This window comes from Coregonus clupeaformis, chromosome 19 (genome assembly GCF_020615455.1).
Source record: "Coregonus clupeaformis isolate EN_2021a chromosome 19, ASM2061545v1, whole genome shotgun sequence".
Taxonomy (NCBI): Eukaryota; Metazoa; Chordata; class Actinopteri; order Salmoniformes; family Salmonidae; genus Coregonus; species Coregonus clupeaformis.
The window spans coordinates 708408-779090 of NC_059210.1; the positions used below are offsets into that span (position 1 = coordinate 708408).

The 70683-nt window shown below is 43.8% G+C and overlaps 1 protein-coding gene across 1 annotated transcript; it reads right to left on the minus strand.

Annotated features, from left to right (window-relative positions):
- Positions 1-15805: 15805 nt before the first annotated feature.
- LOC121560200 (neuronal tyrosine-phosphorylated phosphoinositide-3-kinase adapter 2-like) lies at positions 15806-51818 on the minus strand. Its single transcript, XM_041873235.2, has 5 exons — positions 51766-51818; positions 49404-50561; positions 35911-36111; positions 32889-32998; positions 15806-16406 (listed from the first exon to the last, which is right to left on the minus strand). The coding sequence occupies exons 2-5, from the start codon at positions 50347-50349 to the stop codon at positions 16167-16169; spliced, it is 1497 nt and encodes a 498-aa protein (XP_041729169.2). The 5' UTR covers positions 50350-50561; positions 51766-51818; the 3' UTR covers positions 15806-16166.
- Between the last annotated feature and the right edge of the window lie 18865 nt (positions 51819-70683).

Below are 70683 nucleotides of genomic sequence, written 5' to 3' on the forward strand. Positions count from 1 at the left end.
GCAGTTTATTTAAACGTATTCACTGCATATAAGGGACCACACCCAAAGAGTTTGTTACGCACCTGCATACGGTAAGTCTGAATACCAACTACTGAGAAGTGCTTAAATCAAAACGCAAAAAAAGTGAATAGATTTCCTAAGTCTGATTTATGCATAAAACAGACAAAATGTTATCATCATTTCTATGGGGTATGGTGGCAATTAGCTCAACGTACCCCATGGCAAACATTTTCACTATATTAGCCCACACAGCTACAAGGATGCACTTTCATGCTAGGTTTAGGATATCTCATAGAGAACCCAACTGATGTATAAAACAATCTTAGAACAATCTATGTTGGTTTAGAACAAGCACCATGAAACCTATAACACATTAAATTCATTTGACTTTGTGAAAATCTTTCTTGGACCTAACATGCTTACCACTTTTTCCATGTGGTCTCTTCCTTCACAGACTCCATGAAATTATGACCTCTTCCTACATATTTGGTCATATTATTCATTTTGTGTGTGGTTTCCTAGAAATAATGTACAAATGTATGACTATGACTGAGATTATTTTGGTCATGTAGTGTATGTGTACAGGTGCTAGTCAAACATCTCATTTGTATTTGTATTTATTATGGATCCCCGTTAGCTGCTGACAAGGCAGCAGCTACTCTTCCTGGGGTCCAGCAAAATTAAGGCAGTTATACAATTTTTTTAACATTACAATACATTCACAACAGATTTCACAACACACTAAGCGTGTGCCCTCAGGCCCCTACTCCACCACCAGATAACTACAGCACATAATCCATGTGTACGTGTGTGTATAGTGCATATTTTATTTTGTGTGTGTATGCATGTGTCTGTGCCTATGTTTGTGTTGCTTCACTGTTCTATAAGGTGCATTTTTATCTGTTTTTTAAATCTAATTTTACTGCTTGCGTGACTTACTTGATGTGGAATAGAGTTCCATGTATTCATGGCTCTATGTAGTACTGTTGGCCTCCCATAGTCTGTTCTGGATAAATACAAGTAGTGATGAAGTAAATATCTCCTCCACTTTGAGCCAGGAGAGATTGACATGCATATTATTAATGTTAGCTCTCTGTGTATATCCAAGAGCCAGCCGTGCTGCCCTGTTCTGAGCCAATTGCAATTTTACTAAGTCGCTTTTTGTGGCACCTGACCACACGACTGAACAGTAGTCCAGGTGCGACAAAACTAGGGCTTGTAGGACCTGCCTTGTTGATAGTGCTGTTAAGAAGGTAGAGCAGCGCTTTATTATGGACAGACGTCTCCCCATCTTAGCTACTGTTGTATCAATATGTTTTGACCATTACAGTTTCCAATCCAGGGTTACTCCAAGCAGTTTAGTCACCTCAACTTGCTAAATTTGCACATGATTTATTACAAGGTTTAGTTGAGATTTAGGGTTTAGTGAATGATTTGTCCGAAATGCAATGCTTTTAGTTTTGGAAATATTTTCGAACTAACTTATTCCTTGCCACCCTTTCTGAAACTAACTGCAGCTCTTTGTTAAGTGTTGCAGTCATTTCAGTTGCTTTAGTAGCTGACGTGTATAGTGTTGAGTTATCCGCATATATAGACACACTGGCTATACTAAAAGCCAGTGGCATGTCGTTAGTAAAGATTGAAAAAAGAATTGGGCTTAGACAGCTGCCTTGGGGAATTCCTGATTCTACCTGGATTATGTTGGAGAGGCTTCAATTAAAGAACACCCTCTGTGTTCTGTTAGACAGGTAACTCTTTATCCACAATATAGCAGGGGGTGTAAAGCCATAACACATAAATTTTTCCAGCAGCAAACTATGGTCGATAATATCAAAAGCCGCACTGAAGTCTAACAAAACAGCCCCCACAATCTTTTGATCATCAATTTCTTTCAGCCAATCATCAGTCATTTGTGTAACTGCTGTGGTTGTTGAATATCCTTCCCTATAAGCGTGCTGAAAGTCAGTTGTACATTTGTTTACTGTAAAATAGCATTGTATCTGGTCAAACACAATTTTTTTCAAAAGTTTACTAAGTGTTGGTTGGTCAGCTATTTCAGCCAGTAAAGGGAGCTTTACTATTCTTACGTAGCATCTCGGTTTTGTTTATTTTTTATTATTTTTTTCCCCTGCAGGCCTGAGGGCAAACACTTTCTGGTAGGCTTAAATTGAATATATGGTAAATAGGAGTGCCAATATTGTCCACTATTATCCTCAGTCATTTTCCATCCAAGTTATCAGACCCTGGTGGCTTGTTATTGTTGATAGACACCAATCTTTTTTTCACCTCTTCCACACTCACTTTCCGGATAAAAAAATTGCAATGCTTGTCTTTCATAATTTGGTCAGATATACTTGGATGTGTAGTGTCAGCGTTTGTTGCTGGCATGTCATGCCTAAATTGGCTAATCTTGCCAATTAAAAAATAATTAATATAGTTGGTAATATCAGTCGGTTTTGTGATGAATGAGTCATCTGATTCAATGAATGATGGAGCTGAGTTTGCTTTCTTTTCCCAAAATGTCATTTAAGGTCCTCCAAAGCTTTTTACTATCATTCTTTATTTCATTTATCTTTGTTTCATAGTGTAGTTCCTTCTTCTTTTCTGAATTCAGTTTAGTCACATGATTTCTCAAGTTGCAGTTTTGCCAATCGGTTGTGCAGCAATAATTATTTTCCATTCCTTTTGCCTCATCCCTCTCAACCATACCATTTTTTAATTCCTCATCAATTGACAGGGAATTACGTTTTTACAGTCATTTTCTTAATGGGTGCATGCTTATTAGTAACTGGGATAAGCAATTTCATAAATGTGTCATGTGCAGCGTCTGGTTGCTTCTCATTACACACCATGGACCAACAAATATTCTTTACTACAACAACATAGGAATCACTACAAAAAACGTATTGTATGACCTCTTATACAACATATTAGGCCCATTCTTTAGAACTTTGGTTTTCCTAGATATGACTACAATATTGTGATCACTACATCCAATGGATCAAGCAAATTTCTGCAGCATTAGTAAAGATGTGATCAATATATGTTGATGATTTCATTTCTGTGCTGTTTGTAACTACCCTGTGTCATGGATTCTGCCGAGGCTGCCCCTCCTCCTTGCTCGGGCAGGCTTCGGCGTTCGTCGTCACCGGAATACTGCCGATCTATTTTCTATGTTTCTATGTTCTACCTGTTGTTGTCTGATTGTCACACATCTGTTTCCCATCATCATCATGTAATTACTCCTTCCCTATTTAACCCGGTGGCTCCCATTGTGTTTTGTGCGTGTTTGTTTTTAGTTTCATGTGTCGTTTGGTGAGCGGGTTTGTTCCTCCCTGTGTGGAGGTATTTTGTATTGGTTTCTTTACTTATTCAGTAAAGTATGTTTTCATAGAGTTTTGTGTCCTGCACCTGACTTCGATCCACCGCATTACACTGACACTCGTGACAGAAACACGCACCAAAATGGAGTCAGCAGGTACAGCCAGTCAGTCCGGATCAATGGAGGAACGCGTTCAACGACAGGAGAGCAGGATCCAGGCTCTCGGCACCGCTATGGAGAGAGTGGTAAATGCTATGGACCGATGGGAGAGAGGTGGCTTTCCGACACCTCCTCCAACCACTCAACCACCCATACCACTGTCCACCCCTTCGCCACCTGGGTCCAGTGGGATTTCGCTCCCGAGGGCATATGACGGTACACCAGCCGGGTGTCAGGGTTTCCTTCTCCTGGTAGAGCTCTACCTGGCAACCATTCACCCGGCACCCTCGGGATACGAGAGCGTGTCCGCCCTCATCTCCTGTCTGTCGGGGAAGGAGCTTGAGTGGGCCAACGCCGAGTGGGGAGGAATTGACACTACATCTGTCCGCTACGAGGATTTCACCCGCCGCTTCCGGGCGGTATTCGATCATCCGCCGGAGGGGAGAGCGGCGGGCGAGCGTCTGTTCCACCTAAGACAGGAGAGGAGGAGCGCCCAGGATTTTGCGCTGGAGTTCAGGACTGGCAGCCAGCGCAGGATGGAATGAGAGGGCCCTGATCGACCACTATCGATGCAGCCTAAGGGAGCACGTTCGCGGGAACTGGCCTGCAGGGATACCAACCTCAACCTGGACCAACTGGTGGAGATGTCCATCAGGCTGGATAACCTGTTGGAGACCCGCGGACGTTCTGATCAGGGCCTGTCCATTCCATCTCCCTGCACCTCCGACCCTAACCCTATGGAGCTCGGAGGTAATGCGCTTAGGGAGACCAGGAGAGGGGCCGTCCCCTGCATCAACTGTGGCCGCAGAGGACACACTGCGGGTCAGTGCTGGGGAGGGTCCCCAGGGAGTCGAGGCAGTAGGCAGAGCACTGGTCGACCATCTCAGGTGAGAAAGCACCCGACTCACCCAGAGCTCCCTGTTGGTCAGCTGTGTATTGAGGTTGGTTTCCCAGAGTTTTCTCCTCATTCCCAGCATAAGGCGCCAGCTGGGAATTTTATTGATCATCAGTATTCACTTAGTTTAGGGATTCCCACTGTTAGGGTCGCCCGTTAGGGTCAGGCCTAATCAGGGAGGTCACCGCACCACTCTTAAGGAGGGACGCAGGGGGGTCATGAGGAGAGGATTAGTCTCTATCTGATTGATTCTCCTGCGTAACCTGTGGTGTTGGGACTTCCCTGGGTAACCATTTATGACCCCACTATTTCTTGGCAACAGAGGGCTCTCAAGGGATGGTCCAGTCAGTGCTCAGGGAGGTATGTAGGGGTTTCCTTAGGGGCTACTACGGTGGAGAGTCCAAACCAGGTCTCCACAATGCACATTCCTTCCGAGTATGCCGATTTGGCTCTCGCCTTCAGTAAAAAGAGGGCGACTAAATTACCACCCCATCGTCCGGGGGATTGTGCGATAAATCTCCAGGTGGGGGCTGCACTTCCCCGGAGTCACGTGTACCCTCTGTCACAGGAGGAGAAACATATGGAAACATACGTCTTCGAATCTCTGAGACAGGGATACATTCGGCCTTCCACTTCACTTGTTTCCTCGAGTTTCTTTTTCGTGAAGAAGAAGGATGGTGGGTTACGCCCGTGCATTGATTACCGTGGTCTTAATCAGATCACCGTCAAGTACAGCTATCCATGACCTCTGAGAAATGCCTCTCCTTCCTAGGGTACCACATGTCCGCATCTGGGGTGAGGATGGAGAGTGACCGCATTTCGGCCGTGTGTAATTGGGCGACTCCAACCACGGTGAAGGAGGTGCAGCGATTTTTGGGGTTTGCCAATTACTACTGGAGGTTTATCCGGGGCTTTGGTCAGGTAGCGACTCCCATTACCTCATTGCTGAAGGAGGGACCGGTGCGTCTGCGGTGGTCAGCTGAGGCGGACAGGGTGTTCAGTCATTTGAAAAACCTGTTTACCTCGGCTCCAGTGCTGGCTCATCCGGATCCCTCCTTGGCTTTCACGGTTGAGGTGGACGCGTCGGAGACTGGGATAGGTGCTGTACTTTCCCAGCGCTCGGGCACACCACCCAAGCTCTGCCCCTGTGCGTTCTTTTCGAAAAAGCTCAGCCCGGTGAAGCGCAACTATGATGTGGGAGACCGGGAGCTGTTGGCTGTGGTCCAAGCCCTGAAAGCGTGGAGACATTGGCTTGAGGGGGCTAAACACCCTTTTCTCATTTTGACTGACCACCGCAATCTGGAGTACATCCGGGCGGCGAGGAGATTAAACCCTCGCCAGGCAAGGTAGTCCATGTTTCTCGCCCGTTTTGTTTTCACCCTTTCTTACAGGCCAGGTTCCCAGAACGCTAAGGCAGATGCTCTGTCCCGACTGCATGACATGGAGGAGAGTTCCGTGGAAACCATTCCCATACTCCCGGCGTCGTGTCTGGTGGCACTGGTGGTGTGGGAGGTGGACGCCGACATCGAGCGGGCGTTGCGTAATGAACCCACTCCTCCCCAGTGTCCAGAGGGTCGTGTGTACGTCCCGCTGGAGGTCCGTGATCGTTTGATCTATTGGGCTCACACGTCACCCTCCTCTGGTCATCCTGGCATCGGTCGGACAGTGCATTGTCTTAGTGGGAAGTACTGGTGGCCCACCTTAGCTAAGGACGTGAGGGTTTATGTTTCCTCCTGCTCGGTGTGCGCCCAGTGTAAGGCTCCTAGACACCTGCCCAGAGGGAAAATGCAACCCCTACCCGTTCCACAACGACTGTGGTCCCACCTATCGGTGGACTTCGTGACGGATCTTCCCCGCTCACAAGGGAACACCACGATCCTGGTCGTTGTGGATCGGTTTTCTAAGTCCTGCTGCCTCATTCCTCTGCCCGGTCTCCCTACGGGCCTACAGACTGCTGAGGCCCTATTTACACATGTCTTCCGGCACTATGGGGTACCTGAGGATATAGTGTCTGATCGGGGTTCCCAGTTCACCTCGAGAGTCTGGAGGGTGTTCATGGAACGTCTGGGCATCTCGGTCAGCCTGACCTCAGGGTTTCACCCTGAAAGTAACGGGCAGGTGGAGAGAGTCAACCAGGTGGTGGGTAAGTTTCTGAGGCCGTATTGCCAGGACCGGCGGGGGGAGTGGTCAGTTTTCCTCCCCTGGGCAGAGATGGCCACTCCTCCACTAACCTTACTCCATTCCAGTGTGTATTAGGTTATCAGCCGGTTCTGGCACCTTGGCATCAGAGCCAGATCGAGGCACCTGCGGTGGATGAATGGTTTCGGCACTCGCAGGAGACCTGGAACGCTGCCCTCACTGCCGGCAAAAGGCGAGCGCCGACCGCCACCGCAGTGAGGCTCCGGTGTATGCCCCGGGGGACCGAGTCTTGCTCTCCACCCGAAACCTGCACATTTGCCTGCCCTGCCGGAAGCTGGGTCGGAGGTTTGTGGGGCCATTCAAAGTCCTGAGGAGATTGAACAAGGTATGTTATAGCTTACAGCTTCCTCCTGATTATAGTATTAACCCCTCGTTCCATGTGTCTCTCCTCAGGCCGGTGGTAGCTGGTCCACTCCAGGAGTCTGAGATACGGGAGGTTCCTCCGCCCCCACTGGACATCGAGGGGGCACCGGCGTAATCGGTCCGTTCCATCTTGGATTCGAGGCGTCGGGTGGGAGGCCTGCAGTATCTCGTGGAGTGGGAGGGGTACGGTCCGGAGGAACGGTGCTGGGTCCCTAGGAGGGACATCCTCGATCCCTCCATGTTGAGGGATTTCCACCGCAGTCATCCGACTCGCCCCGCGCTGCGTCCTCCTGGCCGTCCCCAAGGCTGGTGTCGACGCACAGCTGGAGCTGCGCGTCGGGGGGGGGGTGGTACTGTCATGGATTCTGCCGAGGCTGCCCCTCCTCCTTGCTCGGGCAGGCTTCGGCGTTCGTCATCACCGGAATACTAGCTACTGCCAATCCATGTTCTATGTTTCTATGTTCTACCTGTTGTTGTCTGATTGTCACACACCTGTTTCCCATCATGTAATTACTCCTTCCCTATTTTACTCCGGTGGCTCCCATTGTGTTTTGTGATTGTTTGTTTTTCGTTTGGTGAGCGGGTTTGTTGCTCCCTGTGTGGAGGTATTTTGTATTGGTTTCTTTACTTATTCAGTAAAGTACGTTTTCATAGAGTTCTGTGTCCTGCGCCTGACTTCGATCCACCGCATTACACTGACACTCGTGACACCCTGGTAGGTAGACTGATAACCTGAACCAGGTTGCAGGCACTGGTTACAGTTTGAAGATTTTTCTTGAGTGGGCAGCTTGATGAAAGCCAGTCAATATTTAAATCACCCAGAAAATATATCTCTCTGTTGATATCACATACATTTTCAAGCATTTCAAATATCCAGATACTGACCGTTAGCACTTGGTGGTCTATAGCAGCTTCCCACAAGAATGGGCTTTAGGTGAGGCAGATGAACCTGTAGCCATTTTACTTCAACAGTATTTAACATGAGATTCTCTCTAAGCTTTACAGAAATGTGGTTCTGAATATAAACAGCAACACCTCCACCATTGTCTTTTCTGTAAATGTTATAACCATGTAATGCTACCACCGTATCATCAAAGGTATTATCTAAGTGAGTTTCAGAGATAGTCAGAATATAAATGTAATATGTTACTAGCAAATTATTAATTTCCTGAACCTACATATGTTAACATGGGCTATTTTTAGCATTGTTCTGTGATGCTTGATTGTTTCATTGCTTTACTGGGATGCTTAGCAGAAGTAGACATGATCATGTTATTTATTTTCACACCTGCCCCCACTCCCCCTCCCTGGTGCTTGAGGGCACCAGGCTGCCCATCATTACGCACTCCTGTCACTATCGTTACGAGCGTCAGCGCTTCATTGGACTCGCCTGGACTTCATCACTGCTTAATTACCTCCCCTATATCTGTCTGGTCCTCAGTTTGATCCCCATGTCTGCATTAATGTTGTTTTGTTTCCGTTGTCCAGACGCTGTCGGTGTTTTGTCCCCGTCTGTTTTTTCATTAAATGTTCACTGCCTGTACTTGCTTCTCGTCTCCAAGCGTCTGTCCTTACAATTTATGTTAGTGCAGGGTGAGCTGCACACAGTGGACTTCCTACTAGGGCACCCCCTCAGTGTTAACAGCATTAAGCTGGTTCATAGGCACATGATTACTGCATACAATAGCTGTAGAATCAGCAGAGGAATTCAGGGCAGTTAGAGGGACATTAATTATGTTACTTACATTGTGTCTACCAACGCCCATGGTATAATGTACAATTTGCTGAAGCATTATGACAACTCAGCGACACAATGGTGGGATTAACTGAGCTGGGCTTGGGTCATTGATAAGTCATTGTCTCCACGCAGCCTTATATTGCTGTGAAAGAATCCAGGAAGCCAAATGATTTGGGTGGATCCAATCCTCCTTATAAAATTAATTTTCTTTCCAAAAGGTATTGAAATTGTCAACAAAAGTTACAGCCATTGACCTGCTATAATCACGTAGTGAAGAGAAAGTATCCTGCTAAAGCGTTCAATGCCATGATTCAGAGAGGGCACAGGGCCAGATATTATGGGTATTTTATTAGTGTCTAGCAGAGGGTCAATCAGCTCTTTAAAATCCAGTTTCAACTGTTCAGAGTTGCCCTTCATAATGTCATTAAAACCTACATGGACTACGATAGATTTGATTTCCATGTCCTAACGTAGTACATTCGGGAGAAGCTTAGTAATGGCCTCCGACAGATGGAGAAGCCCTGCTCGATCCAGAGCAGGGACGGAAGGTTGCCGACGTCGACTTCGAAGTCGTAGGGGAAGGATTAGGAGTAGGTACAGTGGCCGCAGACACAGGTACCCCAAGCAACGAAGGTGCAGGAAGATCAGGCTCCAGGGCAGCGAAACTATAAGTTGTTTGTATCCGATCCGGGCCTCTCGATGGGAGTGTAGCCTGCTTTGCGGCTTCCACGGCTCGTGACATGCGACCATCGTTGATTGGCATGCTCCTCTTGCTGTGCTCCTTCGACTCCGCTATCAGATGGGGGAGGAGAGGCAGGAGATGACTCCCCTGGCGAACGAACTCCGGGCAACACCAGCCAATTGGATAATGACAAATGATAAGGCGGAGATGCGTCCAACAAGCGTGAACCCTGTCCAGCCACCGGTGTAGAAAAGGTAAACTTTCCACTTTGCGTTTTTCCCCAGTTTCATACGTGGGCTGGCGGGCATGAATATGGAGTTGGTCCCCCCTTTGCTGCTATAACATCCTCCACTCTTCTGGGAAGGCTTTCCACAAGATGTTGGAACTTGCTTCCCTTCAGCCACAAGAGCATTAATGAGGTTGGGCACAGATATTGGGTGATTAGGCCTGGCTCACAGTCGGCATTCCAATTCATCCCAAAGGTGTTCAATGGGGTTGAGGTCAGGGCTCTGTGCAGTCCAGTCAAGTTCTTCTACACTGATCTCAACAAACCATTTCTGTATGGACCTCGCTTTGTGCACAGGTTTATTGTCATGCTGAAACAGGAAAGGGCCTTCCCCAAACTGTTGCTACAAAGTTGGAAGCACAGAATTGTCATAGTATGTCATTGTATGCTGTAGAGTTAAGATTTCCCTTCACTTGAACTAAGGGGCCTAGCCCAAACCATGAAAAACAGCCCCAGACCATTATTCCTCCTCCACCAAATGTTACAGTTGGCACTATGCATTGGGGCAGGTAGCGTTCTCCTGGCATCCGCCAAACCCAGATTCGTCCGTCGGAAGCGTGAGTCATCACTCCAGAGAACGCGTTTCCATTGCTCCAGAGTCCAATGGCGGCGAGCTTTAAACCACTTCAGCTAACGCTTGGCATTGTGCATAGTGATCTTAGGCTTGTGTGTGGCTGCTCGGCCATGGAAACCCATTTCATGAAGCTCCTGATGAACAGTTATTGTGCTGACATTGCTTCCAGAGACAGTTTGGAACTCGGTAGTGAGTGTTGCAACCGAGGACAAACTATTTTTATGTGCTACGGGCTTCAGCACTTGGCAGTCCCATTCTGTGAGCTTGTGTGGCCTACCACTTCACGGCTGAGCCGTTGTTGCTCCTAGATTTTTCCACTTCACAATAATAGCACTTACAGTTGACCGGGGCAGCTCTAACAGGACATACATTTGATGAACTGACTTGTTGGAAAGGTGGCATCCTATGACAGTACCACATTGAAAGTCACTGAGCTCTTCAGTAAGGCCATTCTACTGCTGGTGTTTGTCTATGGAGATAGCATGGCTGTGTGCTCGATTTTATACACCTATCAGCAACGGGTGTGGCTGAAATAGCCAAATCCACTAATTTGAAGGGTTGTCCACATACTTTTGTGTATATATAGTGTCTGTGGTTGTCTCACCTAGCTATCTTAAAATGAATGCACAAACTGTTAGTTGCTCTGGATATGAGCGTCTGCTAAATGATTTTTTTTTACATGTAAAACAAGGGGTGGCTCAACTAACCCTTTGGCTCAACTTATCCCACTCTCCCCTACACTTAATATTTTACCACAAAGTGAATTCTGTTTTTCATATTTGATCATCTTTGATAGCAATTTTTCCTATAACTTGTCTAGTGACTTTTTGGCAACATTTTGAAAGTTCGCATAGAAAATAGATTCAACATTTGCCTGCTACGGTACGTTTTAATTTAACAATCTTGTGTCAATATAAAAAACTGCTAAACGTAATGACGTCACACCTAAAAAATATATAAAAATAACTCAAACCTACAGTGTCGAATAAAAATGAAGTGGTTGAAGTGGTTTCCTTGACCTATTTAGGCAAATTGTGCAATAATACATTGGCGACAGTCTGTATGCCCTCCCACCTATCTGTTTTAGTTCTCAGGTAGCCCTCAAAAGCCAGCATGGATAGAATGCAATAATTTACTAATATTTGCCATAGTTCAGGATTTTTGTAGGGTAAGCTGATCCTAGATCTGTGTTCAAGGGCAACTTCAACCAGGGGCTGATGTCAGACAGCTCACTGATAGACTGATTGACAGCGATGACACGTGTAGGACCTGGTAGTGTCGTTTTTTGGGCAACTGTAGATCCTGTCCTTATTAGCGGAATAATCTGCAACTGACATGGTCCCTCTGCAGACTACTGTTACAAACCTCATCAAGAAAACATAATAAAACATTATTTCAATTTAAGCTTAGTTCCTTGGTCTTTTACCAAATAGGGCTATCTTCTGTATACCACCCCCCTACCTTGTCACAACACAAATGATTGGCTCAAATGCATTAAGAAGGAAAGACATTCCACAAATTAACTTTTTAGAAGGCACACCTGTTAATTTAAATACATTCCAGGTGACTACCTCATGAAGCTGGTTGAGAGAATGCCAAGAGTGTGCAAAGCTGTCATCAAGGCAAAGGGTGGCTATTTGAAGAATCTCAAATATAAAATATATTTTGATTTGTTTAACACTCTTTTGGTTACTACATGATTCCATATGTGTTATTTCATAGTTTTGATGTCTTCACTATTATTCTACAATGTAGAAAAAAGTAGAAAATAAAGCAAAACCCTTGAATGAGTAGGTGTTCTAAAACTTTTGACCGGTAGTGTATGTTGCGTTATTTTATGGCTGGTTATGACACCTGCCATGAAGTTTCCTTCCATTTGAAAGTTTGTTTCTTAAGTACTTTGTTGTTGTTGTAATTAATTATTTTCAGTCATGTTTTTTTTTTCATCATATTTTAAATAACTTGTAGAAAATCCACTTTACGACACTGTCATGAAGCATTATGACCATCCTGTGTCACTTTACTTAGACTAAGAAAATACACTTTATGACACTGTCAAGAAGCATTATGACCATCATAATCATATAAGCCAGATAGGCCTATCACGTACATGCCCTTATGTCAGTCATCAGTCAAAAAGAGGGTGTCTTGTCCTGCGCCTGAAATCTGTTCCTGCATTCATCCCCATGTCTGACATCAATTTTGACCACAATTACAGTGATAATTTAATATGGTAAATTTTATATAACATAAACATACTGTTGACAAGTAAGCTATGGTGTAATAGAATGCTTTGTCTTGTGTGGTAGGTTTTGTGGGATTTGACACTCTTATGAAGGTGTCATATCCAGCCATAAAATAAGGCAATATATGTCACAGGTCTAAATATACGTGTCATGCCAGTGTTATGACCATATTATGACAGGTTATGACAAGTAGTGTTACCCTTGTCTCTTTGTGTGACCACTGATTTGATAGCCCATAGGTGCTATCATATTACTTTAGGTCCTGGCCCTATATGATATGGCAGATTTGCCCTAAGTACTGGGACATGGTCATGGTGATTGTTAGGGCAGTGGAGAAAGCCAAACCTACTGTGTGGATTGTTCAAATGGTTCACAACAGCATTCCAATACAACAACATCTAAATTCAAAATGCCAAAATATATTCCATTTAAAATTAGTGCTTTTGTCATAGTAATAAGAACATAAATCTTGTAGATTTTATTTATATAAAAACCATGGTGTTCTTTTATTTTTTTATTTAACCTTTATTTAACCAGGTAAGCCAGTTGAGAACAAGTTCTCATTTACAACTGCGACCTGGCCAAGATAAAGCAAAGCAGTGAGATAAAAACAACAACACAGAGTTACATATGGGGTAAAACAAAACAGAAAGTCAACAATAAACAGAAAATATATACAGTGGGGAAAAAAAGTATTTAGTCAGCCACCAATTGTGCAAGTTCTCCCACTTAAAAAGATGAGAGAGGCCTGTAATTTTCATCATAGGTACACGTTAACTATGACAGACAAAATGAGAAAAAAAATCCAGAAAATCACTTTGTAGGATTTTTAATGAATTTATTTGCAAATTATGGTGGAAAATAGTTTCTCAATACTTTGTTGTATACCCTTTGTTGGCAATGACACAGGTCAAACGTTTTCTGTAAGTCTTCACAAGGTTTTCACACACTGTTGCTGGTATTTTGGCCCATTCCTCCATGCAGATCTCCTCTAGAGCAGTGATGTTTTGGGGCTGTCGCTGGGCAACACAGACTTTCAACTCCCTCCAAAGATTTTCTATGGGGTTGAGATCTGGAGACTGGCTAGGCCACTCCAGGACCTTGAAATGCTTCTTACGAAGCCACTCCTTCGTTGCCCGGGCGGTGTGTTTGGGATCATTGTCATGCTGAAAGACCCAGCCACGTTTCATCTTCAATGCCCTTGCTGATGGAAGGTTTTCACTCAAAATCTCACGATACATGGCCCCATTCATTCTTTCCTTTACACGGATCAGTCGTCCTGGTCCCTTTGCAGAAAAACAGCCCCAAAGCATTATGTTTCCACCCCCATGCTTCACAGTAGGTATGTTGTTCTTTGGATGCAACTCAGCATTCTTTGTCCTCCAAACAAGACGAGTTGAGTTTTTACCAAAAAGTTCTATTTTGGTTTCATCTGACCATATGACATTCTCCCAATCCTCTTCTGGATCATCCAAATGCACTCTAGCAAACTTCAGACGGGCCTGGACATGTACTGGCTTAAGCAGGGGGACACGTCTGGCACTGCAGGATTTGAGTCCCTGGCGGCGTAGTGTGTTACTGATGGTAGGCTTTGTTACTTTGGTCCCAGCTCTCTGCAGGTCATTTGCTAGGTCCCCCCGTGTGGTTCTAGGATTTTTGCTCACCGTTCTTGTGATCATTTTGACCCCACGGGGGGTGAGATCTTGCGTGGAGCCCCAGATCGAGGGAGATTATCAGTGGTCTTGTATGACTTCCATTTCCTAATAATTGCTCCCACAGTTGATTTCTTCAAACCAAGCTGCTACCTATTGCAGATTCAGTCTTCCCAGCCTGGTGCAGGTCTACAATTTTGTTTCTGGTGTCCTTTGACAGCTCTTTGGTCTTGGCCATAGTGGAGTTTGGAGTGTGACTGTTTGAGGTTGTGGACAGGTGTCTTTTATACTGATAACAAGTTCAAACAGGTGCCATTAATACAGGTAACGAGTGGAGGACAGAGGAGCCTCTTAAAGAAGAAGTTACAGGTCTGTGAGAGCCAGAAATCTTGCTTGTTTGTAGGTGACCAAATACTTATTTTCCACCATAATTTGCAAATAAATTCATTAAAAATCCTACAATGTGATTTTTTTTCTCAATTTGTCTGTCATAGTTGACGTGTACCTATGATGAAAATTACAGGCCTCTCTCATCTTTTTAAGTGGGAGAACTTGCACAATTGGTGGCTGACTAAATACTTTTTTTCCCCACTGTATACAGTGTGTGCAAATGTAGCAAGTTATGGAGGTAAGGCAATAAATAGGCCATAGTGCAAAATAATTACAATTAGTATTAACACTGGAATGATAGATTTGCAAGAGATGATGTGCAAATAGAGATACTAGGATGCAAATGAGAAAAATGTATAACAATATGGGGATGAGGTAGTTGGGTGGGCTAATTTCAGATGGGTTGTGTACAGGTGCAGTGATCGGTAAGGTGCTCTGACAACAGATGCTTAAAGTTAGTGAGGGAGATAAGAGTCTCCAGCTTCAGAGATTTTTGCAGTTCGTTCCAGTCATTGGCAGCAGAGAACTGGAAGGAATGGCGGCCAAAGGAGGTGTTGGCATTGGTGATGACCAGTGAGATATACCTGCTGGAGCACATACTACGGGTGGGTGTTGCTATGGTGACCAATGAGCTAAGATAAGGCAGGGATTTGCCTAGCAGTGATTTATAGATGGCCTGGAGCCAGTGGGTTTGACGACGAACATGTAGTGAGGACCAGCCAACAAGAGCGTACAGGTCACAGTGGTGGGTAGTATATGGGTCTTTGGTGACAAAACGGATGGCACTGTGATAGACTACATCCAATTTGCTGAGTAGAGTGTTGGCTATTTTGTAAATGACATCGCCGAAGTCAAGGATCGGTAGGATAGTCAGTTTTACGAGGGCGTGTTTGGCAGCATGAGTGAAGGAGACTTTGTTGCGAAATAGGAAGCCGATTCTAGATTTAACTTTGGATTGGAGATGCTTAATGTGAGTCTGGAAGGAGAGTTTACAGTCTAACCAGACACCTAGGTATTTGTAGTTGTCCACATACTCTAGGTCAGACCCGTCGAGAGTAGTGATTCTAGTCGGGTGGTAGGGTGCCCACGTATTGGCTCAACGTATTAGCAACATATTATTTTCTCCAACACACAGACAAGTGTCATTGCAACATACCAAATACCCAAAACAAGGTTTGAGAAACCAATTAACAGTTCACCTCTAGACTAAAATGTTCTCATTTTTTCATATTTTTTAATCTTTAGAAAATATTTAATTATACTAAGCATATTCAATATTAAGACAATTACTGAGATACAAAAATATTAAATATAAATTAGCAATACAAAACCAGGGAGATATACCAGGTCTTTGAATTGCTACAACAGGGAGGTGGGGGGGACCCCAGGTCTTCCTGTCCTCTGATTGGCCACCAGCTCAATGCCCATCTCTGGCTTGTGAAAGGAAGGGGGAGGAGTATGAGAGTCTGAGGACAGGGTTGTGTTCATTAGGACACGCAATTGAAACGTTTTAAAATGTTTTGCAATGGAAAACCAAAATGAGGGTTTCTTACTGGTCAAGTCCAGGTAGTCCTGGACTTACTGGTCAAGTCCTGTTTCAGTCTGTTTACTTCCGTTTGGAGCCTAATGAACAAGGCCCAGGACAGGGTGGATCACCCTGTCAGATAGCTGTGTCCCAGAAGACGGTGGTCTGTGTGGAGTAAGGGGGAGGGCCCTCATACTTCTTGGTCCTGTTGCTGCTCTTCCTCCAGCTGTGCAAGATGGGCATGCTGTCCTGCTTACACAGGCTGTTGTCTGCTGGCCCCTGGCGGGCCTTGATCTCCCGACACAGGCTGCGCTTCTTCTCAATCATCTCCATCATGGTGTTGTCTCCACAAGCCCACGGCATGGGAGGGATCATCTGGGGTGAGGAGGGGTGGGGAACAGAGGGCATGAGGGGGGTGGCCCAGAATGTTGGTGTTGCTATAGACAGCCATAGAATTCGAAGAGAGAGACTGAGTGTAGTTCGTCTCTATCAACAGACGTGCAATCTTACAGGCAAAGTAAGTTGAGTGTAATAAAGTTGGTGAATAATATGTACAGTGCCTAGTGAAAGTCTGCACACCCCTTGCACAGTTATCACATTTTTACTGCCTTAAAATTAAATCTAAAAAGGGATTACATATCTACACAACCTGATCCACATGTTCAAAGTGAAAGAAAAAGTATAGAAAAAAGGTCTACATTTTTCATATATATTTATTAAAGGATGTATTGATTGCCTACAGTGCCTTCAGACAGTACTCACACCCCTAGACTTCTTCCCACATTTTGTTGCGTTACAGCCTGAATTTTAAATTGATTAAATTTGTTTTTTTTTGTCACTGGCCTACACACAATACCCAATAATGTCAAAGTGGAATTTTTACAAAATTAATTTAAAATGAAAAGCTGAAATACCTTGAGTCAATAAATATTCAAACCTAAATAAGTTAAGTTCAGGAGTAAAAATTTGCATAATAAGTTGCATGGACTCACTCCGTGTGCAATTATAGTGTTTAACATGATTTTTGAATGACTACCTCATCTCTGTACTCCACACATACAATTATCTGTAAGGTCCCTCAGTCGAGCAGTACATTTCAAACACAGATTCAACCACAAAGACCAGGGAGGTTTTCCAATGCCTCGCAAAGAAGGGCACCTATTGGTAGGTGGGGTAAAAAAAACAGAAAAAAACAGACATTGAATATGCCTTTGAGCATGGTGAAGTTATTATTTACACTTTGGATGGTGTATCAATACACCCAGTCACTACAAAGATACAGGTGTCCTTCCTAACGAAGATGCTGGAGAGGAAGGAAACCGCTCAGGGATTTCACCATGAGGCCAGTGGTGACTTTAAAACAGTTACAGAGTTTAATGGCTGTGACAGGAGAAAACTGAGGATGGATCAACAACATTGTACTTACTCAACAATACTAATTGACAGAGTGAAAAGAAGAAAGCCTGTACAGAATACAAATATTCCAAAACATGCATCATGTTTGCAACAAGGCACTAAAGTAATACTGCAACAAATGTGGCAAATCAATTAACTTTTTGTCCTGGATATAAAATATTATGTTTGGGGCAAATCCAATACAACACATTACTGAGTACCACTCACCATATTTTCAAGCATAGTAGGGCCTCCTGTAGCTCAATAGGTAAAGAATGGCGCTTGCAACGCCAGGGTTGTGGGTTCGATTCCCACGGGGGGCCAGTATGAAAAATGTATGCTTTGGATAAGAGTGTCTACTGAAGTCTGTATCATGTTTTGGGTATGCTTGTAATCGATAAGGACTGGGGAGTTTTTCAGTATAAAAAATACATGGAATGGAGCTAAGCACAGGCAAAATCATAAAGAAAAACCTGGTTCTGTCTGCTTTCCACCAGACACTAGGAGATTAATTCACCTTTCAGCAGGACAATAACCTAAAACACAATGCCAAATCTACCCTGAAGTTGCTTACCAAGAAGACACCGAATGTTCCCGAGGGGCCGAGTTACAGTTTTGACTTGCATCTTCTTGAAATTCTATGGCAAGACCTGAAAATGGATGTCTAGCAATGATCAACAACCAATTTAACAGAGCTTGAAGAATTTTGAAAAGAATAATGGGCAAATCTTGCACAATCCAGGTGTGGAAAGCTTTAGAGACTTACCCAGAAAGACTCACAGCTGTAATTGCTGCCAAAGGTTTTTCAACAAAGTATTGACTCAGAGGTGTGAATACTTATGTAAATGAGATATTTGTGTATTGTCACACCCTGATCTGTTTCATCTGTCCTGTGCTTGTCTTCAGCCCCCACCAGGTGTCTCCACTGTATTTATACCTGCGTTTTCTGTTGCCAGTTCGTCTTGTCCCGTCAAGTCCTACCAGCATGTTCCCATGTTTTCTGTGCTCTAGTTTTTGTTTTTCCTAGACTTCCCAGTTCTGACCTTTCTGCCTGTCCTGACCTTGATCCTGCCTGCCGTCCTGTACCTGTCTGACTCTGATTTGGATTACGACTCTTTGCCTGCCTGCCCCTTGATATGTAATAAACTCTGAGACTCGTACTATCCGCCTCCTGTGTCTGCATCTGGGTCTTAGCCTTGATATGTATTTCATTTTCAATACATTTGCAAAAATACATACCTTTTCACAATACCATTTTGGGGTATTGTGTGTAGATGGGTGAGAAAGAAAATCTATTTAATCAATTTTGAATTTGGGCTGTAATACAACACAATGTGGAATAAGTCAAGCGTGTATGTCTTCACACCTCAGAGTTAACACTTAATATTAGGTGGAAACACCATTGGCAGCAATTACAGCTGTAAATCATTTTGAATAAGATTCTACCGACACTGCACAACTCTTAGGGCAGCATATATCCATTGTTTTTGTCAAAATTGCTCAAGCTCAGTAAATTTGTTTGGGAATCATTGATGGACAGCAATTTTCAAACCTATGATTTTCAAGCAGATTTAAGTCAGGACTGAGACTGGACCCCTCAGCAACACTCAACACCTATTGGAAAGTCATTCTAGTGTGTCTTTGGTATTCAAATTGAGTACTTGTCCCGCAGAAAAATATAACTATATCCGAGTATTAGGTATTCAGATGACTGAGGCAGGTTTTCCTTTAGCTTTTTACCTGGGCTTTGCTCCTTTCATATTTATTTTGATCCTAACAAACCCCTCAGTCCCTGCCGGTGACAAGCATACACATAAAATGATGCTGCCACCACATTACTTAAAAATACAAAGGGTTTCACTCTGTGATGTTTTATTTTATTTGTCCCAAACCAGAAGTTTTTATTTTAAGCCAAAAAGTTAATTTATTTTCCATGTTGTCTTGCAGTATTACTTAAGGGCCTTTTTGCAAACATAATGGATGATTTGAAATAAAATTAAAAATAACACAGGCTTCCTTGTTTTCAAGTTGCCATACAAGCCAGTAATGTGGAGTGAATGCAATGTTGTTGATCCCTTTGTATTTTCGAGTATTGTGGTGACAGCATCATGTTATCAGTATGCTTGTCACCAGCAGGGGCTGTGGAGTTTGTCAGTCCTGACATTAAAACTGTTATGTGGGCAGCTTGTCTCTCCCTTTTCTGTTTCCCTTCCTCCTTGTTTTGTCCCCTCTTTGTCTGTTGTATCTGTATGTGTGTTTGTCCCCATTATGTTGGTGCGTCTGCCGGTGTGTGTCTGGAGTGGATCGGGGGGCGTGCTCAGGATCTGCCTCTCCTGTGCAGCTGTGGGTTGTTTCCAGTGATTCCTGCCTACGCAGCTGCATCCTATTCTCTCATCAACCTGCACTACTAATTCCTGGGCATGGCTCTCCACCGGCGCCAGATCGTTGTTCTTACTAGAGCGGTAACTTGGCTCACCAGTAGAGTTCAATTGTCTTTGTCTTCAGCCTGGCTCTTTACTCTCCTTAACCTGTCGTTTGTTTTGTCTTCAGTTCAGACATGCCTTCCTGCCTGCCTGCCTGCCTGCCTGCCTGCCTGCCTGCCTTAGCCTCTCCTTCCTCCGGAGCCGACTAGCCCACTCTGTTCCTTTTTTTCAGTTGTTTTTGGACTAAGACAAATTGAACTTTTATTAAAATAATTTTTGTTTCTTCCACTCCCTTAGTCGTGTTTTGTTTCTCTGAGTGCTGGGTTTAACCATAGCTTAACAAAAACTGCTTGAAAAAGTTAGAATATTGCTGTCCAATAATTATTCCCAAGCAAATTTATTGCGCTTGAGCAATTTTGACAAAAACACAGGATATACTCTGAGCGTACAAAACATTAGGAACACCTTCCTAATATTGAGTTGCACCCCTTTTTGCCTTCAGAACAGCCTCAATTTGTTGGGGCATGGACTCTACAAGGTGTCAAAAGCTTTCTACAGGGATGCTGGTCCATGTCGACTTCAATGCTTCCCACAGCTGTGTCAAGTTGGCTGGATGTCCTTGATACATACGGAAAACTGTTGAGCATGAAAAACCCAGCAGCGTTGCAGTTCTTGACACAATCAAACCAGTGTGCTGGCACCTACTACCATACCCGTTCAAAGGCAGTTAAATATTTTGTCTTGCCCATTCACCCTCTGAATGGCACACATACACAATTCATGTCTCAATTGTCTCGAGGCTTAAAAATCCTTCTTTAACCTGTCTCCTCCCCTTCATCTACACTGACGGAAGTGGATTTAACAAGTGACTTCAATAAGGGATCATAGCTTTCACCTAGATTCACCTGGTCAGTCTATGTCATGGAAAGAGCAGGTATTCCTAATGTTTTGAATACTCAGTGTATGTTGCCCTAAGAGTTGTGCAGAGTTGGAAAAATCTTATTCAAAATTAATTACAGCTGTAATTGCTGCCAAAGGTCCTCCCACCAAGTATTAACTCTGGGGTGTGAAGACATACGCAATCAAGCCATCTTTGTTTTTTGTTTTTATTAATTTAGAAAATGTTGTAAACTTTTACTTTGAAAATGTGAAGCAGGTTGTGTAGATCTGCAGGAAAAAAAATCTAATTAAATCCCTTATTATATTACATTTTAAGGCAGAGTTTTTTTGACAATTGTGACAGGGGTGTGCAGACTTTCACTAGGCATTGTATTTGTATGATAGATGTATGTGTCGTGAAGTGTGTGTTGTTGGTGTCTGGAAAGAGTACAAATTGTGAGTAGTCTAGGTCAGTGGTTTTCAACCGGTGTGCCTCGTCACACTGGTGTGCCTTGAGGATCTCTCAGGTGTGGCGCGAAACTTTTCCTAATCTTGATAATTTTTTTGAACACCGTTATAACACACTTATAAATGTGACCTGTGGAATGAACATGGGATTTTGACTTGGGAGCACCAGTGCCGCTCAGATAATACATTGAATGGCACACATGGTTACATCTGTATCATTGTTTCAAGTCCGGTGCGCTGGAGCTGTTTTTACACTTGTATCAATTGAGGGGCGCGCATCACGAGCATAGTCATTTCTATAATTTTACTTCTCCTGTGAGAAGCATTGGCACAGGCAAGTTTGATGAGGCTTAGCAGTACCACAGCCTCCGCCAAAGAAACGAACTGAGCATGGTTTTGAATCTGTGGTTGCACCTTTACAATGCAGAAAACCTCTCGTCTCTAGACCTACCAGAGTTTTCTTTCTATAGGAGAATTGCAGGACACTTTTAAATGGGTACACACAAATTAAGCATCATGAGTAAGGAACTATGAAAATAGTTTAAATAAACCCTATTTAATCTTTAGATTTTTTTAAACGTCACAGCAAATGGATGATTTGCAGTATGGATCAGATGAGATGGAGGCCATTCCCACTAAATAAATTATTAGGAAAAGTTGAGGTGTGCCACAGGATGTTTTATCCTGTCAAGGTGAGCCATGATTCAAAAAAGGTTGGGAACCAACCTATCTAGTTGTATGTTATAGATAGACAGAAGTTGAAAATAGTTGGTAGTTTGAGAGTGCTACTACCTTCCTGATGTTAAGGAAAGGTACAGTTGGTAGTGTTTGATAAATGAGACCACAAGTATATGATATTGTGTGTATTGTCTTGGTAGATGTGTTGGTTGTGAAGTGTGTGTTGATTTTGTCTGAAAATAGCAGGTCTATATTGTGGGTAGTCTATGTAGTCTAGGTGTGTACAGTCGTTGTCAAAAGTTTTGAGAAAGACACAAATACTAATTTTCACAAAGTCTGCTGCCTCAGTTTTGATGATGGCAATTTGCATATACTCCAGAATGTCATGAAGAGTGATCAGATTAATTGCAATTAATTGCATATTCCCTATTTGCCATGAAACGTAATCCCCCCAAAAAATGTCCACTGCATTTCAGCCCTGCCACAAAAGGACCAGCTGCCATCATGTCAGTGATTCTCTCGTTAACACAGGTGAGAGTGTTGACGAGGACAAGGTTGGAGATCACTCTGTCATGCTGATTGATTTAGAATAACAGACTGGAAGCTTTAAAAGGAGGGTGGTGCTTGAAATCATTGTTCTTCCTCTGTTAACCATGGTTACCTGCAAGGAAACACGTGCCATCATCATTGCTTTCCACAAAAAGGGCTTCACAGGCAAGGATATTGCTGCTAGTAAGATTGCACCTAAATCAACCATTTATCGGTTCATCAAGAACTTCAAGGAGAGATGTTCAATTGTTGTGAAGAAGGCGTCAGGGCGCCCAAGAAAGTCCAGCAAGCGCCAGGACCGTCTCCTAAAGTTGATTCAGCTGCGGGATCGGGGCACCACCAGTGGAGAGCTTGCTCAGGAATGGCAGCAGGCAGGTGTGAGTGCATCTGCTGGACTGCTGAGGACTGGGGTAAAGTCATTTTCTCTGATGAATCCCCTTTCCGATTGTTTGGGGCATCCGGAAAACACCTTGTCCGGAGAAGACAAGGTGAGCGCTACCATCAGTCCTGTGTCATGCCAACAGTTAAGCATCCTGAGACCATTCATGTGTGGGGTTGCTTCTCAGCCAAGGGAGTGGGCTCCCTCACAATTTTGCCTAAGAACACAGCCATGAATAAAGAATGGTACCAACACATCCTCCGAGAGCAACTTCTCCGAACCATCCAAGAACAGTTTGGTGATGACCAATGCCTTTTCCAGCATGTGTCCGCCAGACGACACAAACTTAATTTTCTCCTTTCTCCCTTCTGATAACCAGGTGGTGAATCGCATCTCTGCATGTATGGCGGACATATCAGTGTGGATGTCGGATCACCACCTCAAGCTGAACCTCGACAAGACGGAGCTGCTCTTCCTTCCGGGGAAGGACTGCCCGCTCCATGATCTCGCCATCACGGTTTACAACTCCATTGTGTCCTCCTCCCAATGTGCAAGGAACCTTGGCGTGACCCTGGTCAACACCCTGTCGTTCTCCGCTAACATCAAAATGGTGACCCGATCCTGCAGGTTCATGTTCTACAACATTCGCAGAGTACGACCCTACCTTACACAGAAAGCGGCACAGGTCCTAATCCAGGCACTTGTCATCTCCTGTCTGGATTACTGCAACTCGCTGTTGGCTGGGCTCCCTGCCTGTGCCATTAAACCCCTACAACTCATCCAGAATGCCGCAGCCCGTCTGGTGTTCAACCTTCCCAAGTTCTCTCATGTCACCCCGCTCCTCCGCACACTCCACTGGCTTCCAGTTGAAGCTCGCATCTACTACAAAACCATGGTGCTTGCCTGCCGAGCTGTGAGGGGAACGGCACCTCCTTACCTTCAGGATCTGATCAGACCCTACACCCAAACGAGGGCACTATGTTCATCCACCTCTGGCCTGCTAGCCCCCCTACCTCTACGGAAGCACAGTTCCCGCTCAGCCCAGTCAAAGATATTCGCTGCTCTGGCACCCCAATGGTGGAACAAGCTCCCCCACGACGCCAGGACAGCGGAGTCACTGACCACCTTCCGGAGACACTTCAAACCCTACCTCTTTAAGGAATACCTGGGATAGTATAACAGTAATCCTTCTACCCCCCCATAAATAAAAAAAAGTGTGGTTGTCCCACTGGCTATCATAAGTTGAATGCACCAATTTGTAAGTCGCTGTGGATAAGAGCGTCTGCTAAATGACTTAAATGTAAATGTAATGGAGCACCTCCTGTAGCTCAGTTGGTAGAGCATGGTGCTTGCAACGCCAGGGTTGTGGGTTCGATTCCCATGGGGGGCCAGTATGAAAAATGTATGCACTCACTAACTGTAAGTCGCTCTGGATAAGAGCGTCTGCAAAATGATAAAAAATAACAATAATTACTAAGTGGCTCGGGGAACAAAACATCGACATTTTGGGTCCATGGCCAGGAAACTCCCCAGACCTTAATCCCATTGAGAACTTGTGGTCAATCCTCAAAAGGCGGGTGGACAAACAAAAACCCACAAATTCTGACAAACTCCAAGCATTGATTATGCAAGAATGGGCAGCCATCAGTCAGGATGTGGCCCAGAAGTTAACTGACAGCATGCCAGGGCGGATTGCAGAGGTCTTGAAAAAGAAGGGTCAACACTGCAAATATTGACTCTTTGCATAAACTTAATGTAATTGTCAATAAAAGCCTTTGACACTTATGGAATGCTTGTAATTATACTTCAGTATACCATAGTAACATCTGACAAAAATATCTCATAACACTGAAGCAGCAAACTTTGTAAAAACCAATACTTGTGTCATTCTCCAAACTTTTGACCACGACTGTATAACTTTTCATGAACAGTAAAACACAGTGTCATCATTGACCAAGGTTTTATATACAGTGCGTTCGGAAAGTATTCAGACCCCTTGACCTTTTACACATTTTGTTACGTTACAGCCTTATTCTAAAATGGATCAAATAAACAATTTTCCTCATCAATACCCATAAAGAAAAAGAAAAAACAGAAATACCTTATTTACATAAGTATTCAGACCCTTTGCTGTTAAATTCAAAACTGAGCTCAGGTGCATCCTGTTTCCAATGATCATCCTTCAGATGTTTATACAACTTGATTGGAGTCCACCTGTGGTAAATTCAATTGGTTGGACATGATTTGGAAAGGCAAACACCTGTCTATATAAGGTCCCACAGTTGACAGTGTATGTCAGAGGAAAAACCAAACCATGAGGTCGAAGGAGTTGTCAGAGAGCTCTGACACACGGTTGTGTCGCGGCACAGATCTGTAGAAGGGTACCAAAACATGTCTACAGCATTGCAGGTCTCCAAGAACACAGTGGCCTCCATCATTCTTAAATGGAATAAGTTTGGAACCACCAAGACTCTTCCTAGAGCTGGCCGCCGGTCCAAACTGAGCAATTGGGGGAGAAGGGCCTTGATCAGGAAGGTGACCAAGAACTCGATAGTCACTCTGAGAGAGCTCCACAATTCCTAGATGGAGATGGGAGAACCTTCCAGAAGGACAACCATCTCTGCAGCACTCCATCAATCATGCCTTTATGGTAGAGTGGCCAGACTGAAGCCACTCCTGAGTAAAAAGCACATGACAGCCCGCTTGGAGTTTGCCAAAAGGCACCTAAAGGACTCAGACCATGAGACCATGAGCACAGCTGTTAGTGGGTTCGATCCCCGTGACCACCCATACACAAAAAATGTATGCACGCATGACTGTAAGTCTCTTTGGATTAAAGCGTCTGCTAAATGGCATATTATTATTATTAATATTCTCTGGTCTGATGAAACCAAGATTGAACTCTTTGGCCTGAATGCCAAGCGTCACGTCTGGCGGAAACCTGGCACCATCCGTACGGTGAAGCATGGTGGTGGCAGCATCATGCTGTAGGGATGTTTTTCAGCGGCAGGGACTGGGAGACTAGTCAGGATCAAGGGAAAGATTAACGGAGCAAAGTACAGAGATATCCTTGATGAAAACCTTCTCCAGAGCGCTCAGGACCTCAGACTGGGGCAAAGATTCACCTTCAATTAGAACAACGACCCTAAACACACAGCCAAGACAACGCAGGAGTGGCTTCGGGACAAGCTCTGAACATTTTACATTTACATTTTAGTCATTTAGGAGACGCTCTTATCCAGAGCGACTTACAGGAGCAATTTGGGTTAAGTGCCTTGCTTAAGGGCACATCGACAGATTTTTCACCTAGTCGGCTCGGGGATTAGAACCAGCAACCTTTCAGTTACTGGCACAACGCTCTTACCCACTAAGCTACCTGCCGCCACCTGAACGTCCTTGAGTGGTCCAGCCAGAGCCCGGACTTGAACGTGATCAAATATCTCTGGAGAGACCTGAAAATAGCTGTGCAGCGACGCTCCCCATCCAACCTGACAGAGCTTGAGATGATCTGCAGAGAAGAATGGGCGAAACTCCCCAAATACAGGTGTGCCAAGCATGTAGCGTCATACCCAAAATGACTCTAGGCTGTAATAGCTGCCAAAGGTGCTTCAACAAAGTACTGAGTAAAGCGTCTGAATACTTATGTAAATGTGATATTTCCGTTTTCTTATTTTTTTTATAAATTTGCAAACATTTCTAAAAACCAGTTTTTGCTTTGTCATTATCGGGTATTGTGTGTAGATTGACGAGGGAAAAAAACGATTTAATCAATTTTAAAATAAGGCTGTAACGTAACAAAATGTGGAAAAAGTCAAGGGGTCTGAATACTTTACGAATGCACTGTAACACTAAATTCAAGTGTAGACTTTACGGTAATCAAATATCAAATTATTCAGACAGCAAGTTTAAGCAGACTTATCTAATTGTGAAGCATGGCCCACTGCATGTGCATACACACAAACACACAAATTAACAAACATACCCAGAGAGACACACATACCAACAAATGCTTTTTCAGAATTCTCACAATAGATAGACAAGGACACAGACACAAAAAAAAGCCACAGAAAGGGAGGAATGACAGAAGGATTTGACAAGGTTTTATTTTCTTGGCTTCTGTTCTGATTGGATGACTTTGAGTAGGATAGGCCTACTGTTTTTAGTTAGACAACTTTTTCTAAGAACTGGGGAGTGAGAATGAAGAGGTCTGGGTAGCTTAGTTCTGATTCGTTTAAATAGTTGAGTGACCTGTCATTTTGTGTATGTGTGTGTGTGTGTGTGTGTGGTGTGTGAGCTGTGTGTAGCCTGTCACTTCTGAAGTGTCATATGCTGCCTCCCCAGTTGTAGAGAGATACGTATGTATACATCAATGTTCAATAATGGTTGATCACTCATTAAGAGATATATAAGAAAAGTAAAAACTTGTTCCATAAGCAACAGCATACACAAACACAAACTGCTCTCAATAAACATTCAACATACAGTTGAAGTCAGAAGTTTACATACACCTTAGCCAAATACATTTAAACTCCATTTTTCACAATTCCTGACATTTAATCCTAGTAAAAATTCCCTGTCTTAGGTCAGTTAGGATCACCACTTTATTTTAAGAATGTGAAATGTCAGAATAATAGTAGTGAGAATTATTTATTTCAGCTTTTATTTCTTTCATCACAATCCCAGTGGGTCAGAAGTTTACATACACTCAATTAGTATTTGATAGCATTGCCGTTAAATTGTTTAACTTGGTACAAACGTTTTGGGTAGCCTTCCACAAGCTTACCACAATAAGTTGGGTGAATTTTGGCCCATTCCTCCTGACAGAGCTGGTGTAATTGAGTCAGGTTTGTAGGCCTCGTTGCTCGCACACGCTTTTTCAGTTCTGCCCACACATTTTCTATAGGATTGAGGTCAGGGCTTTGTGATGGCCACTCCAATACCTTGACTTTGTTGTCCTTAAGCCATTTTGCCACAACTTTGGAAGTATGCTTGGGGTCATTGTCCATTTGGAAGACCCATTTGCGACCAAGCTTTAACTTCTTGACTGATGTCTTGAGATGTTGCGTCAATATATCCACATAATTTTCCTTCCTCATGATGCCATCTATTTTGTGAAGTGCACCAGTTCCTCCTGCAGCAAAGCACCCCCAGAGCATGATGCTGCCACCCCTGTACTTAAAAAAACCAAATATATATTTCACCTTTATTTAACCAGGTAAGCCAGTTGAGAACAAGTTCTCTTTTACAACTGCGACCTGGCCAAGATAAAGCAAAGCAATGCGATAAAAACAACAACACAGAGTTACATATGGGATAAACACAACGTACAGTCATTAACACTGGAATGACAGATGTGCAGAAGATGATGTGCAAATAGAGATACTGGGGTGCAAATTAGCAAAATAAATAACAATATGGGGATGAGGTAGTTGGGTGGGCTAATTACAGATGGGCTGTGAACAGGTGCAGTGATCGGTAAGCTGCTCTGACAACTAATGCTTAAAGTTAGTGAGGGAGATAAGAGTCTCCAGCTTCAGAGATTTTTGCAATTTGTTCCAGTCATTGGCAGCAGAGAACTGGAAGGAATGGCGGCCAACTTCACGGTTGGGATGGTGTTCTTTGCCTTGCAAGCCTTCCCCTTTTTCCTTCAAACATAACGATGGTCATTATGGCCAAACAGTTCTATTTTTGTTTCATCAGACCAGAGGACATTTCTCCAAAAAGTACGATCTTTGTCCCCATGTGCAGTTGCAAACCGTAGTCTGGCTTTTCTATGGCGGTTTTGGAGCAGTGATGTCTTCCTTGCTGAGCGGCCTTTCAGGTTATGTCGATATAGGACACGTTATACTGTGGATATAGATACTTTTGTACCTGTTTCCTCCAGCATCTTCACAAGGTCCTTTGCTGTTGTTATGGGATTGATTTGCACTTTTCACACCAAAGTATGTTCATCTCTAGGAGACAGAACGTGTCTCCTTCCTGAGCAGTATGACGGCTGCGTGGTCCCATGGTGTTTATACTTGCGTACTATTGTTTGTACAGATTAACGTGGTACCTTCAGAAGTTTGGAAATTGCTCCCAAGGATGAACCAGACTTGTGGAGGTCTACCATTTTGTTTCTGAGGTCTTGGCTGATTTCTTTTGATTTGCCCATGATGTCAAGGTAGGCCTTGAAATACATCCAAAGGTACACATCCAATTGACTCAAATGATGTCAATTAGCCTATCAGAAGCTTCTAAAGCCATGACATCATTTTCTGAAATTTTCCAAGCAGTTTAAAGGCACAGTCAACTTAGTGTATCTAAACTTCTGACCCACTGGAATTGTGATACAATTAATTATAAGTTAAATAATCTGTCTGTAAACAAACAATTGTTGGAAAAATGACTTATGTCATGCACAAAGTAGATGTCCTAACCGACTTGCCAAAACTATAGTTTGTTAACAAGAAATGTGTGGAGTGGTTGAAAAACTAGTTTTAATGACTCCAACCTAAGTGTATGTAAACTTCCGACCTCAACTGTATACATCCAGTGCCGTGAAAAAGTATTTGCCCCCTTTCTGATTTTCTTTATTTTTGCATATTTTTTATACTGAATGTTATCAGATCTTCAACCAAAACCTAATATTAGGTAAAGGTAACCTGAGGGAACAAATAAAACAACAATTACATACTTATTTCATTTATTTCATAAACATAGTTATGCAACACCCAATTCCCCTGTGTGAAAAAGTAAAAGGCCCCCTTACACTAAATAACTGGTTGTGCCACCTTTAGCTGCAATGACTCCAACCAAACACTTCCTGTAGTTGTTGATCAGTGTCTCTCACGTCACTGTAGATGAGTTTTGGCCCACTCTTCCATGCAGAACTGCTTTAACTCAGCGCCATTTGTGGGTTTTCAAGCATGAACTGCTTGTTTCAAGTCCTGCCACAACATCTCCATTGGGATTAGGTCTGGACTTTCATCAGAAAAGTTATACTTTTGACTCATCTGTCCATAGAACATTCTTCCAAGAGTCTTGATGATCATCCAGGTGCTTCCAGGTGCTTTTTGTCAAACTTCAGCCAACTTTTTGGACGAGATGGGTTCCATTATGTCTGGCGAAAACCAAACACTGTATTCCACAGCAAGAACCTCATACCAACGGTCAAGCATGGTGGTGGTAGTGTGATGGTTTGGGGATGCTTTGCTGCCTCAGGAACTGGACGACTTGCCTTAATTGAAGGAATCATGAATTCTGCTCTGTATCAGAGAATTCTACAGGAGAATATCAGGCTATCCGTCTGTGAGCTGAAGCTGAAGCGAAGCTGGGTCATGCAGCAAGACAATGATCCAAATCAAGTCTACATGAAAATGGTTACAAAGCAACAAATTTGAAATGTTGGAATGGCCTAGTCAAAGTCCAGACCTAATCCCAATTGAGATGTTGTGGCAGGACATGAAATGAGCAGTTGATGTTTGAAAACCAACAAATGTTGCTGAGTTAAAGCAGTTCTGTTTGCAAGAGTGGGCCAAAATTCCTCCATAGCGATGTGAGACACTGATCAACAACTACAGGAAGCATTTGGTTGCAGTCATTGAGTGTAAGGGGGCAATTACTTTTTTACACAGGGGAATTGGTTGTTGCATAACTTTGTTAATTCAATAAATAAAATAAATATATTTTAGTAGAAGAGCTGATAACATTCAGTATAAAAAATATGCAAAAATAGAGAAAATATTCAGACCCCTTGACTTTTTCCACATTTTGTTATGTTACAGCCTTATTCTAAAATTGATGAAATAGTTTTTTCCCCCTCATCAACACAATATCCCATAATGACAAAGCAAAAACAGGTTTTTAGAACCCCCCGTATTTAGAACCCCCCCGTTAATATCACATTTACATGAGTATTCAGATCCTTTACTCAGTACTTTGTTCAAGCACCTTTGGCAGCGATTACAGCCTCAAGTCTTCTTGGGTATGACGCTACAAGCTTGGCACACCTGTATTTGGGGAGTTTCTCCCATTCTTCTCCGCATATCCTTCTGTCAGGTTGCACAGCTATTTTCAGAGATGTTGGATCGGGTTCATGTCCGGGCTCTGGCTGGGCCACTCAAGGACATTCAGAGACTTGTCCCGAAGCCACTCCTGCATTGTCTTGGCTGTGTGCTGAGGGTATTTGTCCTGTTGGAAGGTGAACCTTCACCCCAGTCTGAGGTCCTGAGCGCTCTGGAGCAGGTTTTCATCAAGGATCTCTCTGTACTTTGCTCCGTTCATCTTTCCCTCAATCCTGACTAGTCTCCCAGTCCCTGCCGCTGAAAAACATCCCCACAGCATGATGCTGCCACCACCATGCTTCACCGTAAGGATGGTACCAAGTTTCCTCCAGACGTGACGCTTGACATTCAGGCCAAAGAGTTCCATCTTGATTTCATCAGACCAGAGAATCTTGTTTCTCATGGTCTGAGAGTCTTTAGGTGCCTTTTGGCAAACTCCAAGCGGGCTGTCATGTGCCTTTTACTGAGGAATTGCTTCCATCTGGCCACTCTGCCAGAAAGGCCTGATTGGTGGAGTGCTGCAGAGATGGTTGTCCTTCTGGAAGGTTCTCCCATCTCCACAAAGGAACTTTGAAGCTCTGTCAGAGTGACCATCAGGTTCTTGGTCACCTCCCTGACCAAGGCCCTTCCCCCCCGATTGCTCAGTTTGGCCGGACGGCCAGCTCTAGGAAGGGTCTTGGTGGTTCCAAACTTCTTCCATTTTAGAATGATGGAGGCCACTCTATTCTTGGGGACCTACAATGCTGCAGACATTTTTTGGTACCCTTCCCCAGATGTGAGCCTCCACACAATCCTGTCTCGGAGTTCTACAGACAATTCCTTCGACCTCATGGTTTGGTTTTTCCTCTGACATGCACTGTTAACTCTGGGACCTTATATAGTCAGGTGTTTGCCTTTCCAAATCATGTCCAATCAATTGAATTTGCCACAGGTGGACTCCAATCAAGTTGTAGAAACATCTGAAGGATGATCAATGGAAACAGGATGCACCTGAACTCAATTTCGAGTCTCATAGCAAAGGGTCTGAATACTTATGTAAATAAGGTATTTCAGTTTTGTAATTTAATAAATTTGCAAAAAATGTGTTGTCATTATGGGGTATTGTGTGTAGATTGATGAGGGGAAAAAATAATGTAATCAATTTTAGAATATGGCTGTAACGGAGCAAAATGTGGAAAAAATAAAGGGGTGTGAATACTTTCCAAATGCAATTTGTCATGTTTGGTCATTTTTAGAAGGGAAGAGTAGAAACTGCATATCTGCTAGGGGTTTGGGAAATGACAGTGGTGCCGGGGAGAAAAGCAGGTAAAAGCACAGTAAAAGACAGAATAGTTAAAAGGCCAGGTAGGTCAAAGGCCTGTTGGCGGTTGGAACAGTTAAAATGCCAGGTATAGATTAAAGGGTCAGGTTATCGCATAGATGGTCATAGACGTAAAAGAAAAGGGGCAATGGAAGGTGTCAATTATGGACCAGATCAAAGTCCAGGTTAATGGCCAGCTAAAGGCACAGTTGGAGGTAAGGTCAAAGTACAGTGGTACAGTTCCAGTAAATTGGAAGTTTCAGTTAGTGTACAAAGGGAAGGGCTTTGCTGAAGTAAATAAGAGCCAGCTAAATGAAGTAGGGCCAGGTAAGTATAGTGTTAAAAGTAAAAGGAGGAGGGAGGGAGAAAGATTTCCCTGGCTCCTTGTCCTGAGATGGAAACAGATTATTATATCACTGAGGTTTGATGTCTGTATATATGAGTATTACCCATCAACTTGAAATACCACAGGATGAAGGAAGATGTCTCCACAAACACAAAACACAAATGAGCAAAGTGCCTTTGCATAAATGCAATACAGAATGAGACAAAACAAGGGACCAGCTACAGAGTGGGGAACCAGGTGATGGAGGACGGGGTGAGGAACAGACGATTTGGGGATGGGGTCAGACTTCCGACACACAGGTGAACATAGAGATGCGGGGATAGGGGCCCAACACGAGCTCACACGCTCTTTCTTTCTAGCTCGCTCTCTTATTCTGTGGTGGCATGCGGCGGTACCTGACTATAGCCCGGTGGGGGCTCGGAAGCCTGGTGCTGGGGCGTCCCGCCCGGGGAAGGAACCCCCAATGTAGAGGCTGACCGGCCCAGTTTACACACCGTTTTGGATTCTATAAGGAGACATGCTCAGTCAGAAGTCAGATGTACAGTACATTGTTACGAGGGATGTTGTGAGGACCTACAGTGAGGGAAAAAAGTATTTGATCCCCTGCTGATTTTGTACGTTTGCCCACTGACAAAGAAATGATCAGTCTATAATTTTAATGGTAGGTTTATTTGAACAGTGAGAGACAGAGTAACAACAAAAAAATCAAGAAAAACACATGTCAAAAATGTTATAAATTGATTTGCCTTTTAATGAGGGAAATAAGTGTTTGACCCCCTCTCAATCAGAAAGATTTCTGGCTCCCAGGTGTCTTTTATACAGGTAACAAGCTGAGATTAGGAGCACACTCTTAAAGGGAGTGCTCCTAATCTCAGCTTGTTACCTGTATAAAAGACACCTGTCCACAGAAGCAATCAATCAATCAGATTCCAAACTCTCCACCATGGCCAATACCAATGAGCTCTCAAAGGATGTCAGGGACAAGATTGTAGACCTACACAAGGCTCCCTCGGCTTGGGGCTCCATGCAAGATCTCACCTCGTGGAGTTGCAATTATCATGAGAACGGTGAGGTATCAGCCCAGAACTACACGGGAGGATCTTGTCAATGATCTCAAGGCAGCTGGGACCATAGTCACCAAGAAAACAATTGGTAACACACTACGCCGTGAAGGACTGAAATCCTGCAGCGCCCGCAAGGTCCCCCTGCTCAAGAAAGCACATATACATGCCCGTCTGAAGTTTGCCAATGAACATCTGAATGATTCAGAGGAGAACTGGGTGAAAGTGTTGTGGTCAGATGAGACCAAAATGGAGCTCTTTGGCATCAACTCAACTCGCTGTGTTTGGAGGATGAGGAATGCTGCCTATGACCCCAAGAACACCATCCCCACCGTCAAACATGGAGGTGGAAACATTATGCTTTGGGGGTGTTTTTCTGCTAAGGGGACAGGACAACTTCACCGCATCAAAGGGACGATGGACGGAGCCATGCACCGTCAAATCTTGGGTGAGAACCTCCTTCCCTCAGCTAGGGCATTGAAAATGGGTTGTGGATGGGTATTCCTGCATGACAATGACCCAAAACACACGGCCAAGGCAACAAAGGAGTGGCTCAAGAAGAAGCACATTAAGGTCCTGGAGTGGCCTAGCCAATCTCCAGACCTTAATCCCATAGAAAATCTGTGGAGGGAGCTGAAGGTTCGAGTTGCCAAACGTCAGCCTCGAAACCTTAATGGCTTGGAGAAGATCTGCAAAGAACAGTGGGACAAAATCCCTCATGAGATGTGTCCAAACCTGGTGGCCAACTACAAGAAACGTCTGACATCTGTGATTGCCAACAAGGGTTTTGCCACCAAGTACTAAGTAATGTTTTGCAGAGGGGTCAAATACTTATTTCCCTCATTAAAATGCAAATCAATTTATAACATGCATTTTTCTGGACTTTTTTGTTGTTATTCTGTCTCTCACTGTTCAAATAAACCTACCATTAAAATTATAGACTGATGATTTCTTTGTCAGTGGGCAAACGTACAAAATCAGCAGGGGATCAAATACTTTTTTCCCTCACTGTCAGTGTTGTAAGGACCCATAGTGTTGTCAGGACCTATAGGCACATTTGCCCTGTCCTTAGTTAGCTGTGCTTTAGCCTTTAAAAGGAGTTAAAACCCAAATAATTCAACCCAATTCTATTGGTTAGCTAACCTTGACTGCTCTGTCCTCAGCACCTGTGTTTTATTACCTTAATCTCAGTTGCACTGAATGTCAGAAATAGCTAATGGTCACACAAGTTGCATGAACCAACTCAGGAGTAAATTCAAGAAGATATCAATCTTAATTTTTCAAGGAATATGAGTCACATTCTGTACACATTATAATTTGATGATACAACATTCATGTCTTTCACCATATCTGAATAATTTAGCCTACTTTGACATAATGCATTTTTTCTGTTTAAAAAGACGTGTATCCATATAGCCTACATATAATTATCAGCTGTCATGCCAATACATTTTGTAGACACGTTCTAAATTACGTGTCTTCTAAATTATTAGCTCTTACCAATCAAACACTATAGTAGGCTCCAACATTGGAAGCCAAATAATATTGAACTATTTCCATTTAAAACGTATTCATTCAAAACCAATCAATTATGGAAACATAATCTCTTTTACATTAATTTATGTATATATACAGTACCAGTCAAAAGTTTGGACACACCAACTCATTCAAGGGTTTTTCTTTATTTTGACTATTTTCTACATTGTAGAATAATAGTGAAGACATCAAAACTATGAAATAGCACATATGGAATCATGTAGTAACCAAAAAAGTGTTAAACAAATCAAATATATTTTATATTAGAGATTCTTCAAATAGCCACCCTTTGCCTTGACAGCTTTGCACACTCTTGCCATTCTCTCAACCAACTTCACCTGGGATACTTTTCCAACAGTCTTGAAGGAGTTCTTGTCATAATATGGTATTTTACCAAATAGGGATATCCTCTGTATACCCCTCCTACCTTGTCACAACACAACTGATTGGCTAAAATGCATTAATAAGGAATGAAATTCCACAAATTAACTTTTAAGAAGGCACACCTGTTAACTGAAATGCATTCCAGGTGACTACCTCATGAAGCTGGTTGAGAGAATGCCAAGACTGTGCAAAGCTGTCATCAAGGCAAAGGGTGGATATTTGAAGAATCTCAAATATAAAATATATTTTGATTTGTTTAACACTTTTTTGGTAACTATATGATTCCATATGTGTTATTTGATAGTTTTGATGTCTTCACTATTATTCTACAATATAGAAAATAGTAAAAATAAAGAAAAACCCTTGAATGAGTAGGTGTGTCCAAACTTTTGACTGGTTGTGTATATTTTTTGTAACTCCAGGCAGATGCCCTCACCTGTGCCCCCGCTCCCCAGCATCATGGTGGGACTGACAGAAGAGCGTCCCAGGCGGCTGGGCGTGGCGGTGGGGGTGGATGAATTTCCAGAGGGCCCATCCCACTCCTGGGACATGGGAGACTCCCGGCTGCCTCCGTGATGAGCTTTGCACTCGTGCCTAGACAGAGGTTCTGTACTGTGGCTCCTGGTCTTGGCCTCACCTGGGAGGGAGAGGACAGTTATGAAAAGGCTATAACATTTTGTAAATGCATTTCCTGTTTTGAAAAACGCCATTGAATTCAGTGTCTTGTATACACTGTTTAGAAAATCAACAACATTGTTAAAAAAAATGCTTTTACGCAATCTATATGCATGCTGCCACCACTACACTAAAACCTCTGGACTCAGTGTACAATAGTGCCCTTCCTGTTAGTGCTGGTTTCGCACCCACTATTGTATTTTATATCAAAATCTAGGCTGGCCTTGAGTTCCATTTCTGTTTTACAGAAACTCCCTACGGCTGCATTTACACAGGCAGCCCAATTCTGATCTTTTGCCCAATTATTGTAGAAAGAGTTGTCAGAAGACCAATACGTGGAAAAATATCAGAATTCGGCTGCATGTGTAAACGCAGCCAGCCTATCTCACATCCCTTCTGAATTGGAGACATACCACCCTTAAAATCTAATTCAGATCTTAGTTTCATATCCAATCTTTATTTATGACTGTCCACACTCAGTTTTGCATGTGACCCATATCAGATTTGCGCATTCACACTGATGGAGCCTCTGAAGTAGCACACAGGTGGAATAATCATTTCCTGTCACTGTTCCTTTACATTTTGGGTGGTTGTCATAGTAACGGCAGGTCATGTGCAAAAAAGCCACTTCACAGCAAAATAATCTGAGCGTCCAGACTGAGGTCACATTTAAAGCATCAGACTTATATCAGGATTGAGATCCACATATGGATGTGGTATAAATTGGAAGTCAAAAGATTAGATTCCCATGTGTTTTTTTTGTTGCTTTTTACCCATTAGTAAAAATAACAAATAGGTATCAGATATGGAAATAATTAGCATAAGATCTGAATTGGGCTTCTACAGTCATAGACATGCTCACAGGACTGACTTGTTCTTGATGGCCCCGTACCTCATAAGAATTAGGGAAAACGGCATTTGGATTATACAGTATGCCCCTCAGACATGGAATGAACTCCATGGTAAATTGGAAAACCTATTCCCCTATGGTTGTTTTAAGACCTTGGTTGGAGACCTGCTCATAGAGGACTGCACATGCCATGATTGATTCGGTGTATTTTGTATTCACCTCCATAGTGTATACATTTGATGTATGTGTTTTGTATTCGATATGTTGTGCATGGGTCATTTGAAAAAGAGACATGGGTCTCTCGATATGACTTCCCTGTCTAAGTAACGGTTAATATTTACTTCCATAGTGTATTAATTTTGTATTGATGTATGTGTTTTATATTTTGTATGCTGTGCAGGTTTTTTTAAAATTAAAATAAAACTGGGTGTCAATATAAATTCCCTGACTAAATACATGTTAAATCACCCCAAATAAATACAAATACAAATGTATATAGGTAAGAAATGGTCATATCTTCAATCAGGGCACCTCTCCAGTCCTCTCAGATCGACACAGCACAGGTCCCTATGGAGTCCAGGGGTCTTTTGGGATGTGTAGGTACTGCAGTATGATATGACCACAGGATGTCACTGTGGAGCTGAATACTGTTGGGTGTAGAGGGGTGTATTTAGGAAGGGAGGAGGCCATACTACCAAAACCTTCAGCAGATGTCTAAGGTGGTGTACATTGTGCCACGAGGAAGATATAGCAATGCCAGATGTCCTATTCTCTCTGTACAACCCTTCAGGTTGAATGGTCTAGTACCCTACTCCAGCCAGATCATGGTGTCCTGTTCCGTTGGTGTCTTCATCCCTTCTCTTCTACATTGTCCATTTCAACATGCTTATTCTCCTCATTCTTTCTCCTTTCTCCGCCTGCCCGTCCTCATCCCTCTGTTCCTGTCCTCTGCTGCGCGGCTGGGCTGTCTTTTTATCCCCTGCACCCTGCTTGTCCATTTGCCATCACATTCATCACGTCCTTCATGTGCGCTGAAGGCATTAAGGAAATTGCTTTGCTAGCAGATGAAAGCTTTTCAATAATATTCACTGGCAAGTGTATGAGCCGTAATAACCTTCTTGAGCACGGCCCATTGGCCAGCCAGAGCAGAGCGTTTGTCCTGCACTTTTGAAAGAAGAGAGAGAGAGAGAGAGAGAGAGAGAGATTTAGTGTTGCCTTGTCGCCCCGTACCGCTCCAACAGATCCACAGAGAATGCTGTTCATTGAGCACCTTGGTGTTCTTAGGCACAGGGACTATGATGGTCTGCTTGAAACATGTAGGTATTACAGACTGGGTCAGGGAGAGGTTGAAAATGTCAATGAAGAAACTTGCCAGCTGGTCAACGCATTCTCTGAGTACGAGTCCTGGTAATCTGTCTGGCCTTGTGGATGTTAACCTGTTTAAAGGTCTTACTTACATCGGTTACGGAGAAAGTGATCACACAGTCGTCCGGAACAGCTGGTGCTCTCATTCAAGGTTCAGTGCTGCTTGCCCGTGTAGCTCAGTTGGTAGAGCATGGCGTTTGCAACGCCAGGGTTGTGGGTTCGATTCCCACGGGGGGCCAGTATGAAAATGTATGCACTCCCTAACTGTAAGTTGCTCTGGATAAGAGCGTCTGCTAAATGACTAAAATGTAAAAAATGCTTGCTTCGAAGCGGGCATTTATCTCATCTGGTAGACTTGCGTCACTGGGCAGCTCGCGGCTGGGTTCCCCTTTATAATCTGTGATAGTTTGCAAGCCCTTCCACATCCAATGAGTGTTATAACCGTTGTAGTAGGATTCGATCTTAGTCCTGTACTGACGCTTTTCCTGTTTGATGGTTCGCCGGAGGGCGAAGCAGGCTTTCTTATAAGTGTCCGCATTAGCGTCCTGCTCCTTGAAAGCGGCAGCTATAGCCTTTAGCTCAGTGCGGCTGTTGTCTGTAAACCATGCCTTCTGGTTGGGATATGTTCATACAGTCACTGTGGGGATGACAATGTCGATGTACTTATTAATGAAGCCGATGACTGATATGGTAAACTCCTCAATGCCATCGGATGAATCCCGGAACATATTACAGTCTGTGCTAGCGTAAACAGTCCTGTAGCTTACCATCCTTTTAACTGGACCACTTCCGTATTGAGTTTTTGTACTGGTACTTCCTCAAATCAAATTGTATTGGTCACATAAACATATATAGCAAACGATATATGCGGGTGTAGCGAAATGCTTGTGTTTCTAACTTCAACAGTGCAGTAATATCTAACAATTCACAACAACACACACAATACACACAAATCTAAAAGTAAAAGAATGGAATTAAGAAATATATAAATATTAGGATGAGCAATGTCAGAGTGGCATAGACTAAAATACAGTAGAATAGAATACAGTATATACATATGAGATGAGTAAAGCAAAAATATGTAAACATTATTAAAGTGGCCAGTGATTCCAAGTCTATGTATATAGGGCCTCTAAGGTACATGGTTACATAACCGGGTGGATAGTTTTTGCTTGCTTGCCTGTTTTAGTTTTTGATTGTAAGCAGGAATCATGAGGATACAGTTATGGTCAAATTTGCCAAATGGAGGTTGAGGGAGAACTTTGTACGTGGAGTAAATGTCATCTTGTCACACCCTGATCTGTTTCACCTGTCTTGTGCTTGTCTCCACCCCCCTCCAGGTCAAATCAAATCAAATCAAATGTTATTTGTCACATTCGCCAAATACAACAGGGTTGACCTTACAGTGAAATGCTTACTTACAAGCCCTTAACCAACAATGCAATTTTAAGAAAGGACACACACAATGCAAATAGTCCGGGTAGCCATTTGATTAAATGTTCAGGAGTCTTATGTCTTGGGGGTATAAGCTGTTTAGAAGCCTCTTGGACCTAGACTTGGCGCTCCGGTACTGCTTGCCGTGCGGTAGCAGAGAGAACAGTCTATGACTAGGGTGGCTGGAGTCTTTGACATTTTTAGGGCCTTCCTCTGACACCGCCTGGTATAGAGGTCCTGGATGGCAGGAAGCTTGGCCTCAGTGATGTACTGGGCCATACGCACTACCCTCTGTAGTGCCTTGCGGTCGGAGGCCGAGCAGTTGCCATACCAGGCGGTGATGCAACCAGTCAGGATGCTCTCGATGGTGCAGCTGTAGAACCTTTTGAGGATCTGAGGACCCATGCCAAATATTTTCAGTCTCCTTAGGGGGAATAGGTTTTGTCATGCCCTCTTCACGACTGTCTTGGTGTGCTTGGACCATGTTAGTTTGTTGATTATGTGGACACCAACGAACTTGAAGCTCTCAACCTGCTCCACTACAGCCCTGTCGATGAGAATGGGGCTGTTGTGTCATTGGAAAACATAATGATGGTGTTGGAGTCATGCCTGGTCATGCAGTCATGAGCGAACAGGGAGTACAGGAGGGGACTGAGCACGCACGCCTGAGGGGCCCCAGTGTTGAGGATCAGCGTGGCGGATGTGTTGTTACCTACCCTTATCACCTGGGGGCGGCCCGTAAGGAAGTCCAGGATCCAGTTGCAGAGGGAGGTGTTTAGACCCAGGGTCCTTAGCTTAGTGATGAGCTTTGAGGGCAGCATGGTGTTGAACGCTGAGCTGTAGTCGATGAATAGCATTATCACATAGGTGTTCCGTTCATCCAGGTGTGAAAGGGCAGTGTGGAGTGCGATAGAGATTGCATCATCTGTGGATCTGTTGGGGTGGTATGCAAATTGGAGTGGGTCTAGGGTTTCTGGGATAATGGTGTTGATGTGAGCCATGACCAGCCTTTCAAAGCACTTCATGGCTACAGACGTGAGTGCTACGGGTCGGTAGTCATTTAGGCAGATTATCTTAGTGTCCTTGGGCACAGGGACTATGGTGGTCTGCTTGAAACATGTTGGTATTACAGACTCAGTCAGGGACATGTTGAAAATGTCAGTGAAGACACCTGCCAGTTGGTCAGCACATGCTCGAAGTACACATCCTGGTAATCCGTCTGGCCCTGCGGCCTTGTGAATGTTGACCTGCTTAAAAGTCTTACTCACATCGGCTACACATAGTGATCACATAGTCATCTGGAACAGCTGGTGCTCTCATGCATGCTTCAGTGTTGCTGCCTCGAAGCGAGCATAGAAGTGATTTAGCTCATCTGGTAGGCTTGTGTCACTGGGCAGCTCGCGGCTGTGCTTCCCTTTGTAGTCTGTAATAGTTTTCAAGCCCTGTCACATCCGACGAGCGTCAGAGCTGGTGTAGTACGATTCAATCTTAGTCCTGATTTGACTCTTTGCCTGTTTGATGGTTCGACGGAGGGCATAGCAGGATTTCTTATAAGCGTCCGGGTTAGAGTCCCGCTCCTTGAAAGCGGCAGCTCTACCCTTTAGCTCAGTGCGGATGTTGACTGTAATCCATGGCTTCTGGTTGGGGTATGTACGTACGGTTACTGTGGGGACGACGTCATCGATGCACTTATTGATGAAGCCAGTGACTGATGTGGTGTACTCAATGCCATCGGAAGAATCCCGGAACATATTCCAGTCTGTGCTAGCAAAACAGTCCTGTAGCTTAGCATCTGCATCATTTGACCACTTTTTTATTAACCAAGTCACTGGTGCTTCCTGCTTTAGTTTTTGCTTATAAGCAGGAATCAGGAGGATAGAGTTATGGTCAGATTTGCCAAATGGAGGGCGAGGGAGAGCTTTGTATGCGTCCCTGTGTGTGGATTAAAGGTGGTCTAGAGTTATTTTTCCTCTGGTTGCACATTTAACATGCTGTTAGAAATTAGGTAGAACGGATTTAAGTTTCCCTGCATTAAAGTCCCCGGCCACTAGGAGCGCTGCCTTTGGATGAGAGTTTTCCTGTTTACTTATGGCCATATACAGCTCATTGAGCGCAATCTTAATGCCAGCTTCGGTTTCTGGTGGTAGATAGACAGCTACGAAAAATATAGATGAAAATTATCTTGGTAAATAGTGTGGTCTACAGCTTATCATGAGATACTCTACCTCAGGCGAGCAAAACCTCGAGACTTCCTTAGTATTATATTTTATGTACCAGCTGTTGTTTACAAATATACACAGACCCCCACCCCCACGTACTTTGGTGCGAAAAGTGCAAATCAATCCCAGAACATCAGCAAAGGACCTTGTGAAGATGATGGAAGAAACAGGTACAAAAGTATCTATATCCAAGTAAAACGAGTCCTATATCGACATAACCTGAAAGACCGCTCAGCAAGGAAGAAGCCACTGCTCCAAAACCTCCATAAAAAAGCCAGACTACAGTTTGCAACTGCACATGGGGACAAATATTGTACTTTTTGGAGAAATGTACTCTGGTCTGATGAAACAAGAATAGAACTGTTTGGCCATAATAACCATCGTTATGTTAGGAGGAAAAAGGGGGTGCCTTGCAAGCCGAAGAACACCATCCCAACCGTGAAGCACGGGGGTGGCAGCATCATGCTGTGGGGGTGCTTTGCTGCAGGAGGAACTGGTGCACTTCACAAAATAGATGGTATCATGAGGATGGAAAATTATGTGGCTATATTAAAGCAACATCTCAAGACATCAGTCAGGAAGTAAAAGCTTGGTCACAAATGAGTCTTCCAAATGGACAATGACCCCAAGCATACTTCCAAAGTTGTGGCAAAATGGCTTAAGGACAACAAAGTCAAGGTATTGGAGTGGCCATCACAAATCCCTGCCTCAATCCTATAGAAAATGTGTGGACAGAACTGAAAAGCGTGTGCGAGCAAGGAGATCTACAAACCTGACTCAGTTACACCAGCTCTGTCAGGAGGAATGGGCTAAAATTCACCCATCTTATTGTGGGAAGCTTGTGGAAGGCTACCTGAAACTTTTGACCGAAGTTAAACAATTTAAAGACAATGCTACCAAATACTAATTAAGTGTATGTAAACTTCTGACCCACTGGGAATGTGATGAAAGAAATAGAAGCTGAAATAAATCATTCTCTCTACTATTTTTCTGACATTTCACATTCTTAAAATAAAGTGGTGATCGTAACTGACTTAAGACAGGGAATTTGTACTAGGATTAAATGTCAGGAATTGTGAAAAACTGAGTTTAAATGTATTTAGCTAAGGTGTATGTAAACTTCCGACTTCAACTGTATCTCCTAGATATAGGACAGACACTTCAAACCCCTATTCCTGACTGTTTGTTTATTTTTTGACTGTCTTTTTTGTGTGCCATTTATGAATGTGTTATTAAATGCGTTTCTACATTATCAAATAACGGTGTTTTTTTAGACCTCTCTCTCTCTCTTTATGCTGGGAGTGTTTGGTGCATGCTGGGAATTGTTTGAGTGAGTGCTAAGTGCAAGTGTTGTGTAGAGTTAGATATGCTGGGTTTTCTTTCGGTTTTCCTTTTCTTGGTGATATCCTTTTTTCTTCTATGCATGATTAAGGTTCTTCTTTTTATTTTCTTGTTGTGGTAGAATTAAGTATATTGTTTTTCGTGTCGAAATTACCCTGATTTTGGTGGGGATGGCGGCCCGAATGGGGACGCCGTCCTTGTCACTTAGGCACGGCTTTAGGTGTGTTACTGAAGCTACTGTCACGGTGGAGGAGTTTCTGGTCGCGGTAGAAGAGAAGGTAGGATATGAGAATGTTGCTTATGCATCACGGATGAATAAAGCGGTGGTGGTATTTCTTAAAGAAGAGCGCCTTGTTGATCGTATGGTTGAGCATGGCATACTTCTTAAAGGAATGTTTATTCAAGTTACGCCGCTTTTTTCTTCCTCAACAAGGGTAACGATTTCAAATGTACCGCCGTTTATTCCAAATGAGCTATTGGAGCGCGAGTTATTGCGCTTTGGGAAGTTTGCAAGTTCAATTAAGGTTGTCCCGTTGGGTTGCAAACACCCGGCATTAAAACAGGTTGTCGTTTCGGCGACAGGTGTTTGTTTTTGGACTCACCGGAGCAGACTTTGGAGTTATCGTTTAAAGTCAAGTATGACAATAGACTGTATATGGCTTATGCTAGTACGTTTAGTCAACGGTGTTTTGAGTGGGGGATGTTTGTCATAGGCGATATGCTTGCCCGAAAAGGGAGATGGCAGAGGGAGGGGCGCAGGTGGTCCTCGTAACGCCTGGGCCCACTGATGTAGGGAGAGGTGGGCTGACAGCGGTAGAGCAGCCACAGGCATCTGTTGCTGAGGAACAAGTTGTCCGTGTTGAGGGCACAGAGTTGCAACTTGTATCAGAGGGAAATGTTATGCAGCAGAAAAATATTGTTGTAGAAGGTAAGGATGGATCTGAAGAGCCAAGACTGGTGAGGAGGTGCCCAGTACGAGTGCTGGGGTACAGGAGGGGGTTCATTGGGAGCTAATCTCCCAGGTAGTGGAGGAGATGCCCACTATGAGTAATAGGGTACAGGAGGGGGTTCGTGTGGAGCTAGGCTCCCAGGTAGTGGAGGAGATGCCCACTACGAGTAATGGGGTTCAGGTGGGGCTAGTCTCCCAGGAAGTGGAGGAGATGCCTGGTACGAGTGATGGGGTGCAAGTGGGGAGTGTTGAAAGGGATGTGGTAGAGGGGAGTCAGTGGTCTGTGGCCTCAGTTGAGGAGGATCAGGAGAAGGATATGGATATCTCTCTAAATACGATATCAGCTGTTGAGGACTCAATTTATGATCTAGAGGAGGTAAATGGGTTTCTGGATCAGACTTTTGGGAAATCTGTCAAATTGGCAGATTATTTTGATGTTGATAAGTTTGTGAGGTCAGCTGTGATGTTACAGAAGACAGTGGGGTTAGACCAGTTGAGTGAGAAGAAGCGGTTTCGCTTGAGGAAATTTGTTACTGCTGTTGTAGCAGCAAAAGGTGGTGGGAAACGTGGTCAGGTTAAGAGAACATTTAAATAATGATGATGATTATGCCTCATAGGGTGTTTTATTCTCTTTGTCTGGTTTCTCTGTGGTATCTTCTGCTTTTCCTTTTTATTTTCTATATAGAGATACTAAGGGTAGGTTCTCTCAATATTAATGGAGGAAGGGACAGGAATAAGAGGGCTTGGGTATTAGAAGTAATAAAACAGAAAAGGCTTAATGTAGTTTTCCTACAGGAGACACATAGTGATGAGGAAAATTAAGTTGACTGGGGTATGTGGTGGGAGGGGCAGCATATACTCAGTCATGGTACTAATTTCAGTGCTGGGGTGGCAATCTTGTTTTCTTCAGGCTTAGGGGTGACTGTGGTATCTACAGCAGAGATTGTCAAGGGTCGGGTTTTACTGGTCAAGGTGGATGTTATGTATTTTATCTTGGCCAGGTCGCAGTTGTAAATGAGAACCTGTTCTCAACTGGCTTACCTGGTTAAATAAAGGTGAAATAAAATAAAAAATAAATATATATTTTTGAATTTTTATGCTCCTAATGAGGGTACAGAGCGTATTGTTGGTTTTGATAAAATAAAGGAAACCTTAAGACAGTGTGACCATGAGGGGTGTATGGTTTTAGGAGGGGACTGGAACTGTACAGTGGATTTTACTGTTGATCGCACCGCTGAAGAACCTCACCTGCGGTCAGCCACTTGCCTGTCTGGTCTATTAACTGAGTTTGAGCTTTCTGATGTGTGGAGAGTAAGGAATGCAAAAGTTAGGCAGTACACATGGCTAAAAGTTAATGAAGGTCATGTCAGTGCAGCAAGGTTAGACAGGTTGTATGTATCTGAGCAGTACTGTAGTAGGGTTGGAAGGTGTGACATTACTCCTGTGGGTTTCTCTGATCACCATATTGTCACTGTTGATATTCACTTGTCCTGTCATCATCTTATTGGTATTTTAATGTTAAATTGTTACATGATGTCATGTTTTGGGAAAGGTTTTTGTTGTTTTGGGAAAAATTGAGGGTTACAAAAGGGAATTTTGAGTCCTTGAGACAATGGTGGGAGGTTGGGAAGACCCAAATACGATTATTTTGTCAACAGTATACTGCGCTGACTCGAATTGAAGTTAAAGAGACTATCAGGGCCCTTGAACAGGACATCAAATATATTGAATTGAAGTTGCTCACTCAGAATGACCCCGGACTAGTCATGAACTTACAGGACAAGAAACATGAACTAAGGTCGTTTCTGCATGAAAGAGTGAAGGGTGCCTTGATTAGGTCTCGTTTCGCTTCCTTCAAGGATATGGATGCTCCTAGCGCTTAAAAAAAAAACTTAGGACAGTCGACATTGCAACGTAATGTTGGTCTGCCTTCGTCTCCCTGATGGGAAGGTGACCACGGATGACAGTGAAATGCGTCAAACATGCCGTGGATTTCTACTCTGCCCTCTATAAGGCGGAGGATTGTGACTCTCTGTGTACTGAACAGTTGTTACACAGTCTTCCTCAATTGGGACCTGAGCAAAGAGTCGTATTGGACTCTGACATTACACTGCAAGAGCTGTCCACAGCAGTTATGCAGCTCTCAACAGGCCGAGCCCCTGGCATTGATAGTTTACCATCTGAGTTTTATAAGCACTTTTGGGGGTCTATTGGGGAGGATTTTTATGAAGTGGTGTGTGAATCTTTTCATGAGGGCTCTCTTTCTGTATCTTGTCAACGTGCGGTACTTTCACTGTTGCCAAAAAAGGGGGATTTGGCTCTCATAAAAAATTCCCACGATAGCACTGTCTGCGTATGCAGATGACGTAACAGTTTTTATTACAGGGTGTGAGGATGTTAAGGTTCTCTCAAACGCTTTAAAGGTGTATGAGGGGGCCTCCTCAGCTAGAGTCAATTGTGGAAAGAGTGAAGCGCTGTGGTCAGCTTCAGATGGGGTCCGCCCTACGGTTACCAGGGGGGCTTCAGTGGGGCAGGGATGGGATGAAGACTTTGGGGTTTTTTCTAGGCTCCGATGTCTTTCAGAAAAAGAACTGGGAGGGTGAAGTGGAGAAAGTGTGTGCCAGACTGTCAAGATGGAAATGGGTGCTGCCCCAGCTGTCTTATAGGGGAAGGGTGCTGGTAGCTAATAATCTTGCTGCCTCTACCCTGTGGCACAGACTAATGATTTTGCAGCCACCAAAGGGTCTGATACAAGAGCTTCAGAGGACCCTTGTCAATTTCTTCTGTTCTGGACATCACTGGATTAAAGCTGCAGCCCTGTACCTGCACGAGGGTGGGCAAGGCCTGGTGGACATTTCCTCTAGGATCATGGCTTTCCGGCTTCAAGCAGCCCAGAGACTGTTGTACAGTGACGGTTCTAGCTGGGTTGATACAGCCTACACATTGATGAGGAGAGTGGGTTGTTTGGGCTTAGACAAGCACATTTTCCTCTTAAAGCTGGAGGGGGGTGAGTTGCCTGGCCTGACTCCATTTTATGAGTCTGTTATGCAGGCTTGGAGAGTTCTGGTCAAGTCCCGTAAGGCCTGCACGCCACCAGGGATGTGGCTTTTTGAAGAGCCTCTTTTTCACAACACTGCCATCCAGTCCCGTGTTCTGGGTTCAGCTAGCCTACGTTCATGCCTGTTAGGCGTGGGTGTACTAAGCTGGGTCATCTGATGCGGAACAGGAATAGGTCGTTGGAGGAGCTGGGAGAAAGAGCGGGGATCCGATCGTCTCGCTTACTGAGGAAGGTCGTCGCTGAGGTCTGTGTCACCTTGCCAGTACTTCATCTGCAGTATGTGACTGACACTTCCAATTCTGATCGGTGGAAGGAGGGTCTGGATTATGTGTTCCCTGCACTGATTGTTAGTGCTGCGGCGGGGGCATTCGAGGAGGATGTGGGGATGCTGCTTTCCTTCGATACCCCGGAGCTGGGGGAGTTCAAGGAGGTGGGAAAGAAGGAAATGTACAGAATATGTGTAAAGGTGTCCCATGCCTCTTCCCTGGAAGGGGTAAAATCGACGAGGTGGGCGGGTGTGCTTGGTCCAGGTGCCTCCCCAAAAGGCTGTTGGCGATCATTATACAAACTGCCTATTGATAAGAGGACAGCTGACCTCCAATGGAGGATAATACATGGAGCCATAGCCACCAACATGTATCTGGTACACCTGGATCCTGCTGTTGGGGAGGGGTGTCCATTCTGTGCTGAGTCTGAAACTCTGGCACATCTGTTTTTACAGTGTCCCAGGTTGGTCGGGATGATTGACCTGATCATTAATTGGTTCTCAACGTTGGGAGAGGTTTTCTCTTCCCAACTGTATATATTTGGGCCAAAGTACAGGTTTAGTCAAAACGGTGTAGTTGTGTTGCTCAATTTTGTGTTAGGGGCAGCAAAATTAGCGATATGGAAGACCCGAAAGAACAGTATTCGGGGACAGAGGTCTGTGGATGTGGTGGGAATGCTGGAGGGAATGTTGGCAGTGAGACTAGGGGTTGAGTTTGCCTATTATACATTTGTCAACAATATTTATCTGTTTATGAGTATATGGGGTATTCAGAGGCTGTTGTGTTTAGTTACTGTGGAGGAGGAATTGGAGTTGTGTTTTTAATTGATGTGTAACTACGGTTTTGTATGAGTATTTATTGTGTGGTGGGCTCCCAGACCCAATAAAGATGATTTAAAACTCTCTCTCTCTCTCTCTCGACCACACCTGCTGTCACGACCTCTGAATGCTCGGCTATGAAAAGACAACTGACATTTACTCCTGAGGTGCTGACCTGTTGCACCCTATACAACCAATGTGATTATTATTTACCCTGCTGGTGATTTATGAACGTTTGAACATATTGAAGAACCATCTGGCCTTAATGGCCTTATAATCTCCACGTGGCACAGCCAGAAGAGGACTGGCCACTCCTCAGAGCCTGTTTCCTCTCTAGGTTTCTTTCTAGGTTCCTGCCTTTCTAGGGAGTTTTTCCTAGCCACCATGCTTCTGCATTGCTTGCTGTTTGTTTCCGTAAAAGCACTTTGTGACATCTGCTGATGTAAAAAGGGCTTTATAAATTTGATTTGATTTCCAGAAACCGAGCATCGAGCTCACAGAAAAATGCAGAATCAAAGAGCAACTGAAGTACTCTACTCAAAAATGTTCCGAACCAGTTTTCTCAATAAGATTATTAATCCACACTCTCTTTTTTTCTCTCTGACATGGCATGTCTCTCTGTATTTATCGCTCAGGGTCTCTGGGTAGGAGACAGATTGACAGGTATAATCCATGTGTGAATTTATTCAATTCCTTTTAGCAACTTTTTAGCAGTAACCCTCTGAATTTACATAGATATTTTGAGACATTTGTAACAGAACTGAAGATGAACATATTACTTTAAGAAGCTACGCTTGAGGTGGGGCTCTAGAAGAATTTGGTCACTCCCTCTATCTTTCACCTTCGCCTCATTTGTTACGCATCCCTTTGTCTGCATAAAGAACACACCTTAATGCACCCTTTATTCACCCTTATGCACAACATATGTGCTAATAACTAATCATAGGCACTCACATTCAGCGGTCTCCTTGAACTTCCTCCCTCCCGATCCCTCCTTTAGCATATTCCTGCCACTGGTAAACAGGTTGGTGAGTTCATCCAGAGGGCTTGTGGGGGTATGGGAATGCGACACATTCTGCATGGAGCTGTGGGCCGGAGAAGAGTTACTCAGTTTACCTCCCCCTTCATGACCTCCATCACCTGAGCTCTTGGAGGCGTGCGCCACGGAGGAGGTGGATCGGGGCATGCTGCCCCCTATCTTCAGGGCGTCGTAAGGTGGTGGGCGCTTGAGGCTGAGCGGTGTGAGCGAGCGGCCCATGCTGACGGGTGAGGGACACGCGGAGTGGCTTCGAGGGTGCCCACCGGCCGACGCCGATGCCTTGTAGAGAGTGGAGGGCCGGGGAGGGGCGGAGGAGCGACCAGATATAGTGATAGTGTGGGTGAATTGGAGATCCTGTTCTCCCCTCTCTCTATCCTTCTCTCGTTCTCGTTCCCTGTCTCTCTCTCTCTCCCCCTTGCGGTGGTGGGTGGATGGGGGAGGAGCCTCTGGGGTCGTGGGTGAGGCACCCTCCCCGGGCTTGTTGGTGTAGCCAGTGGCAACGTTCTCCAGCATGGGCAGTTTGGTTATGTCCAGCGGGGTGAGGGGCGACTCATCCGAGTTGGGCGAGCACAGGGCAGGGGCTGGTGGGAAGACCAGCAAGGGCGGCCGGTGGGTGAGCAGGTTGGGGAAGGGGGCAGGGATATCACAGAGGGACCCCCGGGGGGTGGAGTGGGAGGAGGAGGAACGACCATGCTCCATGTCCAGGATTGTAGGGGTGGAACACACCCCCATCTGTTCCCACTTAGTGTCCTGGAGCAGGTCATCAAACATGGGGTACTTCATTTCCTCATAGACCGACTCACTCTGGTCCTCGTCCTCCAGGTGGCGTTGCTTCAGGTCCCTCTGATTGTTACCCACCATCTCGATGTAAACAGGCTCGTCTTCGTCCTCCGTGTCCGGGGCTGGGCTCTGGATCTGCGACGAGGACTTTACCCTCCTAGAGGACTTCCTATTGCCGGGATTCTGGATGTAGGATTCATCGAAGGAGGTACTCAGCTGCGTGTTAGGGTTCCTCTTTGGCTTGGGAGGAGGGATCCGCTTGTACTCCTCACTGAACGGTCGCGACTTGGACCCTGCACGGGGGACAGACAGACAGCAGCGTTAAAACAGGTCATGAGCAGATGGCCATGATACAAAGGACAATAGCGGCAGAATTGATTAAGATTAAAATCAGTTCATTGGTCAATTGCACACAAGTTCCAACCAAAATTTGACTTATGCTTTTTAACCCTTCTGAAAGACACAGATGCATACACATACATATGAAGGTTTTGGAGAGGTGCAGGGGACTGCCACACTGGGCACCCGGGCAAGTACATCCTTTTTTTCCCCCCACTTGCAAGTACATGTTTTTTTTCTTCTTCAGGGTTAGGGTTGGGTTAGCATTAGACTCATGGTTAGGGGTAGAGTTGTCATTCCGGGCTGGGCCTCAAATTCTAAATATGTACTCTTGCTGGGCCGGGTTATGGCTTGTCAGGCTGTGTAAAAAAAAAGAAAAATGCTGCACCTTGTCTCTCTCCTCCTCTCTGTCAATGAGCAGGACAGGCAGTGCAGCCAGCAACAGTGTGTATCCCGCTGTCCATGTTGCTGAAGCTATACCTAACTACAGTCATTTTATTTTTGTTTCTTACCTGTTGTTTCTCTTACTGAAAAGTTATGTTACCGAAATCCCTAATTTGTTAAGATAGCAAAAACATTCCCTTCAACCATTGCTATGCTCTTTTCACGTGGCACTTGCATGTAGTGCATGCACCTGACATATAGGGTAGGGCCGGACCATTGGATAGCCAATCATAATCGCATTAATAAATTGGATATAACCTCTGAACACCGTTGTAACACATATGCCGGCAGCAAAATGGACGCGAAGAATGTGAAGAAGGGTCTTGCCACAGGCAAATGTATATTGGTTGCTCAGGAGGGAAAAGGGAAGTCTGATGTCTGGAAAACATTTGACCTGGTTTTTAAAACCACTGGCGAATCCACTGGCAATTCAAAATGCAGAGGGTGTGGAGCATTTTAAAAGTATGACAGCAAGGTACATCTTCTCTGCAGTGCCATTTTAACAGATGCCCTGGCACAACAGCCTCTTCCCCAGGCCAAACCTCAATGTCTGCATTTGTTAACAAAAACTTAACTGTGCCACTTAAAGTAAAGAAGTTGGTAACTGACAAATGCGTCAGTGTTTGCTGTAAGGATGTTCGGCCCTTCAATACTGTGGAAGGGGCAGGCTTTGAGGAGCTTGCCCAAAAGCTTATTGATGCGGTGGCTACTTACGGGAAGGTGACTGCTACCTCTGTTCTGCCCCTCCACCAGACTGTCTCCGCCCGATGTCTGAGCCTGGCAGATGAAAAGAGAGAAACTGACAGAAGTTGAAACATCCTCAAAGAGGGAACTGTCGGGATGACAACAGACGTGGACTGACGACTATCAGAAGCTTAGTTATCTTACGATAACATGCCATTATATTACTGCAGATTTCCAGTTAGTCGCAAGAAACCACAGCACAGTTTCCAGCAGAAGATGCCAAAACCGAGGGAAATATAAGGTGGGAAATAGTGAAGCTTCTGGTGACAAAGTTTGGCCTCGACGCTATGTCATTAAGCAAAATTGTTTGGGTAACTGACCAGGGCTCCAACATCGTTCTTGCCCTTTGGCCATATTGGAGGCTGGACTGCCAGGACCACGTTCTATACGCGGTGCTTCAACATGGCCTTGACAGAGCAGCCTGACATTGCTGAAACGCTCACCGCAGCAAAGTCCCTTGTCAGGTAGGTTACTTATGAAATGATGATATAAGCAAAATAAATACAATGTCATACCTTTAGCAACAATGCATTTAGGAATATAACGAAAATAGCCAATATAACAATAATAATAATAATAATAATAATAATAATAATAATAATAATAATAATGTAGACCTAATTCAGTCATATAGCTTTCCATGGGCATCTTATTTTGCCATGCACCAGTTTTGAAAGTTTATGATGTGCTTATCATGCCTTCTCTACAGGTATGTCAAGTAGTCTGGGCTGGCTGCGCAACTCTCAAAGACCCAGCTGCAGATGGGAGATACAAGGTTTAGTACGGTGTACCTGACCCTCAAGTCTGTCCAGGACGTGTACAATGACGTGCACGAGAAGATGGAGGCCCACAGAAAGAGTGAGAGAGTCGAAAGAATAGCCCCTGATTACCTGCAGTATCTCCCGGAGTTCCTAAAGCCGTTTTATGATGCACAGCAAATACTGGAAGGGGACAAGTATCCCATTCTAAACCTGGTTTGTCTATGGTCAGAGAGACTAAAGCTGTCAGCCCCATGCACATGACTCGCAACAGCAGGCTGCTGTGCGACAGAGACACAGCGGTTGGTTGGAGAGGAAGGTGGACATCAAAGACCTACACAAGGTGGCAATGCTCTTCTGGCCCATGTTCAACCAGTTGTGGATGATGCCCGCCCAAGACAGGCAAGATGTCTATGACCATGTGCGCACACTTTTACAGTCCATGCCCCCATCAGAGGAGCCTACAGAAGACAATGCGTCTGTGCCACACCCCGCCAAGCAAACAGGGCTGGACTTTTCAGAGTGGGAAAATGTCACAGAGAATGCTGATGAAGAAGACGATTACAAGGTGACAAGATACACCACAGAGGCCTGTGATGGCAGATGAAAGAGTCCTGTTGGACTGGTAGAAGTCCAACAGCACGGTATATCCACGGCTAGCCAAGTTGGCGAGAAGTGTGCTTTGCGTCCCGGCCAGCAGCAGTGTGTCAGGCTGGACCATAGACCAAAGGAGAACCATGCTGAAACCCTCCACCATGCCTCCCCTTCTTGTTCGGGCGGGCTTCGGCGTTCGTCGTCACCGGCTTACTAGCCACTGCCGCTCCATATATCATCATTCCATTTGTCTTGTCTTGTCAATTACACACACCTGGTTCATATCCCCTCATTAGTCTGTGTATAAGTGTTCCCTCTGCCCCCTTGTCCTTGTGGGTGATTGTTTTATGTGAGTTGAGTGTAGCTCGGTGGAGCTACTCGTACCTTGTATTGCTGGGGTAGATTGTTCCCCTGTGCCTGTATTTTGTTGTTGCTATCCAGCGCAACTGTGTACGACGGAATAAACTCTGTATGCTGTGATTTACCCTCCTGTGCCTGACTCGTTCTAATCACACTCATCACAATGTAGCCTTTATGTGAGTAAACAACTAATTGGAACTTTGGAAATAAACTTAAATACATATGGCCTACAGTAGCTATTATTATTATTATTATTATTATTATTATTATTATTATTATTATTATTATTATTCCCAATTATTCTGACATTTCCAATAAGTTGCCTAGCTTATTCAATTATGAATTAATTATCAATTTCAATTTTATTTCAACTTGCCAGTGGCAAAAGGCGACTATCTTTGTCCCCATGTCCACCAGCGATCCCTGGGGCACGGGGCGGGTCTCCCTGGATCTCTCCAAAGAGACGTGTTCTTCTGTTCTGTTATCTTGTTATGTACTGTTGTTTTAAGATTCTGCCATAATAGCCTTATATTAGCAAATGTAAATATGTATTATTTAAATGTACAAGGCTCCCTTTATTTTATTTTCAAAAGAAAATATGATTTATTTAATGTTATGACTGACTCATACTCACAGTGCATTCGGAAAGTATTCAGACCCCTTGACTTCTCCCACAATTTGTTACTTTACAGCCTTATTCTAAATTGAATGAAATTGTTTTCCCCCCCTCATCAATCTACACACAATACCCCATAATGTCCAACCAAAAACTGGTTTTTAGATTTTTTTGCGAATACATAAACCCCCCCCCCCACCACCACCACACCCCGCCGGAAATATTAGATTTACATAAGTACTCAGACCCGTAAGCTCAGTACTTTGTTGAAGCACCTTTGGCAGCAATTACAGCCTCGAGTCCTCTTGGGTATGACGCTACAAGCTTGGCACACCTATATTTGGGGAGTTTCTCCTATTCTTCTCTGCAGATCCTCTCAAGCTCTGTCAGGTTGGATGGAGAGCATTGCTGCACAGCTATTTTTAGGTCTCTCCAGAGATGTTCGATCGGGTTCAATCTGGGCTCTGGATTCATTCAGAGACTTGTCCCGAAGCCACTACTGCATTGTCTTGGCTGTGTGCTTAGGGTCGTTGTCCTGTTGGAAGGTGAACCTTCGCCCCAGTCTGAGGTCCTGAGTGCTCTGGAGCAGGTTTTCATCATGGATCTCTCTGTACTTTGCTCCGTTAATCTTTCCCTTGATCCTGACTAGTCTCCCAGTACCTGCCGCAGAAAAACATCCCCACATCATGATGCTGCCACCACCATGCTTCACCGTAGGGATGGAGCCAGGTTTCCTCCAGACGTGACCCTTGGCATTCAGGCAAAGAGTTCAATCTTGGTTTCATCAGACCAGAGCATCTTGTTTCTCATGGTCTGAGAGTCCTTTAGGTGGCTTTTAGCAAACTCCAAGCAGGCTGTCATGTGCCTTTTACTGAGGAATGGCTTCCATCTGGCCACTCTACCATAAAGGCCTGATTGGTGGAGTGCTGCAGAGATTGTTTCCTTCTGGAAGGTTCTCCCATCTCCACAGAGGAATTCTAGAGCCATGTCAGAGTGACCATCGGGTTCTTGGTCACCTCCCTGACCAAGGCCCTTCTCCCCCGATTGCTCAGTTTGGCCGGGCGGCCAGCTCTAAACTTCCAAACTTCTTCCATTTAAGAAGGAGGGAGGCCACTGTGTTCTTGGGGACCTTCAATGCTGCAGACATTTTTTGGTACCCTTCCCCAGATCTGTGCCTCGACACAATCCTGTCTAGGAGCTCTACAGACAATTCCTTTGACCTCATGGCTTGGTTTTTGCTCTGACATGCACTGTCAACTGTGGGACCTTATATAGACAGGCGTGTGCCTTTCCAAAACATGTCCAATCAATTGAATTTACCACAAGTGGACTCCAATCAAGTTGTAGAAACATCTCAAGGATGATCAATGGAAACAGGATGCACCTGAGATCAATTTTGAGTCTCATAGCAAAGGGTCTGAATACTTATGTAAATAAGGTAATTCTGTTTTTTATTTTTTTATAAATGTACAAACATTTATAAAAACCTGTTTTCGCTTTTTCATTATGGGGCGTTGTGTATAGATTGATGAGAAAACATTTGAATCAATTTTAGAATAAGGCTGTAACGTAACAAAATGTGGAAAAAGGGAAGGGGTCTGAATATTTTCCGAAGGCACTGTATGGCTACTATCGTAAAAAATAAGAAGAATAACCAACACCATCACCACGGGCAAGCGATTTGTGAAGGCCTATAAGGTGCCAAACAGTTGTTAAATAAAAAAGTTTGTTTCTGACAGTTTGAAAGAGTGTAAACAAAGCCTAAAGAAATGATAAGAAATCGCCGCGCTTGAGGTGTCACCACAGCCCTGGGTTCGATCCCAGGCTGTGTCACAGCCGGCTGTGACCGGGAGACCCATGGGGTGGTGCACAATTGACCCTGCGTCGTCCGGGTTAGGGGAGGGTTTGGTCGACCGGGATTTCCTTGTCCCATCGCGCTCTAGCAACTCCTTGCGGTGGGCCGGGCGCCTGCAAGCTGACTTCGGTTGCCAGCTGGACGGTGTTTCCTCTGACACATTTGTGTGGCTGGCTTCCAGGTTAAGCAGTGTGTCAAGAAGCAGTGCGGCTTGGCTGGGTCGTGTTTCAGAGCATGCATGGCTCTCGACCTTCGCCTCTACCGTGCCCGTAGGGGAGTTGCATTGATGGGACAAGCCTATAACTACCAATTGAATATCGCGTAAAAGTACAAAAGAATGTTGACAGTTATTGAACACTTAATATGTTATGAATGTATAGTAATGTTTTTAAAATGTATAACTGCCTTACTTTTGCTGGACCCAAGGAAGAGTAGCTGCTGCCTTGGCAGAAGCTAATGGGGATCCATAATAAATACAAATACAATAATCTACTGAAAATACCCAAGGCAAACACTAAATAATAATAATAATAATAATAATATATGTATATATATATATATATACACATACAGTGGGGAAAAAAGTATTTAGTCAGCCACCAATTGTGCAAGTTCTCCCACTTAAAAAGATGAGAGGCCTGTAATTTTCATCATAGGTACACGTCAGCTATGACAGACAAAATGAGAAACAAAAATCCAGAAAATCACATTGTAGGATTTTTTATGAATTTATTTGCAAATTATGGTGGAAAATAAGTATTTGGTCAATAACAAAAGTTTCTCAATACTTTGTTATATACCCTTTGTTGGCAATGACACAGGTCAAACGTTTTCTGTAAGTCTTCACAAGGTTTTCACACACTGTTGCTGGTATTTTGGCCCATTCCTCCATGCAGATCTCCTCTAGAGCAGTGATGTTTTGGGGCTGTCGCTGGGCAACACAGACTTTCAACTCCCTCCAAAGATTTTCTATGGGGTTGAGTGGCTGGCTAGGCCACTCCAGGACCTTGAAATGCTTCTTACAAAGCCACTCCTTCGTTGCCCGGGCGGTGTGTTTGGGATCATTGTCATGCTGAAAGACCCAGCCACGTTTCACCTTCAATGCCCTTGCTGATGGAAGGAGGTTTTCACTCAAAATCTCACGATACATGGCCCCATTCATTCTTTCCTTTACACAGATCAGTCGTCCTAGTCCCTTTGCAGAAAAACAGCCCCAAAGCATGATGTTTCCACCCCCATGCTTCACAGTAGGTATGGTGTTCTTTGGATGCAACTCAGCATTCTTTGTCCTCCAAACACGACGAGTTGAGATTTTACCAAAAAGTTATATTTTGGTTCCAGCTCTCTGCAGGTCATTCACTAGGTCCCCCCGTGTGGTTCTGGGATTTTTGCTCACTGTTCTTGTGATCATTTTGACCCCACGGGGTGAGATCTTGCGTGGAGCCCCAGATCGAGGGAGATTATCAGTGGTCTTGTATGTCTTCCATTTCCTAATAATTGCTCCCACAGTTGATTTCTTCAAACCAAGCTGCTTACCTATTGCAGATTCAGTCTTCCCAGCCTGGTGCAGGTCTACAATTTTGTTTCTGGTGTCCTTTGACAGCTGTTTGGTCTTGGCCATAGTGGAGTTTGGAGTGTGACTGTTTGAGGTTGTGGACAGGTGTCTTTTATACTGATAACAAGTTCAAACAGGTGCCATTTAATACAGGTAACGAGTGGAGGACAGAGGAGCCTCTTATAGAAGAAGTTACAGGTCTGTGAGAGCCAGAAATCTTGCTTGTTTGTAGGTGACCAAATACTTTTTTTCCACCATAATTTGCAAATAAATTCATTAAAAATCCTACAATGTGATTTTCTGGAATTTTTTTCTAATTTTGTCTGTCATAGTTGACGTGTACCTATGATGAAAAATACAGGCCTCTCTCATCTTTTTAAGTGGGAGAACTTGCACAATTGGTGGCTGACTAAATACTTTTTTTCCCCCACTGTGTATATATATATACAAAAAATTTTTTAGGGGTAGATCAGCTTTAATATTTCAGATAGATTTGACTTCTGTCAATGTAATTGTCTGCATCACTTCCAATCCCCCATATGTTTTTTTTTTTCTCGCATATACAGTGGGGAGAACAAGTATTTGATACACTGCCGATTTTGCAGGTTTTCCTACTTACAAAGCATGTAGAGGTCTGTAATTTTTATCATAGGTACACTTCAACTGTGAGAGACGGAATCTAAAACAAAAATCCAGAAAATCACATTGTATGATTTTTAAGTAATTCATTTGAATTTTATTGCATGACATAAGTATTTGATCACCTACCAACCAGTAAGAAATCCGGCTCTCACAGACCAGTTAGTTTTTCTTTAAGAAGCCCTCCTGTTCTCCACTCATTACCTGTATTTATTGCACCTGTTTGAACTCGTTACCTGTATAAAAGACACTTGTCCACACACTCAATCAACCAGACTCCAACCTCTCCACAATGGCCAAGACCAGAGAGCTGTGTAAGGACATCAGGGATAAAATTGTAGACCTGCACAAGGCTGGGATGGTCTACAGGACAATAGGCAAGCAGCTTGGTGAGAAGGCAACAACTGTTGGCGCAATTATTAGAAAATGGAAGTAGTTCAAGATGACGGTCAATCACCCTCGGTCTGGGGCTCCATGCAAGATCTCACCTCGTGGGGCATCAATGATCATGAGGAAGGTGAGGGATCAGCCCAGAACTACACGGCAGGACCTGGTCAATGACCTGAAGAGAGCTGGGACCACAGTCTCAAAGAAAACCATTAGTAACACACTACGCCGTCATGGATTAAAATCCTGCAGCGCACGCAAGGTCCCCCTGCTCAAGCCAAAGCATGTCCAGGCCCATCTGAAGTTTGCCAATGACCATCTGGATGATCCAGAGGAGGAATGGGAGAAGGTCATGTGGTCTGATGAGACAAAAATAGAGCTTTTTGGTCTAAACTCCACTCGCCGTGTTTGGAGGAAGAAGAAGGATGAGTACAACCCCAAGAACACCATCCCAACCGTGAAGCATGGAGGTGGAAACATCATTCTTTGGGGATGCTTTTCTGCAAAGGGGACAGGACGACTGCACCGTATTGAGGGGAGGATGGATGGGGCCATGTATCGCAAGATCTTGGCCAACAACCTCCTTCCCTCAGTAAGAGCATTGAAGATGGGTCGTGGCTGGGTCTTCCAGCATGACAATGATCCGAAACAACACACATCCAGGGCAACTAAGGAGTGGCTCCTTAAGAAGCATCTCAAGGTCCTGGAGTGGCCTAGCCAGTCTCCATACCTGAACCCAATAGAAAAATCTTTGGAAGGAGCTGAAAGTCCGTATTGCCCAGCGACACCCCCGAAACCTGAAGGATCTGGAGAAGGTCTGTATGGAGGAGTGGGCCAAAATCCCTGCTGCAGTGTGTGCAAACCTGGTCAAGACCTACAGGAAACAGTATGATCTCTGTAATTGCAAACAAAGGTTTCTGTACCAAATATTAATTTCTGCTTTTCTGATGTATCAAATACTTATGTCATGCAATAAAATGCAAATTAATTACTTAAAAATCATACAATGTGATTTTCTGGATTTTTTGGGTTTTAATTTTTTTTAGATTCCGTCTCTCACAGTTGAAGTGTACCTATGATAAAAAATACAGACCTCTACATGCTTTGTAAGTAGGAAAACCTGCAAAATCGGCAGTGTATCAAATACTTGTTCTCCCCACTGTATGTATGTATATGTATATGTATGTGTGTGTGTGTGTGTGTGTGTGTGTGTGTGTGTGTGTGTGTGTGTGTGTGTGTGTATATATATACACATATATACATACATCCATACACACACACATTCTTTTTTAAATCCCTTCATTACTTTCCAACCCCACCACCCCTTCCCCAATTGGAGTAAACTAGTGAACAACAACACTTAGGCCTATACTTCCAGCCCATACATACTATATACATTTTATGGACACAGTCAAATTCTACAATAATTATATTTTGTTTGTTTTTACTTCTGAACTTCCTCCGATCATTTTCATGATGTCCATCTATATGCCATATTTTAAACTGTACTGTGATGTTTTATAAAAGTTCTGAACCTTTCTATTCTCATTGTTTCTACAGATCGTAAATTGAAAATATTTTGTTTTGCTAAAAGTATTATTATATTATTGATCTATTGATTATGACTTTTCAGATCACCCAGTAGTGCTATATGCAGGGTTGGCTCCAGGTAAATATTGCAATCCTTTATGACTGTAAGTCGCTTTGGATAAAAGCGTCTGCTAAATGGCACATTATATTATTATTATTTAGCCATTCCTGGACTTGTGTCCAAAAACAAGCTACAAATGGACAGTACCAAAACAAATTATCTAATGATTCTGTCTCTTCGCAGCAAAATCTGCAGAGCTGGGAAGATTGTATCCCCCATATAAATAACATTATATTGGTAGCAAGAATTTTATATAATAATTTAAATTGAAAAATTCTACGTTTTGAATCCGGCGTCGTTTTGCGTATCAATTCATAAACACTATGCCATGGAACCAGTCCTACCGATAATATCATTTACGAAGAAAGGTTTTTTATCAATTAGTATTTTTGACTTTAACCACAATAATTGTTGCATTATTTTTTTCTGTCGTTTCTGGAGGATCCTATTGAAATTGCAACCAACTTTCTATGGCTTGTTTTAGAAATAGTGATATTTGGGAGATTATTTCCTTTTCAAATAACTTAAAGTGAGAGGTTGTAATCTGAATAAAGGGAAAAAGGCCTCTTGAACATTGGGTGAGACAATCTTACTCATTTGCTAGAGAACCAGTTCGGATTTAAGTTGAACTTTTGTATGACTGAAGCTTTTAGTGATAGGTCTAATGCTGTAATATTTAATAATTCTGTCCTCCGAATTCATATTCATTATATAAATAGGCCCGTTTAATTTTGTCTGGCTTGCCGTTCCAAATAAAATGGAATCTTTTTTCTCAACTGTTCGCTAGGCGTAGGCAAGACCATAAGCAAATAGGTAAACTGGGATAATCCTAAAGAGTTAATCAGGGTGATTTTTCCACAAATTGACAAGTATTTACCTTTCCATGTTAGCAATATCTTATCTATTTTTGCTAACTTTCTATTAAAATATATTGGAGTGAGATCATTTATTTCATTTGGGATATGTATTCCGAGTATATCCACATCACCATCAGACCATTTTATTGGTAAACTACATGGTAATGTAAAAAATTTTTAGTGATCCAATACGTAATATAGTACATTTATCATAATTTGGTTGTAATCCAGAGAGGTTAGAAAATGTATCTAGATCCGCTATGAGGCTATGGAGGGATTCAGGTTGTGGATTTAAAAGAAAACATGAATCATCAGCGTACAATGACACCTTTGTTTTTAAGCCCTGGATTTCTAATCCCTTGATATTATTGTTGGATCTGATTTTAATAGCTAACATCTCGATGGCAATAATAAATAGATATGCCCATAGTGGACAACCTTGTTTCACTCCTCTTGACAGTTTAAAACTTTCTGAGAAATAGCCATTATTTACTATTTTACACCTAGGGTTACTATACATGACTTTAACCCAATTTATAAGAGATTCTCCAAAATTGAAATGCTCCAGGCATTTATATATAAACCCCAGTCGTACTTTATCAAAATACTTTTCGAAGTCTGCTATGAATAGTAAGCCTGGTTTCACAAATATTTCAAAGTGTTCTATTGTTTCCCGTACTTGCCTTATATTATCTCCAATGTATCGCCCATGTAAAAAACCTGGCTGATTAGAATGAATAATGTCCGACAATACCTTTTTATTTCTATGCGCTATACATTTTGCTAGCATTTTTGCATCACAACACTGAAGTGTAAGGGGCCTCCAATTTTTTATATGGACTGGATCTTTATATTTTCCACTTGTATCCTATTTCAGTAATAATGAGATCATCTTCTTGAGTGTCTGATAATCTACCATTTACATAGGAGTGGTTAAAACATGCTAATAACGGTCCTCTGATTATATCAAAAAAGGTTTGGTATACCTCGACTGGTATGCCATCCAATCCTGGAGTTTTCCCATACTTAAAGTTCCTCCTCTGTAATTTCACCTTCACATGAGTCTTTCTGCATGGCTGTTAATTTTACATTATCAATAGAAAAAAATCTACAATTTGCTCCAGTTAGAGGAGATGGAGGCGACTGAAACGAAAACATATGCTTAAAGTACTTTGTTTCTCCTTCAAAATATAATTTGGTGAATCATGGGTGACTCCGTCATTTGTAACCAGTTTCAATCAATTATTTTTGGTAGCATTCCTATGTTGAAGATTAAAAAATAATTTGGTGCATTTTCCCCCATATTCCATCCAGTTTGCTTTATTTTTATAATATATTACACTTGATCTTTCTTGAATAAGTTTCTCCATTTCTTTTTGTTTTTCCTCTAATTTATTCTAAGCCTCTATGTTACAGTTTTTATTGCTATCTATCTATTCTGTTAGACCTTCTATTTCCTTTGTTAGTGTGGACTCTTTTGACCTAAATTGCTTTTGTTTTCGAGATGAGTACTGAATTGCATGGCCTCTAAAGGCACATTTAAAGGTGTCCCATACAATAAGGGGATTTGCTGTACCTATGTTATGTCGGAAAAAAACAGTTAAACATTTCTCTGTCCTACTTAAAAACAAGTTATCATCCAATAGGCTTTGATTACATTTCCAATATCCTCGCCCACGTGGAAATTCAGTAAGAGTAATGTATATGCCAATTATATGATGGTCTGACCTCATTCTGTCCCCTATCAACACTTTTTAAACTTTTGGTGCCAAGAAAATGACATAAGAAAGAAGTCAAGATGACTAGCTTGATTGAGTCTCCGCCATGTATATCTCACTAGATCAGGATATTTAAGCCTCCATATATCTATTAGTTCTAATGTATCCATGACATTCATAAAATGGTATTATAATCTCCCACCATAATCATAGTCTTGAATTGCTTGATAATTTATTATATATATATTGTCAAAGAAGTGTGGATCATCATTATTTGGTACGTAAAGGTTAATGAGCCATATCTGTTTATGATCCAATAACATATTTAAAATAATCCATCTACCTTGTGTATCTGTTTAGACAATTTGCACCTTCGGATCGAAATTACTGTTAATTAATATCATCACCCCTTTTGAGTTTCTTTGCTCATGGGAGAAGTATAATCTCCCCCCATTCCTTTTCCCACGCAACTTCATCTAGAATTGTTGAATGAGTTTCCTGTAAACAATAGATATTATATTCCTTCTCTTGGAGCCATGTAAATATTGTTCTTCTTTTGTTATTATCTGCTAAGCCATTACAATTATAACTGGCTATACTTATTTCACCACATACCATATTGGGATACAAGTTTCAAATCTATTTATCATTATATATGTTTGTAAATTTACCAATAAAAAATACCATAGCGATTGAATGTCCATATACAGTGGGGAGAACAAATATTTGATACACTACCGATTTTGCAGGTTTTCGTACTTACAAAGCATGTAGAGGTCTGTAATTTTTATCATAGGTACACTTCAACTGTGAGAGACGGACCTATAAACAAAAATCCAGAAAATCGCATTGTATGATTTTTAAGTAATTCATTTGCATTTTATTGCATGACATAAGTATTTGATACATCAGAAAAGCAGAACTTAATATTTGGTACAGAAACCTTTGTTTGCAATTACAGAGATCACACGTTTCCTGTAGGTCTTGACCAGGTTTGCACACACTGCAGCATGGATTTTGGCCCACTCCTCCATACAGACCTTCTCCAGATCCTTCAGGTTTCGGGGCTGTCGCTGGGCAATACGGACTTTCAGCTCCCTCCAAAGATTTTCTATTGGGTTCAGGTCTGGAGACTGGCTAGGCCACTCCAGGACCTTGACATGCTTCTTACGGAGCCACTCCTTAGTTGCCCTGGCTGTGTGTTTCGGGTCGTTGTCATGCTGGAAGACCCAGCCACGACCCATCTTCTTCTGGGCTGATCCCTCACCTTCCTCATGATCATTGATGCCCCACGAGGTGAGATCTTGCGCATGGAGCCCCAGACCGAGGGTGATTGACCGTCATCTTGAACTTCTTCTATTTTCTAATAATTGCGCCAACAGTTGTTGCCTTCTCACCAAGGTGCTTGCCTATTGTCCTGTAGCCCATCCCAGCCTTGTGCAGGTCTACAATTGTATCCCTGATGTCCTTAAACAGCTCTCTGGTCTTGGCCATTGTGGAGAGGTTGGAGTCTGTTTGAGTGTGTGGACAGGTGTCTTTTATACAGGTAACGAGTTCAAACAGGTGCAGTTAATACAGGTAATGAGTGGAGAACAGGAGGGCTTCTTAAAGAAAAACGACAGGTCTGTGAGAGCCGGAATTCTTACTGGTTTGTTGGTGATCAAATACTTATGTCATGCAATAAAATGCAAATTAATTACTTAAAAATCATACAATGTGATTTTCTGGATTTTTTGGGTTTTAATTTTTTTTAGATTCCGTCTCTCACAGTTGAAGTGTACCTATGATAAAAATTACAGACCTCTACATGCTTTGTAAGTAGGAAAACCTGCAAAATCGGCAGTGTATCAAATACTTGTTCTCCCCACTGTAGCTGTACCATGATATTTGCATTGCTACTAAGTAACCCTCCAATTGTTCTCCACTAATTCCGCCGCTAAAGCCCCTCCCCATCCCAAGTTGGGCCGTCATCCCAGTGTTCAGCGTACCACCCCTGTCCCCCCGAATCCCTAGGCCCCCAAGAGGCCAGGACCCATCCATCGAAAACAGCACACAGTGCCACCCACAAAACAGAAGCAGGCCAACCGCCAAAAGCATTTCCAATGCTCTCACCTCAATATATATATATATATTTAAAAGTACATATCCATTCAAATATCTTTCATATCTTATTTTCCATCATTATCGATGAATATGCGTAATATGTCGGCAGATCATGCGTATGATTTTAACCTACAGTGGGGAAAAAAAGTATTTAGTCAGCCACCAATTGTGCAAGTTCTCCCACTTAAAATGATGAGAGAGGCCTGTAATTTTCATCATAGGTACACGTCAACTATGACAGACAAAATGAGAAAAAAGATTTCTGGCTCTCACAGACCTGTAACTTCTTCTTTAAGAGGCTCCTCTGTCCTCCACTCGTTACCTGTATTAATGGCACCTGTTTGAACTTGTTATCAGTATAAAAGACACCTGTCCACAACCTCAAACAGTCCAAACTCCAAACTCCACTATGGCCAAGACCAAAGAGCTGTCAAAGGACACCAGAAACATAATTGTAGACCTGCACCAGGCTGGGAAGACTGAATCTGCAATAGGTAAGCAGCTTGGTTTGAAGAAATCAACTGTGGGAGCAATTATTAGGAAATGGAAGACATACAAGACTACTGATAATCTCCCTCGATCTGGATCTCACCCCGTGGGGTCAAAATGATCACAAGAACGGTGAGCAACAATCCCAGAACCACACGGGGGGACCTAGTGAATGACCTGCAGAGAGCTGGGACCAAAGTAACAAAGCCTACCATCAGTAACACACTACGCCGCCAGGGACTCAAATCCTGCAGTGCCAGACGTGTCCCCCTGCTTAAGCCAGTACATGTCCAGGCCCGTCTGATGTTTGCTAGAGTGCATTTGGATGATCCAGAAGAGGATTGGGAGAATGTAATATGGTCAGATGAAACCAAAATATAACTTTTTGGTAAAAACTCAACTCGTCGTGTTTGGAGGACAAAAAATGCTGAGTTGCATCCAAAGAACACCATACCTACTGTGAAGCATGGGGGTGGAAACATCATGCTTTGGGGCTGTTTTCTGCAAAGGGACCAGGACGACTAATGATCCCAAACACACCGCCCGGGCAACGAAGGAGTGGCTTCGTAAGAAGCATTTCAAGGTCCTGGAGTGGCCTAGCCAGTCTCCAGATCTCAACCCCATAGAAAATCTTTGGAGGGAGTTGAAAGTCTGTGTTGCCCAGCGACAGCCCCAAAACATCACTGCTCTAGAGGAGATCTGCATGGAGGAATGGGCCAAAATACCAGCAACAGTGTGTGAAAACCTTGTGAAGACATACAGAACTTTTGACCTGTGTCATTGCCAACAAAGGGTATAGTGGGGAAAAAAAGTATTTAGTCAGCCACCAATTGTGCAAGTTCTCCCACTTAAAAAGATGAGAGAGGCCTGTAGTTTTCATCATAGGTACACGTCAACTATGACAGACAAAATGAGGAAAAAAATTCCAGAAAATCACATTGTAGGATTTTTAATGAATTTATTTGCAAATTATGGTGGAAAATAAGTATTTGGTCAATAACAAACGTTTCTCAATACTTTGTTATATACCCTTTGTTGGCAATGACACAGGTCAAACGTTTTCTGTAAGTCTTCACAAGGTTTTCACACACTGTTGCTGGTATTTTGGCCCATTCCTCCATGCAGAGCTCCTATAGAGCAGTGATGTTTTGGGTCTGTCGCTGGGCAACACGGACTTTCAACTCCCTCCAAAGATTTTCTATGGGGTTGAGATCTGGAGACTGGCTAGGCCACTCCAGGACCTTGAAATGCTTCTTACGAAGCCACTCCTTCGTTGCCCGGGTGGTGTGTTTGGGATCATTGTCATGCTGAAAGACCCAGCCACGTTTCATCTTCAATGCCCTTGCTGATGGAAGGAGGTTTTCACTCAAAATCTCACGATACATGGCCCCATTCATTCTTTCCTTTACACAGATCAGTCGTCCTGGTCCATTTGCAGAAAAACAGCCCCAAAGCATGATGTTTCCACCCCCATGCTTCACAGTAGGTTTGTTGTTCTTTGGATGCAACTCAGCATTCTTTGTCCTCCAAACACGACGAGTTGAGTTTTTACCAAAAAGTTATATTTTAGTTTCATCTGACCATATGACATTCTCCCAATCCTCTTCTGGATCATCCAAATGCACTCTAGCAAACTTCAGATGGGCCTGGACATGTACTGGCTTAAGCAGGGGGACACATCTGGCACTGCAGGATTTGAGTCCCTGGTGGCGTAGTGTGTTACTGATGGTAGGCTTTGTTACTTTGGTCCCAGCTCTCTGCAGGTCATTCACTAGGTCCCCCCGTGTGGTTCTGGGATTTTTGCTCACCGTTCTTGTGATCATTTTGACCCCACGGGGTGAGATCTTGCGTGGAGCCCCAGATCGAGGGAGATTATCAGTGGTCTTGTATGTCTTGTATGTCTTCCATTTCCTAATAATTGCTCCCACAGTTGATTTCTTCAAACCAAGCTGCTTACCTATTGCAGATTCAGTCTTCCCAGCCTAGTGCAGGTCTACAATTTTGTTTCTGGTGTCCTTTGACAGCTCTTTGGTCTTGGCCATAGTGGAGTTTGGAGTGTGACTGTTTGAGGTTGTGGACAGGTGTCTTTTATACTGATAACAAGTTCAAACAGGTGCCATTAATACAGGTAAAGAGTGGAGGACAGAGGAGCCTCTTAAAGAAGAAGTTACAGGTCTGTGAGAGCCAGAAATCTTGCTTGTTTGTAGGTGACCAAATACTTATTTTCCACCATAATTTGCAAATAAATTCATTAAAAATCCTACAATGTGATTTTCTGGAGAAAAAAAATTGTCTCATTTTGTCTGTCAAAGTTGACGTGTACCTATGATGAAAATTACAGGCCTCTCTCATCTTTTTAAGTGGGAGAAATTGCACAATTGGTGGCTGACTAAATACTTTTTTTCCCCACTGTATAACCCAGATTGCCATTGTATTACAATACATTTTTGACAAGCGATAATTATTTTAGCAAACAATTATTGTGGTTCATCCTATATTCTCCCTAACATCCTTACCCCCTTGCAACAGATGTGGGATAAACATACACGCACATACTCTAACACACTCAACCCCTTTCTCCACAATCAACCATAAGATCAGATGCTCAACGGTTGTTACATCCCAGAGCCCAACTCAAGAAAGGACCTGATTTACGAATGCATATACAGTTACAGCTGTTTGAGAAAGCATGCAAGATTGAGCAAAAATTGACAACAATGTGAGATTTGATTAATCTATTTAATCTATGTCAAGTCCTAGGTGATGGAGATCAGATCCACCCTCTTCACCTGAGACACAAACACTCTGGTACCCCGTTGTAACCATTTCCCCCAAGCATCTCCGTGCGGTCAGACCTTTGATTATGTTGTGCCACTTAGGCCACAATAATAAGCCCACTCTCTGATTGTCCGAGTGTGACCCCCTCCCCATGGGTTACTGCAGCCAGTGTTGCCAGCACTGTCACTAACTGGGTAGTGTGACGTCACGAGAGGCTACACAGCTTTCAGCGGGATTGCTCAAGTAGTGCAAGGAGACAAGGTTCAAACAAAACAAGGATTTTATTATAGGTCTTGGGAAATTAACGAAAATATAACAAAATTCTGTTCTCTTGTGGCTCTTTAAGGGTTAACAGTTCAGGGATGTCTCTTCCACATCCAAAATCATAATTCTCACTCGCTCAGATAACTTTTCCCCAGCCTTACTGTAGTCCACGTTGCAGCTAGTGGCCAACCCAGCAAAAAGTCCTTCCAAATGTCTCTCACGTATTTCCACAGGTGCATATATCCAAAGGTGAGTATTTCCCAAAGGTAAGTATCTCCAAATCCTTATATTCCTCATGGAAGTGGACGTGCAGCACTCTTGTCCTCCAGAGAGCCCAGGTTGGAGACTGTGTCTCTTCACCCCCACACACTCCCTCAGTGTGTCTCTTCACTTCCCAAACCTTCAGCTCATCAGCTCCTCATTTGTTTCAGCTGCGTGGGAAGATTGGCCATAGAGGGGTGGAGTTCCCGACCCTACCAGCAGATGGAGCCATAGCTGTCTGGGTTTGCAGCCACCTCAGGGGGATGTAACGTCCCTCCAGGACACAGCCTCTCGTGACATCACACATCCCCCTCCTCGGGACCGACGTCCTCGTCGGGTAAAGGCAGCGAAGAAGGCATCACGCCGGGAGAGGGCGTCCCGCATTGCCGTGGTGCTTGCCAGACTGCTCTCTCTTCAACTCCTCCAACTCTAGGACCAGGGACTCAGCCTCCTGTTGTCTCTCCTTGAGTTTCTTACTGAACGCATCAGCCTTGGTTTTAGCAGAGTTTAGCTTCTGTTGAGCAGCTTTCAGTTCCTTCTCTCTCTCTGCCTCCGCATTCTTCATCTTGTTCTCCAACACCTTGTACTTCTCCTCTGCCTTCTTCTGGACCTCCTTACTACTGCGCAGGGTCTCCTCACACTCCTCGATGGTCCTGCGCAGCCTCTCCAGCTCCTCCTGTTGCTTAGGGAAGGAGCTCTGTTGGAGTTTAGCCTGGAGGATATCTAACTCTTCTGTCTTCATGTCTAACTGTTGCTTTAACAAACGATACCTCTCAGCGGTCCCCTTCAGACCAGACAGTTCTTTGTCCAGATTCTGTAGCTCCGTCTCTGTGTCGGTCTGGGCACCTGCCATCCCTATCAGAGCCCGGGCGGGAGTGAGTAATTCGGAGGATTGCACCGGAGCCTTCCCAGGATGAGTCTTGCCTCTCCGTTTCCGCGGTACTTGGGTTATCCTCTCCTGAGACTCTCTCCAGAGTGGGTAAAAGGCTGGGCAGTCTCGTCCAATTAGGACAGGGACGGGGAGGGAATCAACCACCCCCGCCGTCGTGTGTATGGTTCCCCGTGTGCTGGTCATTGTAAGTTCAGTAATGGGGTATTCTCTGGTGTCCCCATGGACACAGGAAACTGGGAGGACTTTCCCCGGGGTCAGACACGTTGGGCCCACCAAATCCTTACGCACCAGGGTGGCCCGGCTACCAGAATCCAGTAAGGCCTCCACATCATGGTGATTCACAGTTACCGGGCAGGTGGGGGGTCGATCTGGGCCGCCATCTACGACTCCCAAGAGCGAGGCAAAACGGTGTGTGGGTGCTGAGCTGGAGGACTCCGCAGTGGGCATAGGTTCATCGGCTGGTTTCCCACACTGCCAGGAGATATGTCCCATCTCCCCACACCGGTAACACTGTCGAGTTTCCCCCTCCTGGTGTACTCTTCTTGGACCCGCCTGGTTTCTGGCTCCCCCTGGAGCCGGGATAAGTCCTGACGTGGCTGGGTTCGAGACCTTGGGGTCCTTTGGACGGGTTCTTCCCATTTGTGGTGGGGCCGCACTCCTGGGGTCTTTTCGGGAAGCATTCAGCATCTCCGCTGTGGCCTGGTACTTTTCCACAGCTTCCACGGTCAGATCAGCCGTGGTCAAGGCCTGTTGACTGATGAACCGTTTTGCCTCATAAGGCAGGGCGCGTGAGGTAACGATCCACCACAACGGCCTCCACCACCGCCGCTGCTGTATTCCTCTGCGGATCCAGCCATTTCCTTGCGATTCGGACAAGTTCATGCATCTGCGGCCGAGGAGGTTGGTCTGGTTGGAAGGTCCAACTGTGAAAGCGCTGGGCCATACCAAACTTTGTGAGTCCATATCTGCTGAGGATCTCAGACTTCAGGGCATCATAGTCAGTAACCTGGTCAGGGCCCAGGTCCCGGACAGCATTCAGCGATTCCCCGGTTAGAAAGGGGGCTAACAGACCAACCCACTGTTGCTTGGGCCAGGCTTCCCTAGTGGCCGT

Excerpts from the sequence above, each read along its gene's own strand:
- LOC121560200 (XM_041873235.2), bottom strand. The coding sequence starts at position 50,349 with ATGGTGGGTAACAATCAGAGGGACCTGAAGCAACGCCACCTGGAGGAC. Across the intron at positions 32,999-35,910 it reads GCTGGGGAGCGGGGGCACAG|AATCCAAAACGGTGTGTAAA; the intron begins GTGAGGGCATCT and ends GTCTCCTTATAG. Across the intron at positions 16,407-32,888 it reads CCCCACCGGGCTATAGTCAG|ATGATCCCTCCCATGCCGTG; the intron begins GTACCGCCGCAT and ends TCCTCACCCCAG.